This window comes from Scleropages formosus, chromosome 8, assembly GCF_900964775.1.
Source record: "Scleropages formosus chromosome 8, fSclFor1.1, whole genome shotgun sequence".
Lineage (NCBI taxonomy): Eukaryota > Metazoa > Chordata > Actinopteri > Osteoglossiformes > Osteoglossidae > Scleropages > Scleropages formosus.
In genome coordinates, this window is record NC_041813.1 from 20,829,006 (window position 1) to 20,899,079 (window position 70,074).

Genomic DNA, 70,074 nt, shown 5'->3' on the forward strand with positions numbered 1-70,074 from the left:
CAGGAGTGGGATTCAAACCCAGGACCACGATACTGCAAGGGAATGGCTCTAAACGCTGCACCGCCAGCCGAATTTAGACGAAGGGAGGCTCCTGTTATAAAGTAAAATGTTCGTTTACAATATAAAATCATGCAATGTAAAATAAAAAGGCACACAACCGGAAACAACAATGAAATGATCATTTCAAGAAAAAATGCTTTTATTCATAAAGAAACACACACAGACAGACCAAGCGAAAAATTTAATTCACCGGGTTTGGAATGTTAATCGGCCTTAAGTTTTCACTTCAAATGCATTTATTCATTTGACACTTTTTGTCATAGCCGCTTGGATTTATTTAATCGTTTATACAGCAAGCTAGTTTAACTTGAGCCATTTGGACTAAGTACCTTGCTTAAGGTGGGATTCAAAGCTCTAACTTTTGGTTCTGAAGGTAAGAGAATGAACCGCTATGCTACCAACGACCCCTTCCTGGTTAGTTAATTTCTCTGGGGGTGCGGTGGCATGGTGGGTTTGACCAGGTTTTGCTTTCCGGTGGGTCTGGGGTTTGAGTCCCGCTTGGGGTGCCTTGCAATGGACTGGCGTCCCGTCCTGGGTGTGTCCCCTCCCCCTCCAGCCTTACGCCCCGTGTTGCCGGGTTAGGCTCCGGCTCCCCGCGACCCCGTATGGGACAAGCGGTTTCAGATGGTGCGTGTGTGTGTGTGTGTGCGTGTGTGTTTGCATATAGCCTTTTCTCAGTGAGATTAATTCCTACACTCTTTCCCATCCTCATAGAACCTTGCTACCTTGACGGATTAGAGGGCAGCAAGTTACTACCAACTGACAAAGCAAAGAAATCACCTTCTGATCACATAAATTATATTTTTGTTCACTGTAAAGCTTTGAAAATACCCACCTGTCAGTTTATTCTTCCCTGACTGTTCCTCCTCTTTTTGTTTCTTCCTCTTAATCTCAGCCATTTCTTGCTCAAATTTTGCTTTCCAGGAAAGAAAGTTCTCAATGGTGACAACTGTGCCTTGGAACGCTACCTGCCTCGCAAAGACACACAGGGTAGAGATGTTATTCATAGAAATGTTGTGCAGACAAACTGAAAAATTATGCCATGGACCACTAACTGAGATGATGATGATGATGATGATGAAGTAAGATGTGGAAAGAGCTGTTCTCGCTCAAAAACCAACAAATGTAGCAAAGGTACAGCAGTTCTGCATGAATGAGGCCAAAATTCTTTCAAGGCACGAAGCCTTTAGTTGAAATCACTACAGCTAAAGGAGATGCAACCAGATTATTTGCTGTGAACGGGCTTTTTTTTTTTAATTTTTTTTTTTAAATGATATCACATTTAATTCTCTTCCACATCAAAGAAATTATACCAAAGATACTGGTGTCACATCTTCACCCTCTCAGTCTTCATTTTGTCCTCCAACACTTTTTTTCACAGCACTGAACTACAAAAGGGTCACTTGTGAACCATGAAGCCGTGACCCTCAGGTCACAAAGTCCATGACCAACTACCATGCTACAGTTGCATTAAAAACACAAACATTCTCCACATCACCCAAAAAGATGAGCTTTGTTACTACAAACCTTCTCTGCTTCCTCTGCTTCTTTCTCCTTTTCTCCTCCTCTCGTCGGCTCTTGATCTGATCCACTATTTCGTTCAGCCTCTCCTGCACAGCGGTCACCAGGGTGAATACCATCACCATGCCCAGGTTCTCCTCCGCCTGGGAAAACAGTGCATCGCCATGAAGCACACACACACACACACACACACACACATTTTCAGAACCGCCTGTCCCATACGGGGTCACGGGGAACCGGAGCCTACCCGGCAACACAGGGCGTAAGGCCAGAGAGGGAAGGGGACACACCCAGGACGGGACGCCAGTCCGTCACAAGGCACCCCAGGCGGGACTTGAACCCCAGACCCACCGGAGAGTAGGACTGCGGTCCAACCCACTGCGCCACCGCACCCCCCATGAAGCATCACCATGTAACTTAATAATGCACAATGGGACAGCTGGTAGCGTAGTAGTTACGAGTTACTTCCTTTGGTTCCGAAGGTGACAGGTTTAGATCCCCACCTCCGGCTGCGGTACCCTTAAGCAAGGTACTCACCCTGAATTGCTCCAGTAAAAAAAACTACCCAGCTATATAAATGGGTAAATAATTGCAAGCCTTTAACTGCAAGTAACCCTCAACATTTTAAGTTGCTCTGGAGAAAAAAGTGTCAGCTAAATGAACAAATGTAATAAAATATGAATAACAAGACATGTCTCACAGTCTTTGGTTCATTGTGGATGAAGATGATTTGCTATTCGCTCTGCTAGGCAGAAATCAAGTTGTATCATATGTACATTTCAAAAGGCTGAGTGCAACCTGGCAACGTGGAAAATGCCCGTAGATGACCAACAAGTGTCCTGCAAGAGCTGGGAAGACATGCCATCTGAATTCCTCATCAAATATGTAACTCTAAAGCCTTGGAAGTTATGGAAATGTTACACGACTAACAACTTCCAGCTGCTGGGTCCACACAGTCCGTCACTATCTTTGGCAATGTAATATTTTCTTCGCCATTTGATTCCTTTTTACTTTATGGGCCTATATTAGCGCTGTCACTTCACAGTCCTTGGGTTGTGCGGGGGAACGTCGTGGTTTCGAGACCTGTGATGGCCGCGTTCTCCCAGTGTCCGCGTAGGTTTCTTCTGGATGTAACATTGTTACTGCTCCGGTTTCCTCCCACCGTCCCACAGACGTGCTGTTTATGTGAACTTGTAACGATAAATTATCTTTACTCGCTGTGGGAAGAGGTGAGGAATGCGTGGGTAGCTACCATCTGACGGACTGGCATCCCCTCCAGGGTGCAATCCTTCCCGCAAGCTTGCTCCCAGTGATTCTGGGATAGGCTCCGGATCACCGCGACCCTGCGCAGGACTAGCGGTTCTTGAAATTGAAATTGAATGAATGAATGGATGGAAGGAACTTTATAATATTCTGGCTCCGTTGTGGTGGAGCGAGCTCCCCCTGTCACTCAGAACTGCTGAATCTCTGTCCATGTTTTAAAAAAGCTCTTAAAACTCACCTCTTCCGAACTCAATTTGCCCATGATCTATTAAGACGATGTAGTGCGTGAATGTTCATGCACCATAACTTTGAGATCATGCCTGTTAATGCATAAACCTTCATGCAATTACTTAAACGTTTCTATACATAAAAAATTAATAGGAAGGCATCGTTGATATTTGGATGACTTTTTACGCAGCTATTTGTGTGATGTACATCGATTCATATGGTGGAGTAACAAACTACTTTCGAATCACATCTTTGCATCTGAGTCACTGCTCATGTAACGCACACATTGTATTTTGTGTGAGATGGACGTTGCTTTGGGTAAAGGGTCTGCTAAATGCATAAATGTCAATGTCTTGAGTTGCTGTAATAACGTTTCATGTTTTTTGTACAGTCCTTTCTGAACATCCCAGCACGTTCACCATCACGGTCACTTCGGATGCCGGGGAAAATGAGGACAGTGAGTTTCTTTCGCAGCAATTTCTCTGATTGTTCAGCTGTGGCCTCTGGTGAGTCCAGTTGAACTGTTACCTGTGAGGTTTAATTCGTTACTCGTTACATCGTCTTGCAGCCATTGAAGTTACCCTCAAGTTCATCTATGTGGAAAAATACCCAGATGAGCCTCCGTTGTATGAGATTGTCTCCCAGGACAACCTTGAGGACAGCGATGTGGAAGGGATCCTAACACTACTGCAGCAGCAGGTCTGTCACTAGAAATGCAAGTCCTCCACCAGGGAGTGTTTGGTGTGTACCTGAGTGGCAGGTTGAGTACCAGTCAAAAGGTCGAATCCACATGCTGGAAACCAGTTTTTTCACAAGGCTTTAGAGTTACATATTTGATGAGGAATTCAGATGGCATGTCTTCCCAGCTCTTGCAGGACACTTGTTGGTCATCTACGGGCATTTTCCACGTTGCCAGGTTGCACTCAGCCTTTTGAAATGTACATATGATACAACTTGATTTCTGCCTAGCAGAGCGAATAGCAAATCATCTTCATCCACAATGAACCAAAGACTGTGAGACATGTCTTGTTATTCATATTTTATTACATTTGTTCATTTAGCTGACACTTTTTTTTTCTCCAGAGCGACTTAAAATGTTGAGGGTTACTTGCAGTTAAAGGCTTGCAATTATTTACCCATTTATATAGCTGGGTAGTTTTTTTTACTGGAGCAATTCAGGGTGAGTACCTTGCTTAAGGGTACCGCAGCCGGAGGTGGGGATCAAACCTGTCACCTTCGGAACCAAAGGAAGTAACTCGTAACTACTACGCTACCAGCTGTCCCATTGTGCATTATTAAGTTACATGGTGATGCTTCATGGCGATGCACTGTTTTCCCAGGCGGAGGAGAACCTGGGCATGGTGATGGTATTCACCCTGGTGACCGCTGTGCAGGAGAGGCTGAACGAAATAGTGGATCAGATCAAGAGCCGACGAGAGGAGGAGAAAAGGAAAAAGGAGAAAGAAGCAGAGGAAGCAGAGAAGGTTTGTAGTAACAAAGCTCATCTTTTTGGGTGATGTGGAGAATGTTTGTGTTTTTAATGCAACTGTAGCATGGTAGTTGGTCATGGACTTTGTGACCTGAGGGTCACGGCTTCATGGTTCACAAGTGACCCTTTTGTAGTTCAGTGCTGTGAAAAAAAGTGTTGGAGGACAAAATGAAGACTGAGAGGGTGAAGATGTGACACCAGTATCTTTGGTATAATTTCTTTGATGTGGAAGAGAATTAAATGTGATATCATTTAAAAAAAAAATTAAAAAAAAAAAGCCCGTTCACAGCAAATAATCTGGTTGCATCTCCTTTAGCTGTAGTGATTTCAACTAAAGGCTTCGTGCCTTGAAAGAATTTTGGCCTCATTCATGCAGAACTGCTGTACCTTTGCTACATTTGTTGGTTTTTGAGCGAGAACAGCTCTTTCCACATCTTACTTCATCATCATCATCATCATCTCAGTTAGTGGTCCATGGCATAATTTTTCAGTTTGTCTGCACAACATTTCTATGAATAACATCTCTACCCTGTGTGTCTTTGCGAGGCAGGTAGCGTTCCAAGGCACAGTTGTCACCATTGAGAACTTTCTTTCCTGGAAAGCAAAATTTGAGCAAGAAATGGCTGAGATTAAGAGGAAGAAACAAAAAGAGGAGGAACAGTCAGGGAAGAATAAACTGACAGGTGGGTATTTTCAAAGCTTTACAGTGAACAAAAATATAATTTATGTGATCAGAAGGTGATTTCTTTGCTTTGTCAGTTGGTAGTAACTTGCTGCCCTCTAATCCGTCAAGGTAGCAAGGTTCTATGAGGATGGGAAAGAGTGTAGGAATTAATCTCACTGAGAAAAGGCTATATGCAAACACGCACGCACACACACACACACACACACACACACACACACACACACACACACACACACACACACCATCTGAAACCGCTTGTCCCATACGGGGTCGCGGGGAGCCGGAGCCTAACCCGGCAACACGGGGCGTAAGGCTGGAGGGGGAGGGGACACACCCAGAACAGGATGCCCGTCCGTCGCAAGGCACCCCAAGCGGGACTCGAACCCCAGACTCACCTGAGAGCAGGACCCGGTCCAACCCACTGCACCACCGCACCCCCTATATGCAAACATTGTGGGTAAAATAATAATTTTATTGGTCTTGCTTTGTAGCAACGTTAAACTGTATGCATTTACATGTATTCATTTAAGAGATGCTTTTCTCTGAAACAATATTCATCTCAGAGAACAATATGAAATACATCAGTTTATTTCAACATTGTATAATATACTAATCTGATGCTTAGTTATGATACGTCTCCGAATATTGTACATTGGTGTAATGCCTGTTTTGTGAAACTGTAATTTTGCCTAAATTCTTGTGGTTTTGTTTATAGGAAAACAGTTATTTGAAAGAGACCATAACCTTGATACATCTGACATACAGTTCCTGGAAGATGGTAAATTTGGAAAATATCTTACAAGCATATATTCCATAAATGCATTGTCTGGTGAATTCCAGTATGTTTTTTGAGTAGTGTGTGATATTTTTGTGTGCGAGTACTTGTCTCATCTGTCTCTCTCTGTTTCCTTAGCTGGGAACAATGTGGAAGTAGACGAGTCACTGTTTCAAGATTTGGATGATTTAGACCTGGATGAGGATGACCCAGATTTTGACCCTGTGGACTTAGAGAGTGATGATGATTAAGAGTAAAGGGCCGGACCTGGTTCTGTAGGACTGTCCAGCTGCCTTCTATTAGCTGGATTGGTGAAGATGTGCATTTTTGAGTCGGCAGGAACTGAGAAATGAATACAACCACATTAAATTCTGAGGAAATCCTGAAGCTGGCTATTTTTCTTTTGCGTTTGTAAGCCACAAAGTGAAAAATGCTCCAGATGAGTTCCAAAGTGGCGCTGCATGGGAGAATTACTGTAGTTAGCACCATTTCTTGGAGGCTGTCTCAGAGAAGGTCCATCAGCTGCAAGTGTTTTGAAGGAACAGCAAAGGACAGCACTGCTTTGGCTGTGAATGTACTGTCACACCCCCAGTTTTGATTAAATTCTTTGAATTTCTCAGAATGTTGTTTTTTTTTTTAATGCTTGCAAAAGGTCTTTCAGTTTTAATGCAGATGTTGTTGTTTGCTTCATTATTCTTCTGTGTCACTGTAAAGTGGTGAATAAGAGTTCTTAAAATTACATCTTGGTGAAAGGCAGCCTTGTACGGGTCTCAGTGAAGTGCTAAACACAGCTACCGGTCTCCCACCCATACACCTTTAATAAGCGCTTGTCCTGCTGAACATGTTTCTGAGATTTGTAGCTGCAGGAAAGTAAAGCACTACTGCAGGGAACTAAGCAGTTCAGCTCATCTAGTGACCATCTCACATTTGAGTCTTGCTTTCGTGCTGAGCCCCCTTGGAAAGACTACTTTAACCAAGCGATACCCCATAGAGACCCTTTGGAGTCTCCAACGGACTGACTGAAAAGAACATTTTCTGCACAAATCTTAGCTGAATGCTCTTTTTTTTTTCTTTTTTTTTAGCTGGTTAGTTCTACAGACATCCCATATTCATCGCTGACACTGAGGAAAACCGGAATAACTCCGATCCCGTTGCAGAACCTGAACTTTGGCCATCAGTTCCGACTGTTCTGCGTTGAAGTTTCATACTGTTCATAATATGGGTGAAATGAATGTAAATGAACAACAGTACTGCTGTACAGACTGCTAACTTCTCTTCCACCACTAAAAAGAAGTAAGAGATGTACATACTCTTTCTTGAGGAAACTTCGCACTTCCTAACAAGAACTGGCACCTTTGGACCCTGCCCTTGTGGCACAGCTGCTTGGCTAAAGATTTATTAGGAGGGAAAGCTCACAACACATGTTTCCAATGCTAAACAACTTTATAGTTTATTTTGGCAAGTTGTCCAAATAGTTGTTCAAGCCACGGCCAGTTCAGTGCACCACTAAGAAAGTGCACAACAGGTAACAATATTCGTATGAAAAGTAACTTGTAAGAAAAAATGCATTAGAATAGCAAGACACTTAAGAGTTTTTTGTGTCGCAATTCAAATAATTTCATAAGGCGCAAGATAAATGTAAGATAAAGAATCACACGAGGGTAATATATAATGTTTAATGAAACAATAATGTCCAAACAGCACAGTTATATATAGCCGTTAAACACTGATCCATTATTACCCAAGCACTAGTAACTATTTTTGTCGATACTGAATCCAATATTCGGAAATTCTCAATTCACATGCTTTGAGACACATTCACTTTTACACTGCAGTATTAGATCAAGAATCAATCTTTCACATCTTTACTATTTAAAATTCACATGAACTGTGATTTGCTAAACATAGAGCAACTAATCATTTTTAGCAGAATGAATTATATTTCATAATGTACTGCAGAAGTTACACCTTGATGTCATTAATGTCCCACACAAATTTTAGAGGGAAGTCCTTCATCTCCTCTCTGAACACATGGTCAAATCTCTCGTTCTGTTCCCTGGTGAAGTGATTTTTCCAGTCACCGATGGTGCCTGTGCAGGGATTAAACAAGCAAAAAGGTTAAAGCACGGTATGTACCTGGCCTCGCAGTCCAACATGCTGCTGCTCACCTTTCCTCATGAACGCCCCCTTGTTTTGGTGCAGCAGTTCATCCGAAACGTTTCGGTAGTTTGCGTACGGGTTCTTGCTCATCTCGTCGAAGGTGCTGTGCTCCGCCACACTGTCCAGCTCCGCGTTAATGAGTTCCTTCCCCATGAACATGGAGATCCGCTCCACCGCTGCCCTCAGGTCCTGTGGGCGACATTATGAAACCTGGCAAGCCCATCCTACGAGGGGCCTGGTCAAAGGGCCACTGCAGTATTCACCAGTGTATACAGAGTACTCAACTTAAATGTATTAATATTTCAATTTTCTATGACACTTTTTCTTTTTAAAGTATCTGAGTTGACACGTCACTTTGTCAGTTACAGCTTTTGATGCACAAAGAATGGCTAGAGGAGTAGTAGTGCTTGTCAGAGCTCTTCCGCGGTGTTCCCCCGAGCACAGGTTATTGGCACCCGAAGGTCAGTCCCCGTCCATTCCTGTTGCCTGGCCATTCAGCTTTCTACGAAGGGCGTGCTGATGATATGGCACCACGGCAGATCAGCAATCATGAGACCTCGATGTCTAGACCTGCTCACACATTTCTCCAAGACCTGCGTTCAAATGACCTCACCTGAATCATCTCCTCGTAAGTGAGATATAGGAAGTTCATCTCATCTTTATGTGAATACCAGGTCTTGATGTGGTCGAACCAGCGACCGCAGAACACTGTAACAAAGAGATTTTATTTAACATTTCTCAACATACACAGCATGTTACAATGAAGCATAGCATCGCATCCGAACACACGAAATTATGGTTTTCGGATGAAGGGCTGCGCGAGGAAGCTGAATCAATGCAAGGGGCCTGTTTGTTTACCTCTTCCCTCCAGAAATTTTTCAAAGAAGTCACTGAAATTCTCGGGTGTCTCAAACACGGCTGCATAGTAGTGGAAGTGGAAGTATGACACTAGGATGTCCTTCGGGTTTCTGGCCAAGTAGATGACCTGTGTGACAAGAATAAGTTTCATTATCTTATTATTCATCATGTTATTTTCAGCTGTAGTGCCTTGCTGACAGCTGAAACCGCACTTTGCTTATCTCCTGCCACTTCCCATACCTTTCCACGTTTCTGTTTAAGCGCACGTGGCATGAATTTATAATCCAGGTGTGAGACGCGAAGCCGAGGGGAGGGGTCACCAGCGAAGCGATTCTTGCCGCCAGCGTCCTCGAGCCATGGGATGCGCTGCGATGCCTCCTTGTGCATGGTGACTGTAACGTCTCCTCTCCCTTCAATCAGACTTAGTATTTGCTGCATCCAGATCGTCCCTGGCAGTCAGAAAATCTCAAGTTGTCATACCTTTATTCGTCACAGCTAGAGGTGGCAACCCTAGTGTAGGGTCCCCTTGGGTGTGGGACCCCACTGGGACAAACAGGTCTCTGAGGCTGGCTCTCATGCACGGGAATACATTACTTGGCCACATGTCACCGCTCACCTGATTTGGGATATGTGATGACAAAAACATCAGAGTCGCGGATCTCCAAGTCCTGGATGCTGTCCACCTCTTCTGGACTATGAATCCCAGAGATGAGGTAAAAACCTCGGTGTAGAACCAGTTTATTCTTCACCGTTTGGCCTTCATCTTTGTTTTCATGTCCTGTAAAATGTGGGGTTAAACACTGGCACTGCACATTTATACACGGAATAATCTACAAGCAAAAGTAAGAATTTACATGTATTCATTTTACTTGCTTTATTAATGTACTTATAGTGCAAATGTATTGAAGCGGGGGGAGGGTTGGACAGGGTCCTGCTCTCCAGTGGGTCTGGGGTTCGAGTCCCGCTGTGTTGCCGGGTTAGGCTCCGGTTCCCCGCGACCCCGTATGGGACAAGTGGTTCAGAAAGTCTAAAACATAGATATGCTTTGGTCTGGGTATCTGATACCACAGTGGTCAGAACAGCTGCCTTTGAATCCAAAGGTTACAGGTTCCAATCTCACCTCCCTCCAGTGTAATACCCCTTGCGCAAGGTACCTAAATTGCCCAGACGAATTGTAGGTAGTCACTCGGGAGAAAAGCCTCTCCAAAATAAAAGAATTAATTTGTAATATAAAGAATAAATTCCCCAAACTGAATGTAAGTGCATTCTAACGCATAAATTGTACTTTCGCTGAGATGTACGTCGCTTGGACAAAAACGCGGCGTCTGCTAAATGAATAAATCATGTAAATGTAAGTGAGCGGGACAATAAAATTAGCGCATAATAAAGTCATTTCCATGAAACACGGGGGGAGTCACGAAATTGGGAACCATTAAGTAAATTGCTAAATTAAATAATACCTGCAGCACTGAGTAATTCTATAAGAATTTGTATCGTGTAAACTAGTAACAACATATTCGTTTTCCCCTCGGTTAGACAACTTAAGCGCATTTAATCGTTCAAAACTCACCCGGCGTCACCCGTTTTTTTTCCCCTCTTGAAGTTTATTCCAAATACAAGACACGTCGTTATTATCTTCCGAAATCCAAATGAACCCTTGACTGTTTCGACAGCACTAGAACACGGTAACCTTCACGGCGGTCATTACCTACCTGCTGGAGCCTCGAACGCACCCCAGCGCAACATGAGTGCGCTGCGCCTGGGGGGATTCGAACGCACTTCGCTGTGGGAGATCGCGTTAAACAGCACGCAATGTGCCCTTACGTACCTTCTTTCTTAGAGATGCTCATGCTGCTCTCTTAAGGTATTCGATTCGCGTTCAGCGTGGAATGTAACGAACTCAGAAGAGGTTTGGGGAAGAGAGTCCCCGCGGAACGACGCGACGCGATCCCGCCCCTATCGTGCGGAGCTGTTCTCTTAGGCTTAGCCCGTCTCCAATCGTGTCTAACTTCTGCACGAGTGCGTAAGGACCCTACTCTCTACATTTTGAGCATGTGTTGGTCCTTATGTTTTACTTTGTCTTCTATACACTTAACCTTTTTTTACTTTCTATGATAGTATAGGTGTGGCACAGCGGGTTTAGCGAGGGCCTGCTCTCCGATGGGAATGGGGTTTGAGTCCCGCTTGGGCTGCCTTGTGATGGACTGGTATCCCATCCTGGGTGTGCCCCCTCCCCACTCAGCCTCACCCCCTCTGTTGCCAGCTTAGGCTTCCACTCACCTATGCATTTCCCTTTGGCATAGTTTGTTCTTTTTTTGTGTAAATTTTGGAATAAAGTCAAAATTCCCATTCATTGCTGCTGCACATCTAGATACTGACTGGGCCAGACACATAATTCTTTGCAATATGCATGAAGAAGCTAATTGTAACAAATATGAATTTGTAATACTTGTACATAATGAATTGTTTCCCAAATCTCATTTGACTGCTATGCAATAGCGCAAATACTGTATCTCTATATGGTATATTAATGTCTCATTCAATGAACACATCTGGTTCCTTTTGGGAAGAAAAGATTTATTAATTTAATTTATAAAATTCACAAAACATTAAGAAAATACTCCTTTAAAACAAAAACCACACATTCCTGATTCACAATGTCCAGTTCCATACAATGGGAATGCTTCCACTGAGATGCTTGTAACGTCAAGGAATCCTTTCTGCCCGCAAGGTTTTTGAGGTTTCTATTTGGAGCTTAAAAACAAAGATAGCATTTTCTCACATGAAATTTACATTTACATTTATTTACTTTGCAGACGCTTTTCTCCAAAGCATCTTACAATGGATACTATGCAGTATGGACACATGAAGTTATTACCGGACTGCCTGAAGCTCAGCAGCAGTGACCAGGAGCTTACCTGTTTTTCCTCTGGAGAAAGAACTCCCTCTGCAGAAACTACCTGGTACTGCTTGTGCTTCAGCTGGCTGGGGAACTTGCGGAAGAGCCGCACGCTGCTGGCTCCGAGTCCAGGGGTCAGCAAGCGCCGCATGTCCTCCAGCGGGCACCCAGGGTCAAAAACGAGGAGGCACAGGGTACCGTTCTTCTTTTGCTCTATTCCCACAATTGTACGGCTGTGGCCTAGAGACACACACACGAGTTCGGTGAATAAGCGGGATGTACATTCTCCAAACATTCTACGCAGGCAGTATTAAACGTACCTTGGTGCTGGAGGTAAATGGGCGGCTGTGAGCTCTTCGCCACACGAGGAGGTAGCCTAGCACCTCTGCTACTGGAAGCGGAGAAGTAGGTCTTCACCCATTCAAACAATTTGGGGTGGGTGCTCCCGGGACCAGTGGGTTGGTCAAAGTCCACGATGCGAGCTCTGTCAACAGCACAGAGGCCTTGGCAGTCAACAATCTCAACGCAATATGAGAGGCAGAGAACTGAGACGACAGGAGCCGCAGTGAAACAACGTACTGCTTTCTCACCTGACTCTGAGGGAGGTTAACAGGGAATATATTTCTGTTGCTCCGATCCAGGCTCGTGTTCCCTGGAGGCGATGTTTGAAGTGAGACGCCCCCTGAGGGTCAGCACCCTCCCGCCAGGCCTCCTCTATTAGAGCCTGCACACGAGGAATGCTGGGTACCGTACCATCTGGAAGAAAGGTTTGAAACAGCAGTGAGTGTACAAGAAACTAATAAATAGTGCAGTTTAATACACACACTTATTCTATTATTGCTTAGGGAACTAGAAAGGCAACTAATATTAGACAGTGATTAAATGTGAAGGATTATTTTTCTGTTACCTTGGACGTAGACTGCTTGCTTGTGTGTGAAAGCTAAGTGTCATTCGATGTACTTTATCAAGCCTACATTATAAGTCTGTCCCGTCCGTACCGCTCACCGCACAGGGGCATGGGGAACCGGAGCCTAACCCGGCACACAGGGCGTAAGGCCGGAGGGGGAGGGGACACACCCAGGACGGGACGCCAGTCCATCGCAAGGCACCCCAAGTGGGACTCGAACCCCAGACCCACCGAAAAGCAGGACCTGGACCAACCCACTGCGCCACTTATAAGTCTGTATTTGCATCAATGTGTAACTGTGTGCACAAAGAATAGTTTTCCCAGTGTGTACACCTGTCAAACAGTCTCTGTATAGTTCCATCTTCTGCAGGGATGAGAGAAGCATTTGAAAGTTCCGGTAGCCGCACCCCCATCCCCGGTCCCCTTCTGAAGAGGAATAGTGATCAGTTTCTGCACTGAGCCACACATTTGCGATGTCTTGTCCATTCTTGAGGTAGTATTCATAGAGAGCTGCCATCAAACCTGTCAAAAGGGGGGGAGGGGGGGAAAAAAAAAAAAAAACTCCTGAAAAACTATTTCTTGTCTGACGAAACAGATAGCAAAAAAGAATGTAGGCTGTATTCATTTGTTCTACACACCCGATGTTCTGCTTTTGCCATCATCTACTCCGGATGCCAGGCATTCCATCACCTCAGCCTTCTTCCTGTGGAATTCCAGTGGTGCCATGTGTCCCCGCGACACGGCCCTTTCCATGCACGTCTCCAGCTGTCTACGGTAGCCCCCTCTGCCATCCAACCCATACTGCCCCTGCACAGGAAGGAGAGAGGTTACACCACAGCAAGAGGTAGATACACATAGAGAAAAACCTTCCAGCAGAGAAAACTGCTAAGATTACAAATTATGTGAACACCAGGGCATATGGAAATGTGCAGGTATGCACACAGTGCCATCCTTTACACTCATTTTACCAGTATTTTCAGTCTTCATAGTAAGATAATCAGATGTTACATAAAAGCTCATCAAATTTTTAAAAAAAAAAAAAAAAAAAAACTGGACCTAAAGCTTCTCACAGTTATTTCTTTGCAGAATATGAATTACTGTATATAAGCAATGACTCATGAAGAATGGTGATCAGTAACCTGCAACTTCTTGAAGTCTTCTGCTTCACGTTTAGCTTCCTGTCTTCTAGACCTTAAGTCCTCTTCCTCCTGGAGCTGTCTGGCCAACTGCAGGTCAGACTCAAAATCCTCTAGGAAACCATCAAGAAAACAATTAAAAAAACAAAAACTGTTTCAGAAAATATGATATAAATTTAAATCCATGTTGGGTAAGCAGTAAGAGCTGAGTATATCCAGGTTATGCCATATTACCAATGAGTGAAGTACTGCATGCTGTAAAAGTGTTACGAACACGTATGCCGTGGTGTATAAGCAGCGTATGTGCTGTCCAAGATACTCTGTGTGCCATATATTGTACCTTTGACCTTGACCTGTGTGGCATCCAGGTGCAGTTCCACGTGTTCTTGTAAGACGAAACAGTCACTGCACACCAGGGCACACATTGGACATGAGAACTCTGCAACATGTAAAAACATCTCTGATGTCCACCCACGACACTCACCTGGCACATCAGCAAAGTCCATGTCTTCCACAGTGTAAAGAGCAAATATTTCACAGAGGTTCTTGTTCTGTGTTGTATCTACGATGTATACATTTTGCAGGAAATCCTCGATTTAAGAAGAGGTTCTGTTCCAATGACTTTGTTGCATGTTGACGGCTGTCGTGAATCAAGGACCACCCACACACACACACACACACACACACACACACACTTTCTGAACCGCTTGTCCCACACAGGGTCGCGGGAAACCGGAGCCTACCCGACAACACAGGGCGTAAGGCCGGAGGGGGAGGGACACACCCAGGACGGGACGCCAGTCCGTCGCAAGGCACCCCAGACCCACTGGAGAGCAGGACCCGGTCCAACCCGCTGCGCCACCGTGCCCCCCCGAATCGAGGACCACCTGTAGTTAATTTAGCTGACACTTTTCCTTAAGCCAACTTACAGTACTTAGCTACTTACAATTGACCATGTATACAGCTGGGTATTTTTTTTGGAGCAATTCAGAGTAAGGTCTTGATCAAGGGTACTACAGCAAAAGGCTTGTATTTGAACCCAGATATTTTGAGTCCAAAGGTGGTGGCTCAAACCCCTGCACTACCTGCTTGTGTGGAGTAGCTACAGAAAGCATAAATACTCCCTTCTAATTGAAAACAGTCAATTTTGGGTGATACTAATATTTCCCACAGTACACAGCGAAACCTACCTTTCCTGGGAGAGGCCACGAGCGTCTCATCTGTGCTGTCAGATTTCCGTGGCATTAAATTCCCTTTCATAGCTTTGTGTGAAGTCAGCGTGAGTTTTCCTGCTTCTGCCTCCTGAAGAGGTTGTAGGTGTGCATTCTCTGGAGTGTGGAATGGAGATTGGAGAGGACCACGCTTCACTGTGGGCTCCCCAGCATCTCCTCCAGGACACCGTCTACCAGCACTGCGGGATGCACCCGCCGAGCTTCTGCCCCCTGAAGCACGTGCTTGGGTTTCGCTCTCTTCTTCCACGCAGCGTTTCCCCGGACGCGAGGGCTCGTTCTCCGAGTGCGCCGTGTCGATGTGAAACTGAAGGTCATCGTAGGTGACTCCTGCCAGCGGGCACATCGGACAACTCAGCTCTCCCTCCAGGTGGCCGAGGAGCAGATGAGTCCTCATGTCGGCCTCCGGCAGCATCTCCTCGCCGCAGATCTCGCAGGTCAGCATTCCAAAAAGGCGTAAAAGCGGCGCAGCAACTGAAACGCACACAACAACACGCCAACACATGAGCATCTTGGCTGAAGCAACATGCTTTCTTCTTTACGGTTCTACCTCCACAAAAACCTGCACCGCAGAGTAAGTAACGAGTGGGAAGGCAAGTATTCAGTTCACCTGTCTGTACCATTACACAAGTACAACAAAATATAAGTAATTTACAACATGGGAGGGAATTTATTTAGAACAAAAAAACTAAGTACTTGTTTTTGTACACACACACAACCGGCTGACGACAGCTGTGTTCACCTGCTGACACTGCACTGGTGACTGGTCTAACTAGAGTCACTATGTTACATATTACAATGTGCCAACAGGCTACTTACTTTCACTTAATTATAAATCCTTTTCAGCGATTTCATGTAGTAAAATGTATTTATTTATTCAGACTCACCTCTGTTATATACACTTAATGCTGATACGAAGCAGTTTTTCACTTTTGTTTCCCAAACCAAACGTCACGCCGGTCGCAGCCTCGTCTCTATTGGCTGGTCATGGCGGAAATAGTGCGGCGTGCGGTGACGTCACCGTCGCGAGGGGTTCTAGGATATCTGCGAGACCCTGACGGAGGGGCGACGCCATATTTTTCCTAGAGCTGCCGTATGTAGGGAAGGTTGTGGCAAGGAAACAAATTATACACAGATACGCTTAGCAGTAAATGGGTAAGCGCCGTTTGTTCGGTGCGTTTATGATATTGAAAAGTATTTTTTGGCTTGTTTACGGGCTGCGCCGCCAATTCGCGTTACGCGGAAAAGAGGAAATCACACAGGGGGGTGTGTGTGTGTGTGTGCGCGAGCCCGAGGTGCGGGGTTTGCAACCGAGCGCTGCTATGAAACGTTAGTTAATAATTGGCTCTTTATTTGTAAGCAGAGAAGCGAAACGGAAAAGAAACTCACTCGATCAGATGGTTTACGAAGACGGAGTGGGATCAAGCTCCTGCTGGTGATGATATAACACAGTATAACACACACACACACACACAGGCTAAGCTGCTAGCTGCTGTGTAGCTGCGTGAGCCTGAGGCGAATAAAATCTGCCCGACGGACGGAACGCTTTTTACTTTGCTTTTTGATAGAAGATGATTTCTTTTTGTGTGAGAAAACATAACGCGGCATCATCGTCGTTGTCGAGCTGTTTCAGTACTGTATGGGCCTTGGGCATGGTTGTCATGGAAATGTCTAAGAATTGGAGGTGAAAAACTTTTGTGAGTCGGTGAGGGTCCGTTCTGCAACTGTTGCTGGCAAAGTGGCTGTTTTATGAAACTGTGTGTGACGTCACACCGTTTGCGTTGCCAACAGACCACGATGACCTGTCAATGCGACCTATGTTCTTCCTGATACTTCATGGATGAGGCGTCTGATCTGGCTTCCTCAGCCCATGTCAGACCACCTCATCGTATCGCAGTAAAGGCCTCCGGCTGCTGCCGCGTGCATGCAGAAAGAAATCAGCTTTCTAATTTTGCTGAATATAGAATTTATTTCCCTAATCCACCCTAGACGTGATGGCGAGCCCAGTAAAAGACAATTATCGAATGAAGAGTTACAAGAACAAAGCGCTGAACCCCCAGGAGATGCGCCGTCGCAGAGAGGAAGAGGGCATTCAGCTTCGTAAGCAGAAGAGGGAGGAGCAGGTAAGAAGAACCACTTCATGTGTCATTACTTTTTTTTATTAGTTTGGAAGTGGGTCAAAACAACATACAGGAGGCAGTATACTGAGTAACTGAAAATATGTCCATTGTGCAAAGCAGCAAAGACTGAAGGTCAAAAGGTTGGAGTATATCACTGGTATAGTCATGCAGCACAGTAAAACTAGTTCCAGAAAGATGCCCAGACATTCCAGAATTCCTTTGAATTGCCATGCCTGATCAAGTCTTTGTTTTTCCAAACAGAAGAAATTTTAAATACTTCAGTTATCCATATATTTAGAAGGAGTTGTGGTTATGTGGATGATTGAAGTATTTAATTTTCCACATACAGTTTCTATAAAACAATTCTCCACATAGAGTGCTTCCTGAATTGCTGAGTCCAGCTGCTTTTCCCTTTTCTTTACATGACTAGGAACTTAGGGTTCAGGATAGAAGGTAATTTTGTGTTGTACTTCATTGCCTGGGTGCAAGAAAGAGTTCTGGATGTGGTTTTAAAGGATATTAAATCAACAGTGCTTTTGAAAGCACTGGGTTGTTGGCAGAGCCAAAACACTTCCACTGAAGTGCCTTTAAAGATGTATGAATTCTTGGTTGTGATGCTCATTTTCTGTCCCAACGTGTACTGTGTGGTTTTCATTAAGTCCCTGTACCATTGTCTCTCTTTGGAACTAATTGGTTGTGTGTTCACACTTTTTCCCCAAATTCTGTTTGCAGCTTTTCAAGAGGAGGAATGTTTCGCTACCTGCAGGCGATGAGTCAATGCTGGAGTGCCCAATCCAGGATCCTGATGTCAGCTCGACAGTCCCCGTTTCCAGTGTAAGTCTGTTCTGAGTCTTGTTTTGGTAAAAGTCTTTACTGTCCTCAGGTCCTTTTGAATAATAATAATACTGTCTGCTGTGAAGCCATACAATTTATTTTGTAAATTTTGGACAATGTTTTTTGGAATATTACAGCAGTTTTTCATTATTTCAGGAGGGTGTCATAACGCCCGACATGGTCCAGATGATTTTTTCAGATGATCCTGACCAGCAGCTTATAGCAACACAGAAATTCAGGAAGTTGCTTTCTAAAGGTATTTGTTTCATTTGTGCCTTCTCATTTATTTATTTTAATTGAAAATGGACTTTTCATAAAGTTTCAGTCCATTTATTTGTTATACATCAGAAATTTAACCCCAGTGGAAAGATGCAGGTGGCCAATTTCTACAACTCCTCTTTCACAGAGCCAAACCCCCCTATTGATGAGGTCATCCTTACGCCTGGGGTAGTCAACAAGTTTGTAGAGTTTCTTAAAAGAAGTGAGAACTGTACTCTGCAGGTATGTGTGTCTTTGCCTATTTAACCTTACCATAAGGAAGACTGGACTGAGGCTTTGTGTTAGCATGTGCTTTCCTTAAGAAAAGGATAACATTAGCTAAGTAATTCAACAAAGCCTTGAATTTTATTCATAGATTATACTTAAGTTTAAAAAAAAAAAAAAAAATTCTCGCCTACTTGTCTTGTGACAGTTTGAAGCAGCCTGGGCTCTCACTAACATTGCCTCGGGAACCTTCCTGCACACGAAGGTTGTCATTGAGACTGGAGCTGTGCCCATCTTCATTGAGTTGCTCAGCTCAAACAATGAGGATGTCCAGGAACAGGTAGCTTGTGATCTTAAGTACAACTGAGGAGATGCACCAGCAGAGCGTCTGTGGAAGAAGAGCGGAGTGATGGTGTGAATGGTGTGTTTCAGGCGGTCTGGGCTCTGGGGAACATAGCTGGGGACAACGCAGAGTGCAGAGACTATGTGCTGAACTGCGGGATCCTTCCCTCTCTCCAGCAGTGAGTTATGTGTGTTGCTGTAGTGAGTCTGCAAGTGGGACTGTTGCTGTGGCCGCATTTGGTAGCAGCATGGTGAATAGGGTTGGGCAATATGGCCATTTTTTTCCATTTTCATACTTACTGCTCCTTATCAGTTTGCATTTTTTTTATTAGCAGTTTTATAAACCTTTTTAACTGTACTTTTTATCATTTACCCATAGCAATTGATAAAGCCAGTTATGTGTATTGTGGAAAATAAATTATTAAAAGGGTTGAATTGCTTCATCTTGTCCCGCAGATCATGGTAATTCTTCATATTGACGAGGCAAATATTTACTAGGCCTAATTCCTGTACTGCCATATTCCTATAGTGTTCTGCTTCTGTCTTGTGCAGTCTTGTTCACTGGTAGGATTTTTTTTTCTTTCACTGCTGTCGATTAATGAATAGTACAGTAATTTCATTTATCCTAGTACAGTGTAAAAGGCATGTATCTGATCCCTTTTGCATTTAACTTTTTTAATTTAAAAAACAAGAATGCACTACAGGTACTGTAGTCTCACATCTTTGTCCAAATGAGCATGGCCTTCAGTCAGTCTAAAAATCCTTGCTGTAAAATGACTATAAAACCGGATTTCTGAAGTTAATGGTCATATTGATCAAGTTTATCGCCCAGCCCTAGTGGGGAATTTGACATTGGGCATTTTGACAGTGGGCTCAGTTGATGCTCCTTCCCCAGCTCAGTCTTCTTGTCTGCTTTGCAGGCTCCTGACCAAATCCAGTCGGCTCACAACAACGCGTAATGCAGTGTGGGCTCTCTCCAACCTGTGCAGGGGTAAGAACCCCCCGCCAGATTTTGCCAAGGTGAGCTACACCTGTCCTCACAATATTCACTTGTTTGTGACCTCTTGTCAGCGGAAATGGCTAGGCTGTCATTTGATCATATGCACTAGTTGTTCTGGCACTTATTTTTTGTATAACCCTATTGTGGAAAATGTTCATGTTGTATTTAGTACTGGTGTTCTGTTTTTGGTTTCTTCATGGTTCATATTTTGTTTGGCTGAGTGTTAGGAACCTTATCTGTCTCCCTGCATGCTTAACTGGTAGGAGCCTGAGGGCCGCTGGAGATAAATTCAAATTCCTTTGCATTTAATTTTGGTTTCTGTTACTGAATAGATGCATGGAGTATGGTTTCTGTGGCTTTTTTTGTGATTCTAAATACATGTGTATTAAGTTTATTATTGTACAGGTTAAACACACAACACTTCTGCTTACAAACACTCAATTTTCTCAGTGCAGTACATCCCACTGTATTGTGGGGTGGTGTCTCATGATAGGACAGGGGGTGCGGTGGCGCAGTGGGTTGGACCACAGTCCTGCTCTCCGGTGGGTCTGGGGTTCGAGTCCCGCTTGGGGTGTCTTGCGACGGACTGGCGTCCCGTCCTGGGTGTGTCCCCTCCCCCTCCGGCCTTACGCCCTGTGTTACCGGGTTGGCTCCGGTTCCCCGTGACCCCGTATGGGACAGGCGGTTCTGAAAATGTGTGTGTGTGTGTGTGTGTGTGTGTGTGTGTGTGTGTGTGTCATGATAAATCTGTCAGTGTGTTTAGCTGTCCTCTCTTGCCCCCAGGTGTCTCCCTGTTTGAGCATCCTGTCCCGGCTGCTCTTCAGCAGTGACCCCGACGTCCTGGCAGATGCTTGCTGGGCACTGTCCTATTTGTCCGATGGACCGAATGACAAAATCCAAACTGTGATTGATTCCGGAGTGTGTCGCCGACTGGTGGAGCTGCTTATGTAAGAATCTGGTTTGGGCTTTGAGGCCAGCGGGTGGCTGGCTGGTGGAGTAATAATAGGCTATGAAGCACATTTAACTATAATATAATTCCATTAAAGTATATACGTGATTTAGCATATTACGTACTTAGTACATTTACGTTATATAAAGCGACGTTCAACTCAGAGTAAACGAAAGTATGTCATCAGCAGATTGAGACATTGATGCAGACGAGTGATTGTGAAAGTACAGACAGTTCATATAATGGTTTTTTTGCTAGCAGACATACGACAAGTTGCTGCATGTAGAATTGATGGAAATGCAGAACTTTTTTCTTTAAAGTAGTCCAGGCAAGTTTATTGAGCAGATAAAATTAAGATAGAAGTGAGCCTGAAAAATGTTTTGAGAAACAGGGAGGTAATTAAATAGTATGTGTTTAGAGGCAGAGTTCAGAAGAAAGTCATATCTGAAACTGGTAAATGGAAAGAAAAGGTAAAAATGGGCAAAGTACACAGGCATTGAATGGTGGGTGACTGTAAAAGAGGTGTTTGGATCAAAGAGCAGAGCATATGTGAGACATTGAGCAACTGAAAGGATGCTGAATGAGTGCTTGATGCCTTCTGTCAAGCATGATGGAGGAAATGTAATGGTGTTAGGTAGGAGACTTACAGAATGCAAGGAGTAATGAACTAGAAAGGTTACCACTGTGTTTTACAATGTCATGCCATCCCCATTGGTCAGAGCTTTTTTTTTTTTTTTTTTTTGTGTGCAATTTTCATCATGCACCAGGACAACGATCTGAAGCATATGTCTAAGCTATGAAAACCCTCTTTGGTGAAGAAACAGGAAGCTGGAGTATTGTCTTTGGACTCACCAGCACAATGGAGGATTCTTTCATGAATGAACAGTTTGATTCGTAGAATAGTTATGGGAAATAAAAATGTCAGCAATGAGTCAATACATTGACACTTTAATGCCACCTCAGTGAATGAAAGTATACATTTATATCAAAAACAATTTCTGGATGATTCCAAACTTTTGATCACTGGTTTAATATGTTCAGTTTTGTGGTGTATTAACTGGAGAAGTTTTATGGTGGAGGTTAAAAGACCAGATAGGAGGGAGTTGCAGTTGTTTATGTGGGAGACACCATGACCTGCATCAGGAGCTATGTAGAGTGTAATGTGAGACAAGGATTAATCCCTTGGATGTTACTCAGGATTTATGATACGCTGAGTTATGAGATCAGTCTGTTGGGAGAAGCAGATACTTGAACTGATGGTTTTTCCCCCAGGCTCTCGATCTAAGAAGTACATTAGATTCGCAAGTTGTTCAGTTTGATGGTTCCCAACAGCTGGATGGACCAGCTGGGTGGTGAAGGATCTGTTTTAGAGAGGTTGAGTTGAAGATGATCAGTCATCCAAGAAGCAAACGGCAGAATGTGAGGATATATCTGTAGCTTCAGGGGAAAAGAGACGAATAACTGGGTATTGTCAGCATAGCAGTGATGGAAGAAGCCATGGGAGGCAATGACAGATGTGAGGGAAGAGGTGTAGATGAAGAAGAGTATAGGGCTCTAACACTGAGCCCTGTGCAACCCTGCTTGAGAGAGGCTGTGAAGACAGGGAGCCACACCGAACCACCTGGTAAGATCTACCTCATTGGCAGGACTGAAACATTTCAGTGCTGTTCAATTGATTTCGAATGACTTTCTAATGAGGAAAGCATGATCCTGTGGTTGACGGTGTCATATAGTGCAGACAGGCCAAGTAGAATGAGGACCAAGGATGTGACATAAATTGGAGCAAAGATATAATCTTACAGGTGTAAGGTTCTTTCTTTCACGATGTTTGTAAATTGCCACATCAATAGTGCGGACTGTCGTTTTCCTGTATGTCTCCCAGGCACAGTGATTACAAGGTGGTTTCTCCTGCTCTGCGTGCTGTGGGGAATATTGTAACAGGCGATGATGTCCAGACTCAGGTAGTCCCTCTGTCTTTACACTTCTCTGTTTTTGTCATTCTTTATTTTTGCAGCATAACTTTATTATTGCGAACATATTGCATAGTTAACTCCCCTCTGGAATATTTTTCAGAATACTACTTCTATAACCAGAATGATTGCTTTACTCACTGGTATTGAAAGCCAATATTTTTAATCCCAGTCTTAGCTGGGAAACATGCCCCAACCCCATTTCCATTCCAGTTGCACCTACTTGCTGCTATCAGAGGTGTCTTCATGGTGGTTAAAACTGCCCTGAATACCGCGTGTTATTTATCAAATTGTTGTAAAATCTTATGTGGTGTTTTTCCACATATGATCATGTTTTTCTGTTGTCCTGTGCATATGTATATTACTTTCTGTAAGGATTGTTGACCTGCATATATGTGTGTGTGTGTGTGTGTGTGTGTGTGTGTGTGTGTGTTGCCTTTGTCCAGGTGATCCTGAACTGCTCGGCACTGCCGTGCCTGCTGCACTTACTCAGCAGTCCCAAGGAGTCCATCAAGAAGGAGGCCTGCTGGACAGTGTCTAACATCACAGCTGGGAACAGAGCACAAATCCAGGTCCTGTCTTGGGTTTCTGTCAGTCTTTTTCTGTCTTTCTGTGTGTGGTTCCACTTTTATGTTTACCTTATTTTGTTTTTTTTGTGCAGGCTGTGATTGATGCCAACATCTTCCCTGTGCTGATAGAAATTCTTCAGAAAGCAGAATTCCGTACCAGAAAGGAAGCTGCTTGGGCTATCACTAATGCTACATCTGGGGGCACTCCTGAGCAGATCAGGTAAAAACCTGGCAGTGGTATGGCAAACAGCTTCAGGAAGGAACTAGCAACAGGAAGGTTAAAGGTTGCAGGCTGGGTGGTAATGTACCAATGCATCTCTGGATGAGTGTCTGTGAAGCAAAGTTGTATTATTTTGCCCCTGTGCAAAATTGCGGCTCTGTGGTCTTCCTCGGCTCTGTGGCCTCTCTCGGCTGCAAATTCTGAGTTTGAGAGGGCTAGGTCTGGAGAATATGCTTGTGCAGTGGCCTTAAAGAATCTTAGTGGTTCAAATCCCACTTATGGCTGTAGTAACCTTGAGCATGGTACTTGTCCTAAAATTGCTCCAGTAAAATTACCCAGCTGTTTAAATTGGTAAGTAATTGTAAGTAGCTTAATAGTGTAAGTTGCTTTGGAAAAAAGTGTTGGCTAAATGAATAAATGTAAGCAGGTCCACACTGGTGGAGAACATGCTTTTGATTCGAGCATGGTGAATCAGCCCACAGATGAGAATGCTGTGAATGTGACCCCCTGGAAGCAGCTGGGTATTTTAAAAGTCATTTGGAGATTGTCTTGCTCTCAGAATTCTGTGTATCTGTCTTTCCTTCTTTAGGTACCTGGTGTCGCTGAACACAATCAAGCCTATGTGTGACTTGCTGACTGTAATGGATTCGAAGATTGTACAAGTGTCTCTCAACGGGCTGGAGAATGTCCTTCGTCTTGGAGAACAGGAGGCGAAGCAAAATGGCACAGGCATCAATCCGTATTGTGCTCTCATTGAGGAGGCCTATGGTACAGCAATCCTCTTCTTAAAGACCATTTAACAATTTACTGAAGCCTCTTTGTGATATAACCCCTGAGCTGGGGTGGTTGGGGAAGAGATTTTAAGATTTCCCTCCTCTTGTAGGGAAAACTGCTGGACAGAGCAGTAAACGCTAACCGTATGAGTTAACTGTAAAACATAGTGATGATAAATCAATCTGGCCTGTAATATGGCTTTTGACACAACTCCAAATGATATGGTAAATCTCATTAGGACTGCCTTCTCACAACATGATTTTTTTTTTTTTTTTAAAAATATAAGTGCCATAAAATGGGAGGCAAAAAGTGGCACTGGATACAAATACACATAAATAACTGGTATGCTGGTCTGAACTTAGACAGTTGGAACCAGAAATCTGTTTTGTTCAGAACTACAAAATCACTTTTACCCCTGAAGTTGCAATGAATAGAAGCTTAATAATGCAGGCATTTGATTTCCTTAGATTTTTACTGAGCCTAATCTTTGACACAACTAATTTTGTGAGACATAACAGCTTTATTAATTTCAGGCTGAATTAAAACTAATTTTAAAGTAACTGGAAAATAATGCTTGATTCATTCCGTAAATGCAGCATTCATTATCTTGTTCAAAACTAACACTCACGCACCAGACATGAGCTATAAAAACTGTGAAAGCAAGTTGATTTAAGACCTTCCCACGCATATGCACTATATGCAAATTTTTGTATAATTTGCCTTACCCTTGTATAATAGTTTAATTTATTCATAAAGGCACATTGTGGGTTACCAGTGGATGTCAGTGAAAAAGTTAACAGCGGGTGTGTTTTTTTTGCAGGTCTAGACAAGATTGAGTTCCTACAGAGCCACGAGAATCAAGAGATCTACCAAAAGGCTTTTGACTTGATTGAGCGCTACTTTGGTGTGGAAGAGGAAGATTCAAACCTGGCTCCACAGGTGGATCAGAACCAGGGCCAGTTCATCTTCCAGCAGCCTGAGGGTCCTATGAAAGGCTTCCAGTTGTAGGCCCTGCCCCTGCACAGTTGGCACTGGGTGTGACCCTGCTATCTGCATCACCTGGAGAGATGCTCTGCAAGGCCGTTGTGGTCATGTGGGAAACGCCATTCAGCATCAGTCTGCTCGGAGCTGCATTTTTCTGAGTGCACTGTGTGTATGTGTGTGTGTGTGTGTGTGTGTTTGTATGGCATGAATACAGAGGTGTTTTTCTTCTCCTGTGACACTGGTTTTGAAGACTGACCCTCCACACGTCTTTACAATGCGAACTACCTCTATGGTCAGTTGAGTATAACTACCGGCAAACAATCATGCAAAACTGTTCTTTGGGGGGGATGATGACGATAATGATCTGAGAAACTGAATGTATTCATGTCAGAAGAACGCCAGCCGATTAATGTATTCTACATTAGTTACTATGTAAGGTTGTGCATTTCAACCAGCCAGCTGTAGAGCTGGGGACTTTACTCTGTATCTTGCATTTGCGTTTTGAATATAGGAGGTGGGGATTTCTAGTTGGTTCCTGTGTGACTCTGCTCTGCATCTCTCAAGTGACACACTGCTGAGACAAGGGACCTGTTTGTCTTCAGCACTATCTGGATGTGTGTAGGCGAGTCCCCCGGAAAGCCGACTGACCGGGCGGTTTGCTGCCGAAACCACGCCGCTTTTCCTATGCTTGTCCTGATTTGTACGACAGGAGTTTCGAGACTTTGTCCTAGGTGGACTTTCACTGCAGACTGGTTACATTTGAAAGTACTTTGTGAAGTTGAGTAGGGTTCAATACTTGCACATGAGGATGGGAGTTTAAAGACAGCATTGTATATTTTATATATATATATATAGTATATATATATTGTATATTTAAGAAACAAGGATGTGAAAGGTATGTAAACAGCATTATATGTTAGAATGTATCCCGCAACAGTTGCGGAGCTCTTGGCTGCATGGCTGGGAGGGGGTACAATACTGTGAGAGTCCTGTTCCACTCCGTAACTGGCTGCCAAAGCAGTCGTCTTTCTCTCTGTGACCGCTTTCCGTCATGGCTACCTGGAATAAAGCAGTTTTCTGTTCTCTTGACCCCCATTTTTTTGCCATTTGTCAGCATAAAGTTTAATTGCCACAGGTGTCTGAAATGGCATTCAATTATTTGGCTTTTAATTCCATTTCTTAAACTAGTAACTTTTTGCAAATTCTCTTGTACAGGTGTGTTGTCTTGAATTCATTGCGAGGAACTTTATAAAACATGCAAATAACTGGTAAAACAACTTGGCACATTTAGTTGTGTGTGTATATAATTTTATTTCTTTTTAAATATATATCTTTCTATGATGCTGGTTGGTCCTCCCATCAGAAAGTGAAACTAGGTTTATTAAGGGCTGTTGGATGGATGTGAAGGTCCAGCACGTGAGAGATGGAGCACACCTGAGCAGTGATTGCTGGCGTTGGTAGTGCTCCGTTAAGTACGGTTGTCAAACTTGTGTGTACCTACTTGACAGGAAGACACACACCTGCTGGTGGTGGTACTGAAGAATGTAGAATTGGAATATCATTGACAGTTCTGTTACAAATATCGTAGAGGCTCTGCTTATGGTACAAGTGAGCAGCTTCCAGAGGAAATTCTAGGAAGGTTCTCCATACTGTACCCAGCAATGTGTGAAAATAAACAAAATTCACAAGTGACACTGGTTGTGGGTAAACTTTATTAATTGAAAAATGTGGAGACTCTCAGATTTTTAAACGAGGCCTGTGGTCTCCATGCTCACTAAAGCCTGGCAAACAGACAGCATTTTCACAGCATTTTAGTGGGATATTCAGTAACCATGTGGAGATCTAATCATGTACCCAGTATAATATGTTTTAAAAAGTGTTATGTTTAATGTTTGGGTTGGCGATATTCCTTTCATTTCTATAGTGTTAGAAATTTTAGTATCTAATGATACATGAATCAATACTTAACTACAGGTTTTTGAAGAACAACAGTTTGGTTCCTTAATGCTTATTTAATTAGTGTAACTTTTTTCTCTTTCAGTTATTGTGCAGTGCCGTGTTCTGTATTTACCATTTAAAATGTGGGATTGTACCACAGTGGTCCCTCAAGTAGTTTATTTTTTAAGAAAGAACTGCATTGTTGTCTGCAGTGTCAGTTTTTATTCATTGTGGAACAGTCCTCCAATGCTCCATATGTAGAATTCTCCTGTTGATTTTTTTAAAGGTAGAGGTTAATTGCTTGAAATTAGGAAGTGATTCATACTAATAGCTTGCTTAATTTAATTAAAATTAATTTTCTGTGGCAGCTGCAGAGGTTTTCAGTAATTTCACAGGATTTTTTGTGTAACAAGTATGGAAAAATTCACTTTGTGCCTCTCTGCCAGTCTTCCGAAGAGGCGGAAAATAAATAACTGTGAATATATTTACTAATCAGAAAATCTGCTTTTCCTTCAGTGTTTTCTGAGCTATAGCCTAATAATTTACAAGACATAGTTTAAGCTTTTCTCATTCACAACTGTTTGCAGAAATGCCCTCGTGTCTTGGTGTCACTTAATGTCCAACCCAGTACAAGGTGACATTTATTAGGTTTTACAATGAACAGTCATTCTATTATTTATTCTTATTTGAAAGTACCACAAAATTCCTGGAGGCATGGTGTACGTCAGCCAACCCATAAACCTGCTAAGCTGTCTTGGTGAGTCAACGTGATGTAAGAGACACTTGTTTCAGACTGCTTCTACCAGTACTGTGAGGATTTATGTTGCACTGGGTGGGGGACTATTTAACATGGGACAACAAGTGAATTGTCATCGGTGTCTACCCAGATCACGCAATTTTGCAGGAAGTTCCTGGTTTGCTACAAGATGCAAAATAAAATCAAATGTGGGACAAAACATTAATGATGGGACAATCGTGTTTTTCCACTCAACTGTAAATTCTTAACATTATTCATGAGACTCAAAACCCACATCTACTTCTGTATGTAATACCGATAAATAGAATTTACCAGTAACACAGATGTCTTCTAGAACTCTCTGCAACTGGCCAGCTCACGGGAACATACGCCAAAGGGAAGAAAAGCCGTACAATAGGAGGGAAACAAAGAATAATTAAATGCAGGTCATAATGTAATAAAGAATTTCAAAGAAAAGTGGTCCTCGTCTTACGAGGGGGTTCAGTTCTGACAACCTCATTGTGACTTGCAAATCCCTTTTACTCTTATGTAAACCGTAAGTATATATAAATACAATAGACACGAATGCTATGTTGCATAATATGGATTTCTGTAAAGATTTTACACGTTGTTATAAAATATAGTGTTAAAATATTTTCTTATTGTACTATTATGTTTTGTTTCATTTCTAAATCTATTGTCTTTTTCTCTTCAGGCACCACCAGACGGTAGGAGCAAACATCAGGACTCTAGGTTAATGGGACGGCCGTCATAAGTCTGGGTGGTTGCAAGTCACGCTGTAATACGAGGACAACCTGTACGCTCCATGCAAAGGGGACAAAAAGCTCATTAAAAATAATTTTGTGACAACTTTCATATGATACACCTTCATGTTGACAAACCAGCCACAGAACCTGATCCCTTTGGGTCAGTGTAATGAGTACCAGGTGAGGCCTGGCAGATACAGAAGATAGGGGAATTATCCATTATTGGCTTGTTTACACTGATGGTGCTTGCCTCTTTCCAGGAGTACTCGTACACTTTCTTCAAGAAGGCGTCTTTAGTGTTTTCAGCCTTTTTAAACAGAATAATGTAACATTTCGGGAAGAAGTGACAACTCAGAATGCCAAAATTTGATATCAGAATGACAACCATCTCCACAGCTGGCAAGTACAGGCCGGTAGTTGTAACATAAACAGGGATGAAGATGACCCAGGATATGAAGTAGATGAGCATGCTAAATGTGATGAACTTGGCCTCGTTGTAGTTTTGAGGTAGTTTCCTGCTTTTGTAAGCGCAGGCGAAGCATATGAGTGCCAGCAGAGCGATGTAGCCCAGCATAGTGCCGAATGCCTCGTACGAGCCCTCGCTGCACACTGCCAAGGTAGTGGTCTCACCCAGTTGCATGGTCTCAGTGGGGCTGCAGAGCGCAAGCCATAGACCACAGATCAGCCCCTGGAGCCCAACGCACGAGCTGATAATGGCGTAGGGTTGGTACAGTCGGCACAGGTGGGACACCAAGGCTGGATTCAACTGGAAGGCCAACAAGATGTTGAGGGACTTCACTAGGATACAGGCAACGCAGAGGGTGAAACTGAGACCGAAGAGTACCTGGCGAACCTGGCACTGTAGCCGGGTAGGCTGACCGATGAAGAGAGCAGCACTCGAAAAGCTGCCCGTCAGACCCAGGAGGGTCAGAAAGCTCAAAGGCCCACCAGATGCCTTTACCACAGGGGTGTGGCGATGGCAGAGAAAAAGCACACCCACTGAGAGGGTCAGCAGAATACCCAGCAGTGCCAGCACCAAGAGCACCATGGCAAACCTGTCTTGCCACGAGAAGAACATCACAGTTTTGGCAACACACTGAGAACTTCCTACTGGTGACCATTCATGGGGTCCACAGCTGAAGCACTGGTCCATGTCTGGAAACAAGCAGAGAAAATGCTAGAACAGTAGTGCAGATACAGTATGTTGCAGGGTTGCTAGCTTAGTGTTGGGACAGAGCTACTGTGTAATGTTGTCATTTATCTATTCATTTAGCTGACACTTTTTTTTGAGAGCAACTTACAGTGTTAAAGTTACATTTGTTTACCCATTTATACAGCTGGGTAGTTTTACTGGTGCAATTTAGGGTAAGTACCTTGCTCAAAAGTATTACAGCTGGAGATCAAACCTGTGACCTTTAGGTCCAACAGCAGTAGCTCTAACCACTATGCTACCAGCTGTCCCATCTGGCTTGTGAAAGCACATTCTAGGTTTGAGACGAAACCAGGTGGGGATGGGTGGTGATGGGTCAACTGATGTAAACTTATATTTCTCCTCCTCATAATATTTTTGTGTCTCGTGAAATAGGAGTTGTCTCCGTGGAAGATGTTGATTTGCTCACCAGTTTTATTGGAGAAGTGATTCTCAGTGCAGTTGACGCACTCATAGCAACAGGTGTGCTGGCCTTCGGTGGTCTTCTTGAACTGCCCTGGCACACAGCTGTTGGAGCACTTGGAAACCACACTCTGGAGAGAAGAGGTGATGGAAAGGCATGAGGACAGACTGCCTGCTTTCCTGCCATCTTGATGGGCGTGAGTAAAATGTGTCATGTTTAAATGTTAATTGTGCTGGTTGGGGGGCTATGTCTCTATAAAGGTATAAAATACAATGAGTTTGGGGTGTGCCATTAAAGAGGCAGGAATGGATATGTTTAAATGAGTGTGAAGATATCTTGATATAATAAATACAAAAATGGGTATAAAGGTTGAAACGTGTCCATATAAAAGGATACAAGGGCTGGCACATGAACATATGGGCGTAGCCGGTAGTGTAGTGGTTCAGGTCATTCCCTTGCAGTCAAAGGATTTGTGTTAATATCATGGGTGAATATCCCACCTCCTGCTGTAATAGTATTGAGCATGGTACTTACCCTGAACTGATGGAGGAAAAAAAAAAAATCCCTAGCTGTCTAAATTAGAAAACATACAAAACTAATATGTCAAAACTGAATAAATAATAACATGAACACAGAACCTCGGGAACATGTCCCTATGAATTTATAATTGCCTTCCCGAGTGGGAACATTTACTTACACTTTTCTAAGTAGGCGTAAATATGAGGGCGTGTCCAAATGGTTTTAAATGTAGGGACACTAAATAATTTTTGGCTTTAAGTCAGGGAATAAAAGGGAATGATTTTATTGTAAGAATAAGAAATGAAAGCCCATGAGGGTTGTAGAGGAAACCTTCCTTTAATTGTGGGAACAACAGCTGATTGCCAGCAGAAAATGGGGATATTATGAGCTGGACTGTACCTGTAGATGATGGAACATCCTCTGAGTGATGGCGCTTGTGCAGGAGAAGCTGTCGTTGGTGGGGTGGTACTCTGCCAACACATCCCCTTGACCAGGACCCCACTGGACAAAGTTGTAGCCCAAGTTTATGTCTCCTGTTTCAGAGTCAAAGCTGTAGAATTTTCCTTCCACTTCAAATCTGGTTTTCTTCAGAGCTGCAAGCAACTGAATGGAGAGAAAGGTTTTGCACTCGGTGTACATTGAGTGGATTTTGAGATCCAGACCTCATTAGGGGATTTGAAAGGAACCAGTGAAATCAACCAGGTTTCATTCATTGTTCCTGAATTAAAAATCTTTTTTCTGTCTACTGAGAGGCATGAATGTTGTAAGTATTCACACTGAAACAATGGTACTGAATTAAAAAAAAAAAAAATTTAACGCGAAAAAATGGTTATACTTCTACAATACTGACAAAATGTTTTTACATAAAACAGTTTGAGGGATTGAGATGGTATGTGGTGGTAATAAAAAAAAAAAAAAAAAAAATCCAGTGCTACAGATTGGTTGATACTAGGGAGGTAAGGATTTGGGGAAAAGACCACGGTACCTCCCAGGGCTGTACGCTGCTGGGGACACTGCAGTCACGGGCAGTGCAGAGCTCAGCCACCGCATGGGCTATGGCAGTCACAGCCATCTGAATGCTAAAGATGACTCCACCATTTGTAGTGTTTAGAAGGCTTTCTGTGGACAGGCCCTGGACTTCACTGCGGTTTGCAAGAGACAAAGGAAAGGCCTGGTTCTTTGTGATGTCCATGCTGAGCTCCAGGCTTTTCAGGTAGTGATGGAAGGAAGAGAGGTTTCCACTTTTGAATGTGAAACCCAGCACTTTGCTGCTAGCAGGGATACTGTACTCCTCAAACAAATCTTTAGACAAAGACCAAGCATCACTGGCAATCCAGACTTTATCCATAGCGTTCGGGTGAAGGACGCCAAACAGGTGCTTCATATGTTCAGGTCTGGCAAAAGACACGACGACTCGGACCTTGGGATTCTCTGCGATGGTCCTAGCGGCTGAGGTGATCTTTCTGTAAATGTTCAAATCAGAGAGTAAGTCTGGGAGGACCTGCTGAAACGCGACACAGATTCCCTTTTCTGAGGCCTGGGACACAAAGCTGTCCAACGCGTGGCGCCCGTACTCCCCGTCGGTGGTGAGGACGCCCACCCAGGTCCACCCGTTGTCACTCAGTAACTTCACCATGGCCCGGGTCTGGTGATCATCATTTGGGACGGTTCTCATAAAAGCTGGGAAACGGTTCTTGTCACTCAGAATTACAGCAGTGGAAGCATAACTGATCTGTTGAAGAAGGAAAAAAAAAAACTAATTAAAAATTGTGCCATAAAACTTAAATAAGCATTGGATCCTGCTGTAGCAGCCATTTCAAATCGGGAAGTTTCCTGTATTTTGTCAAAGTATTTTTGTTCTAATTTCAAAATTTTATCAGGTGGAGTACAGTGTCAACAATTTCATTTATTGTATTTTTACAGTATTTGTTACAATTATAGCCAGGACTTTTACTGAAACTATGCAGAAAATAAGTTGTATTAAGCTTATTGTTAAGATTGAATTTACTGGGACATAGCGGTTGGATTTACGAACAATTTGAGTTATGAACAGACTGGTCTCAATTATGTTTGTAATATGAAGTGCAAATTAATAACTCCTGTTTGCCTCATAACACTGGGTGAGTTTAGGTCAGTACTCTTTTAGCCCTGTGAGTTTCAATTTCTGTAAGCTGTTTGTGTCTTTTAAGCATTGCCGCCCATAGCATACCTGAGGAATGAGCTGAAGGTTCAGGAGCCTGGCGACTGCAATGGACACCTCGGAGTACATCTCTCCAATGACGGCTGTGACAGCGGGATGGTGCCGGGTGCCATTGAGCGCCGGCCCGCACTCCAGAGCCACGCTGCTGAAGGTCTGCGTGGTCAGAACTGCGGTGGTCACATCTGAGCATGAGTCGTGGAGGCGGTAGCCCAGCGAGAGTCCACGTCGTGTCAGCAATGGGGACCGATTCATGGATTCCACAGCGTGGATCAGTGCCAGAGCCATGACTGTCCCACCTGGGCTGAATCTAACATAAAGCAGCAGTGAGGTACTTCACAACCATTCAGTGTATTACTGTGGTAGCAATGTTTTTAGTGTAATTGGAACGGATAGTGGATCAAGGTAAGTAGGAGGTTCAATTAACTTTCTTCTACGATGGCCCTTCATGTAGGCCATCCAAGAGACTCACCTTTCACATATCGGAGCCTGTGGAGGGGACAGCTTGGTTTTCTCGGTGCCCTCGTGGATGGGAAAGAGCGCCCCGATGATGATGTTCCCAGGGGCAGAAGCAAGTGGCAGCTGTGGGTCCCCCTGACTCGTCCCACCCAGCAGGACAACCGCCCACAAAGCCAAGATGTACCTGCTGCCTTGCATCATGTTCTGCACTGTCGCCGAGCCCACAGTGGAGCGGATAGAGCTTCCTCAAGACCTGCTCATAGATCCTTGTGTGTTTCATTGTGCACCTGATCTCTTTAACACCTTCCAGTGGCTCCGCCCTCCTCTTATTCCCAGGTGGGTAAAACATTGGTTTCTTTCATAGTTACTTCCTGCTATCAAAATCTGAGCCACTTCACCCTTAAGGGCTCCTCAGGTGATGCTACTCATATGACGCACTCCTAAGGCAGTTCCTTAAACAGGTCGTTTTGCTCCGATTAAACTCTACAGGTTTTTCACGCGGCATACTCTGCTCCGGTGTAATTTATTCAGTTTATTTTCATACAGATCTTTTCTTCAAGAAGGTGCCCATCAAAGAGGGCCCAGAAAAAATAAAAGAACAAAGGAGACCGTTTGCTAACTGTGGAAAATAAAAACTCATTTGCTGTCCAGGTCTAAGTGTGTGCCTGCCCACCATATGTGTGTGTGTGAGACAGAAATATTTTTATTTTTCATATAGGTGCATAGAGATTGTGATTTATGTAACTATTATATCACTTATAATTACTGTTATTACACATACTATGAACATTGTATATACACAGAACAATGCCTGTGCTTTCGGTCTGGATCTTTCCAAAACTTCCGGTCACAGTGATGCCACAATTCATCGTCCTGAGCTGTCCCAACAGGCACCGGCGGTTCCTGCTACCGCCGGTGCCTCTCTACTAAAAATAAACTGGAAATTGAAAACTCAGAACTGGAGAAAACGCTGTATGTACGTATTACTTGGTGTAGTGCACGGACACCTCAGAAGTCATCTGTACCTAATTATAATCTTAAAATTCTTTTTTTATGAATAAATACAGGTATTAACTGAGGAATCGGATCAGTCGTTCGAAGCGCACTGAGTTGGGCAAGTGACATCACTTAATGGTTCCTTTTGACACGGAACCTGCTGTCTGGTACCATTCTGTTCATGCTGGTCGCAGTACAGTATACTAGATGGGCCACATCACAGGTCACAATTGGAAGCATTCTTTACATATTATTTTATGCTTACTATGTATGACACTAACTTGTTTTGTCAGATTTTACAGGACACTAATGATGCAGCAGTGATGGTGCAGCATTAATATAGAGAACTGATTCAGAGAGGCACAAGCACAATTTTATATATATATTATTTCCATGGCTTGTAAATGCACAAATGAACTACATTTCTATGAATTAAGTAAACCATGAATGACATACATTTGTGTTGTAAATAGCAGGCTGTATTGCAGTACTGAATTGGGTTCCATCTTTACATGCCAGCAGGTCTTCTTCTCAGAGGCCTTTTTTCTTCAAGCTTTACCTCACCTCATTCTTCATCCACATTCTTCACCTCTAACCTTTGTTTATTTCAATTTCTATAAACTCCACCGGTCCCTTGTGTGTCGTCACTTCTATGAATTCCACCTCAATCTCATCCACCTCTACGTCAAACTTGATGTCGCCTTCTAACCCGTCCACCTTCACCTCACAGTTTTCCACCTCTACATTCTTCACCACCTTTCCGTTTTCAGGTAGAACCTTCAGGGTTACCTTGCCCTCTTCTCTGACCTCCAGGTGCACGCCGTCCACCTTCAGCTCTGCTCCATGTACCTCATCCACCTTTGTCTCCAGCCCACTTGCTTGTATTTCACAGACCAACACACGTGACTTACTTCCATCTGTCTCATCAACGGCCATTGTCTTACTCTTTCTAGTCACCCAAGATTTCTCCATCTTTGGCCAACTTTGATTCAGCTCTGCTGTCCCCTGGTCCAACCTGCTGCTTTGTATCGCCTCCTTTTTATATTGGCAGGACCCCCTGTAAACCTCCCACTCTTCATCGGTGAGGCCAAACCTGTCCTCAAAACTCTGGAGTGCGAGTTCTGAATCACCTGTCACATCATCCAGTCTTGCTGCTCCGCCTTCCCCAGGTTGGCCGGCAGCGGGGGTCACCGTGAAGGTTTCTGCCATGAGCTCTTCTTCTTCTTCCCAGGGTTTCTGGCTGGAATCATCCAGATAGCTCTCCGCTTCCTCCATTCCCGTTCTACTGGAAGTTTCCAAAACACTGAGCTTTCAATACAAGAGACTTCTAGTGCCATTACTCTAAGAAAGGTGCGTAATGTAGAGCTGCAGTTTGTCTGCTTAAAATCTACGTATACTTCAAATGCATGTTCTTAAGTTACTGACATAATTATATAATAAAAATTATTTCCGATACAATACAAACTCATAAACAAAAACAAAAACAAAAAAAACAAAATGTTCCAAAATTTATTTAGGTTTTCCTGTATATTATTCCTTAAAAATTTGCTTTACTATGTAGAAGCAATAAAAAAAACACTATATCATGAGACAACTGGAAACTAAACTAAAAACTAAAAGTAACTATCTCGTACTCTGAGGTACTATATTAGCCATTGCAGCATTATTACAACATTTATGTAGTACAGATTTGTAGAGCTTGTTATACAATAAATGGAATAATTAACAAATACTATATTAAACAACTAATTAAAATACAAAAATCAATGAGCAAATGTGTATATATAAATGAGCAACATAAAATACAAATCACCTTCTTGCCATTTTTTTCAGTGTTAAGGATTTGTGGTACTTTAAAGGTTGTTGTCATTCTGTTCCTACGGAAACCATAGAAATTTTAGTAGCACATCACAGGAAACTTTCTATGGTTTCCGTAGAAACGCTGTAGTCACAGACTTTAAAAGTCCTATTATTGGAAAAAGCACAAAGGTACATTTGCATATTCTTTTTGTTATTGTATTTTTCAAATTTTTGCATGTAGTATTTACTTTGTGGAATTATGTATCATAGCAATATTGACATACAGAAATGTGTGTGTGTGTGTACATTTTTGTATTTTTTCCCTCTTTTATGTATTCCTGATATACGTATAGCATTAAAAGACAATATTCACTGGTTGTACTGGTCAGGGCTGTAGGGTCCGGACCATCCGTCCCTCCAAAAGTTCTAGTGATCCAGGGCTCGTCCTGGAAGTCTAGGGTGTGCTGCAGGGTAAAGCCTGGGTGGGGTACCAGTCTGTCCCAGGCCTTTCACATACACTTATTGAATCACACACTAAGGGCAGTTTTACTGTCACCACTCCACCTAAAACACATGTCTTGCCTTGCCCACAAAGACTTCCTGGGCAAAGAAGAGAGGCACCAGCACTACCTGCTGTTCCCCCAGCCCACATCATTAAATCTTTGGTTGGAAATCATGCCTGCCCAAAATACTTTTGGCAATAGGGGGCGCTGTTGCTTTTTGCAAAACACTCAGGGATTTGTGTTGTTGACTGTGGTTGCTCCTGAAACAATGGTCAGATTTAGTTGGTTTGTGCCTGCAATTTTGGTTTAATTCCTAGTCTGATTCCTGGTGCTCTTGTCTCTTAGGGGTGGGTTGGTAACCTTGGCTACTTGGATGGGTTTCTGTTATGAACCTGTGTGTCATTAATTTTTGTTCGCTGACTGCAGCATAACATTCTAAACCCAATATGTTGGAATGTGCTGCTGCGTAATTAATAAACAATGGAATTAAAAAACAGCACTTTGTACCATGCAGCCTGACAGCAAAAAGCCTCAGGATGGAAAGCTTAAAGTTGGCATCTCCAGTCCCTGCTGGGTCCCTGCTCTGGTGCTCCAGTGAAATGAGCTGAAATGATTTTTATCAGAGAAATACCGAAAATTGGAACGGAAATATAACGTGTGTGCAATTTGCTACGTGAAATTAAACATGAGCAGAAGGCAACACTGCAGACTCGACCCGCATCACAAGCCTTGATGGTCTAACACTGTGAAAATAGTTTATGTTTATTCACTTAGCTGACACTTCTCTCCAAACCAGATTATACTGTTAAGGTATTAAGCAATTTTTTTTTTGCTGGAATACTTTAGGTCAATTACCCTGATCAAGGATAGTACAACAACCAACGCCAACAACCGTTTGTCCCGAGCGGGGTTGCGGCGAGCCGGAGCCTTTCTCGGCAGTGCAGGACACAAGGCCGAAGGGGGAGGGGACGCACCCACTACGGGACGCCGATCTCTCGCAAGGCACCCCAAGCAGGGCTCGAACCCCAGACCCGCCACACAGCAGGTACCAGCCGAATACGCCGTGCCCCCACACCCCCCACGCCGATAGTACAACCGCAGGTGGGATTTTAACCTGTCACCACGTTGTGTCCTGATTACAAGAAGAACATGAACCACACATGAGGTGTATTGTACACGTGATCAGAAAGTAATCGCTCACCTGAGCGGGCAGACAAAGACTCCCACTGCATATGGGGGTGTGTTGCCATGGTTAACAGTTGCTGGTTCTGTAACTCCACAGTGGACAAGGATCCCCCTGGACCTTGATGGAGAGGCCACTGCTGCAAAGGTCAGAGGTCACCCGTGAAGAAGAAAGAGCTGGTTGTCAGGGTAGAGATGCTGAACTCTACAGTAAAGTCCCCAGCAAATGAGCTGAAGCTTCTGGCATGTAAGAGTAACAGCTGCTCCTCATCCAATCCATTTGGCTGTGTCTCATATGTAATGTCCTCGGGGGAAGACTCCAGTCCAGCTGGAGATACAAACACGGGGCGACTTCACCCCTGCAGAGGAGAACTAACGTCCTTCCTGACGCAGAGAAACAGGAAGTGGAACGGGCCCTCTGCTCTTGGAGCAGAAGGACTTAATGAAAAACGACGCAGTGACAAACAAACGTAAGTGGGGAGAGTAATGTGGCTCCCTGGGGCGTGTTGGTTTTGACTCAGAGAACACTCAGTGTTGTTGTGTTTGGAATGCTTTTTTATTGGTTAACCCTTATGCTGTGGCAGAGGCTGCCTTCAGTTTTTGGTGTCCCATTTAAATTTTGACGGCCCGTTATAATTGTTTATATAGTGACTATAAAACAGATGATCACCACGTGTTGTGTTACACCTGTTAATCGACTTCGCTCCAAGTCATTATCATAAGTTGTCCGCTTTCTTTGAGTTTTTCGTCTACAGACCTCATTTACCTTAAATGATACCACTTGAGTGTGTGTGTGTAAATTCCTGAATCTGGTATTTGATGCTCTTTATTGTAGTCTCACCCATTCTTTTCCTAAGGCCAGATCTCACCACACATGTACAATATGTGCAAACGTAAAATTCCGTGAAAACGGTGATTAATGTCGTGCATTTGGATGTCGTGAAGGGTTACGACGATCAGATGAGAAAAGCTGTATTCATGACAGATGAAAGTTGTAAATGGGTCGGAATTGAGGGTTAACAGAATAGCACTGGGTCATAGCAATACACGCCAAAAAGAGGTTGGTGATGGACTTTGCTGTAGAAATGGTGTGTTCTTACTCCTTAATATTTCTCTCTGCTCTTACAGGATAGCAATCAGTTGATGCGTATAATTATATCTGATATCAGTAAAGACTTTGAGATTTTTACATTTTTCAACACCAGTGTATTTATCCCAAGTTACGTCTTGGAAGTCATGAGGCAGTACTTGTGTCAGAAGGGGGATGATGGGGAGTGAAGGGGGAAACCCTCGAACCCCAGCTCGCTGGAGGCCTGAGCAGGTGGTTAAAGTCAGGCCAGTGCTCATGAGCACTGTGGAGCCTCTTTTGTTCTGGAATTGCCATGCGCATTGAGTCCCCTGGAAGTTTCCACAGGCTGCTCACTTGAATACTGAACAGGGATTCTGAAGCCATGTGCACAATCAGGCGGAGTTTATTGAGGGGAATCATAGTTGAAGTGTCTATAGTTCACAGATTCACAGAAACTCTGTCTCACACGAACACAGACACACACACACACACTTCAGTACCATCCACAGAGACAGAAATTGTACAGTTTTTCACCGTGCTACCCCACAATCCTTTGCTCGTACAGCACTTTGTGGCTGGCATGATGGTAGTAATTGCTACCTTACATTAAAAGGCCCCAGGTTTAAATCCAACCTCCTGCTGTAGTATTCTTGATCAAGGTGTTTATCAAACTTTGCTCCAGTAAAAATGACCTTCCTTTATAAATGGTAATCTGCTTTGGCAAAAATTGTGAAAAAGTACATACACAACCCTCATAATGCTGCTGGAGGTTTTCACCGATAAAGATGAGTACGGAGGTAGAAAATGTCTTCAAGCCGTACCAACAAATGTTAAAGCACCTGAAAGAGCAGTCTGTCACCTGTAGCGGTGTTTTTGAAAAACGTTCCATACTGTTGTACTTCTGTGACCTTTTCTCTTCTACTGTTACATATTGCAGAAATGAGTGAAAGATTTGTTACTTTACAGTAAAGGTGAGCTGTTTCTGTAAATGTCTTTTTCGCAGGGTCCTACAATCTTCTACCACAACCATGCAGCTGACAGATGGAGAATGAAGAACCCTTGTGTGTAAAAGGTATTTACAGTGACACGAGGAGAAAAAGGTAGGAAAACAACTAAGATCCACGAATGCACGCGTAAACCATGAGAGCTGGGTGAGTGCTCATGTGTGGAGCAATGTTCTGCGGAAGGTGCTTTCCCTGGTTCCAGGTTTTGATTGCGCAATACATAATGAGATCTGAGGCTGAAGACTCTGCAGAGACCTTACAGATGTAATCTCTCCAGTGTGTCCTGGGTCTTGCCCCGGGTTCTCTTCCCAGTGAGACTTGTCCAGAGGCTCTCCCGGATTGCTGAACTTCTCACCCTGTCATGGAGCGTGAGACCAGCAATCTTGGAGAGAAACCTTGTTTTGGCAGCTTGTGTTTGCGATGCTGTTTTTTCAGTCTTCACCCGAAGCTCATGACCATAGGTGAAGACGGGGGCATAGATTGAGCAGTAAACCGAGAACTTAATTCGAAGACTCGGCTACTGCTTCATCATCACAGACTGGCAAGGTATACGCAGAGCTGCTGATGCTATACCAATTCGTCTCTGTCTCCCAGTCCCTTCTACAATGAGTCGTGAACCTGTGATATGTGAACTGCAGTAGGGGCAGTTCTTCCACCCTCACATGGTGAGATCAACCCACTCCTTTCAAGGAGAGGACCATGACCTCAGATTTGGATGTTCTGATTTGCATACCAGCTGCTTCCCAGTAGACAGCAAACGGTCCCAGTGTGCATCAAAGGTTCTGGTCAGAAGAGGCTCAAATGCAAGGACCAGAGATGCTACCCTTTGCCCCATCAACTGGACACTCTCAAAGCCTCGGCTGCACCTTGATATCGTGTTCATGAAGATCACAGACAGGAGTGGAGACAAGACACAGCCTCGATGGAGTCCGACAACCCCGCTTAACACGTTCGATTTAAACCTGGGAATCACGAGTGAGGTAGGGAAGGAATAGAATAAGATTCCTGTCATGTAGACTGCTTCTCCGACATGGACTGCACTGAGGACATATCAGCAGGCAAATATTCCCAAAGAAGTCTGAGCACCGTCCCACAGGAGACATGGTGCTCACCACTAGGGGGAGAAAAGGCACTGGCTGCCGTGTCTGTCTGCTGAAAGGAGACTGAAATTCTACAGCGAGGGATGGAAACAATGGCACAATGTCGTAGTGGAAAGTTACAGGTTCGAGGGAGGTTAGTGCCCCCTGTGGACAGAGAGCACCAGTACACCAACAAGCCGAGCTGGACTTTGTAAGTAGCTGTCAAAGCCACCGAAGGACACGTGCAGATTGTTACTTTTCTGATGCAATCAATAAGAAATTATTGTACATTTTGGAAGGGGCACGGATTGTATTTCAGTAGTATTCTCACCAGTGGGTTGACGGAGTTCTGGATGCAGCTGTGATGGGGGGTATTTCTAGGGTTACACAAAGAAAGCAGCAAGAAGCTGGGAGGCTTGAGCAGATGGCCTGCTAACCAAGGATATTAAATCTCCCTATTAAGTGTCTCTGCTGTTCAGATGTAATATCGTAATACAATGGTGGGAGGAACCAGTATTACGATTCTGTTTACTTGCACAGTACTCATTATCACACTCGTTGTAAATTGTCTCCTGCTGTACATGGACAGCCTCATGACGTAAGTGGACTTTGGTCATCGGTCTGCAGCCCTTGAGGTGACAGCAGCAATACTGTAAGTATATAGCATCCGTGTCTATATATGTATATATGAAATATATCTAACATATATTACTATAGAAGTACGTTTTCCCTGACGGTAACGCCAACTCGTCCTCGCTGAGTCATTGCGTCATTTTTAAAAGCAACATTAATAAGCATGGACAAGCTGGATGCCAGGAAATGAACTGGACACAATTATCTCAAATTGTTAGAAAAGCTTCCCTCGTAAAATTAAATGGGATTGTGCCTGGCTAAATGGTGGACGTCATAGACTGGAGATTCTTTTCAAGCACTTCCTCATCAGCTCAAATTCGCACTGAGGAAGACATGAATGATCGCATTCATAATATCTACAATGAGCATTCATGCTCCTCCTCTGACGTGATCGGGCTGAGCCGTGGCGAGCCAACCACATGCGACTTCGACACGGAGCGCCAGCGGGAGCGGTGCCCCCTCCTCCCCCTCCGGTTAGGGGTGTACGTGCAGACTGGCAGCATCTCATCCGGGCCCCACGCGAGCCTTCGTCTTGCTGGCTCTCGCGCCAAACGCTAACACCCCCCACATGATCCAGCCCGGCCTTTGTCTGGTTCCTGCCCGGCTCGCTATCCCATTCATGTTAATCTCATGCAAGGCGCGTCACTGGGAGGTAGGGAGGCTGGGGGGGGTGGGGTAGGTTGGTGTTGCAGGGGGCTGACAGCATAATAGCAGCTCGGCCTTTGGGAGCTCCTTTCAAATGGGATCGGCAGATTTCCCTTTTTCCCTCGTCACTTTCTGGGCTTTTCCCCTCTCGCGTCCTCTGTATTCTACCTTCGGCTTTTTGGATGTACCGTGGTGACATAAAGACAAATGGAACTTTGATGCTCACATCCTGTCCAGCTTTCCCAGCAGAAACACGCAGCCACAATTTCTTTACACGGCCTCAGCTTCCAGCAGGGACTTAGTTAATTGTGTATCTGTCTTCAAACACCTAGCGGAAAATTGCTTTGATTCATTTTTGGCAATAAAATTACAGTTAATTCAAAATTGATCTGAACAATGTAATGAGTGATTTTAATTAATTTGGAGGGACTGGGACATCACGTTAGTGTTTTCATGCAGTGAGTTGGTGGAGCACAGCAGACACTTCCACCCTGCCTGTCCTGTTCCTCACATCCCTTCTGCATGTTGCCATGGCAGCAGAGAGGCATTTATACGCAAACCAGATGGACCGAGCAATATTAACTAGACAGAAACCTACAGTCCCTACATCAACCTCCTATCAATGACCACACAAAGATGAACTGTGAACAACCAGCTAACACATTTCACTCATTTATTTCTTTATATAATCAGATATAGGCTAGTATGACAGTTTTTTTTTCACTTTCATATCATTAATTGCACAAATACTGACATCAGTGACCTTTTATTTTGCAGGCAGCGTAGTGGTTATAGCCACCTTTCGGACTACGAGAGCCAGGTTTGAATCCCATACCTTGCTTTAGAACCTTAGAGCAAAGCACCGACCCTCAACTGCTACAGTAAAAATTGTCCAGCTGCATAAATGGTTAAATTATAATAAGTGTAATTTATACCAATGGAATATATTAACAATATCTATATTAGTTGCCACACAAAGACCTATAATGCTAACCAAATTTCATGCTTCTATTCAATCCATAACGTCATCCATAATAACCACAGCAATGTATATGTCTATTTTTAGTGTTAAAGATATAAACCCCTAAACAGCAAATTTCTTATCCTACACATCTAATACAGAAGCTTTCAGAAACTGAGATGCAGAGTTGCAGCTGCCACTTTGTAAGAGTAAGTCGTCTTTATGACCTCTCTACAGTAAGAAATAGTGTATTCCAAAGTTACTGAAAAACAGAAGCAAAGTAAAAATTGAGCTTTAAAAAATACACACACACACACACACACATTTTCAGAACCGCTGGTCCCATACGAGGTCGCGGGGAACTGGAGCCTACCCGGCAACACAGGGCGTAAGGCCGGAGGGGAGGGGTCACACCCAGGACGGGACGCCAGTCCGTCGCAAGGCAAAAGTAATTTTTAGAATTTCATTATTTGTTAGATTACTAGAACATTTTGATTTGCTTTTGTTCTTTGATTACTCTTTACTTCACAATTTGGTGAAGCCAACCGTTTTTGTCTTGTATTTTACTCCGCTATCTCTTGTATGCCTTTTCTTTGCCATCAGATGTTCTTAAATAATTAACTTCTGAAGTAACTTCTTTTCCGGGGGACCTTGTGTGGTTTGTCTTACGGGTACAAGTAGACAAAAAAGAGAATTGGGTAGTTTATACAGTCGATGAAGAGATGCACCAGTGCGGGCGCCCGTGATTGGTAACATCTGGTAAGATTTTGCAGAACTGTAACAAGCGATTTTTAAGCGTATTTATGCTTCATAACTGGGACTTTGAAGAACCTCAAACTGAAAAAGATCAGCTTCAATAGACCAGAGCAACATGTTGCTGCTTTTCATTTGCTGTTGTATTCAGGGCTCACATTTTGGCACAGTTTGAAATTAATTGATGACTGAGAGGGTTTGTGTCGGGAATGGAAATAATATTCTGAGAGCTAGAAGTTCTAGCACTACTTTAATTTGCTTCAAGATGAAAGCCATATATTAAAAGTTTCTGTATGTTCTCACCCCGTTCTGGTCATATTCCTGTAGAAAAGCTCTATTAAGAGTGATTAGGCCGGGAAAACTAAACACATCCGCTTCTGAGTGGCACAATTACTTTTCTATAAAGCAGCAGTTGGGTCTGTAAGAAAGAAAAGTGGTTACAGATGCTTTGAAGAAAGAGGAAGTGGAGGGGGACCTTGTTGTGGGGAGTCTCTGGAGGGTGCTGTGGCCAACAGCCTCACACTTTGGGTGGGGTTTTACGAAAATTTAACCCAAGCCAAGCGATGAGTGGAGCCCTGTGGGAGACAGCTGGAGAAGCTGGCAGCTGGATGAGTTGGCTGATGGAGTGCAAAGCACCTCCCAAAGACAGAAGACAGCTTTAGTATTTTAGGTTGCAGAATGTTTATTATATCCCTGTAAGAACAAATTCCTATCATGCAGTTAAATCTTTTCTCAAATATTACTGTTTGAGTGCAAAGGGGTGAGAGAGCTACTTCAGCGCTAGGTTTACTCATACCCAAGCGGTTTAATTTCATTATGTGACGGAGTTAGAGGATTTACACTTTAAAGAGCAGAGGGCCTAGTATTGAGCCTTGGGGAAAACCATACTTTATATTCTCAACTTCATAAGTGAATTTATTGATGGAAACATGCAAACAGCTGTGAGTGAGATAGGAGGCGAAGCATTTAAGCACAGTATCGGAAATTCCCGAGACGGTTTTAAGATGGGGATTGTAAAACGGCAGCTTAACACTTTTCACGGTGGCTTTATTGAGATGACATACATGCCCCAATCTATCTATATGACAAAATAATTTTTGAGTGAACCGAAGTTGAATGGTTTTCTTATGTTTCAGGGTCACTTGGCTTGAATAAAATTTTCATCAGTATACCGTGTCAGTTGGGTATGAGGATTGCTGTCTAGAAGGTTCCTGATGACATGAATTCCCCATGGGCCCTTTGAAGTTAATCCATTTGCTTTGGGATCCCTTTAAGCTACTGTAAAACTGTATGACTGAGATTTGATGTATTGTTGAGCAAATGTTACAGGTTTTGTGCTAGAAAAATGGCGCAGGACTCCTGGAGAATACTGGAAATTTGCTCAACCTTGAACTTTTGAGCCAACTGAAAGGTCAAGGTTGATCAAATTTCCACTATTCTCGTTCAGCTGCCTCACATGTGAAGCCTAAATTAGCATGAGTCCATTCTGAGCTCTTTGATCTTAGTCTAAAAATGTAGAATCTGTTAAGGCTGACATGCCCTTCCTCCTCATGTCGCTGTTTCTAGAATGGCATTGGTAGTACTCGTTTGAGCTAAGTCACTAGAGTTTCAAACATATCACCAAGATTTCACCCAACACTTCCGACTCTCATTTTTCATCCCTGAAACCCTGAACGTCCAGAATCCATCATGTGGTTGTCTAGCCCTTGGTATCACTTAGTCATGTTGCAGTGCCAAGGGTTCAACATACCAAACTGCCAGTTCCTTAATCCTCAGCCTACAGGATACTGCACAAAGAATACAGCACGGAACCCCCAGGCTGCGGTTTGTAATACTGACTTGCTATCACCGAAACCTCACCCTCCACATAATTGCCAAACCTTAGAACCCAACATCCAGCCTCAAACATTCAGAGGGAGTATTGTATCTCCTAGTGAAAATAAAAACAATTATGCAGAAATACTAAGTATATATGAGACAGTAGAGCTGGAGGAGAGACTTCAGTGTTGCAGTATAATGCAAAGCAGATTAGCCAGCAAAGTACACCTTCATTCCCCTTGTGTCAAGATAATCCTGACAATGCCTGCTTGTCCCCATCGCTTTTCTGGTGACGATAATTGATTTGACTCCATTAACATTTGTAACTTTATTAGCTTTATTAGTTGTTTGGCTCTGATACAGCTGAACCTCGTGAAGTTTTGAAAAAATGGGAATAATGTTCTGAAGCCACTGAAAGGTCAACTGGAGAAAGAAGACAGGATTTCCTACATGATTTCACCCCACTGTCCAAGACTTTGAAAACCTGTTCTTTATAATGACCCATTTCTGGAACCTTTAACATGTAAAATAGCACAACTTTGCCGCAGATAAAATGTGATCGTCATTGTATTGCAGCATAATAGTAGCTATGTTTCACTACTTCTGTTTTACTCAATTTAGTAAAATCTAAGTTATTTTTTATTTCAGCAGTATACGAAATTATGTTAGGGTAGCACAGTGGTGTAGCAGGTAGTGCTGGTACCTCACAGCTGCTGGGCCGTGGGGTCAGAAGTGGGGTTGAATCCGGCTCAGCTGTGTGGACGTTGCATGTTCTCCCATCTCTGCATGGCTTTTTTTTAGCGTGCTCTGGTTTCTTCCCAGTTCAAAAACACACGTTTCAGGTGAAATATTGATTCTAAATTGCCCGTTACCAGTGAATGAGTGTACCCTGCTTCACAAGTGATGCTTCCAGGAAGCTCTTCAGAAGACCAATGCAGTGGTCATTGCTAATGGATGAAATTCTGTTTTTTTTTTGTGTGATACTGTGCCGATGACAATGTTTGTTGTTGTAGTCTGCTAAGGGGTGAATTTTGCCAAGGTGTGGAACAGCAGCCTTATTTCACTTTGGTGGTGCAAAGCTGTTATGCCATTATGCTGCTGCTGCTGCTTTTGCGTGCTACAGCAAGGAATTTAAAATGAATAACAATAATAAATATATGCAACTGTATGCGGTTAAAGTGCAAGTATATAAACCATGTCAGTTTAGGAGTTGATGTACTCTCCTTGGTTAGGAGTGTTGCCTATCCAACTGGCTATGATATATTGCAATTGAACTATTACTTAGGTTGTGGTTTGGCTCTTAAGTACAGTGAAAGGAGACTGAGTAATATTTTGGTTTGGCTATGAAGTAGTGTAATAGAGGAATGATTAAAATTGTGGTTTGGCTAAGAGAAAGAGTGATAAGAGTACGAGTGAGACTAAATTGTGGTTTGGATACGAGGTGCGATAGTAGCAAAGCGAAAAACAGTTTTGGGTTTGTCTTACATGTTTTAAAGGTGTACAAAATAATTGGAATAAAATAATAAAGTTTAGCGAAGACTTTTTTCACTCTGTGTGCTTCTCATTGGGTGCTTGAACTTTCTCTGTCCTGTGACAGTCCTCTACTCAGAGTTAAGTCTGACATCCATAGTGTATGCAGAAGACTTGAGATGGGTTGCACTGACATTTTGAAACATAATGTATTTGTGCCTTAGATTTTTGCAACTTTTAAATAAATGCATAAATGTGTAAAAAAAAAATTAACAAGGAACTGAAAAAAATTGATGCATATTACAGACTATTTCTTATGAGAAAATGTTGCAGATCTCTCCGTCATCTTCAGCTGCCCATCATGGGTCCAGTGTTATTTTTTGAGCAATGGTTTGGACATGAATAAAAGTTTATCACATGCTTGTCACCTTTTTCCTTTCTTGCTGCTGTATTTCCCTGAGTCTTGCAGTAGCATTAAGTTCTGTTCAAGCTTTCATTTTAAGGTGTAATCTTTGGACAGATGGGGGAATATCAGCGAGCTTCTTTGAGACTTAGTTCAATAGTTTAGGGTTAGTGGCAGTTATAGGTTGGGTAATACAAATGTGAAGGAATGGAACTTGCTGCAGCCAAACACAAGCCCAAACACTCCATTTCCATTCATGGAGATGGTCCTTCTCTGACACTTGACATTATATGACATTGAGTTTCAAACACACTTGTGGCCCTGCAGTCACCACACTTCAGCCAGGGTGGTGTTTTGAAGTATTTGTGGAAACTCTTCTGGTTTGGATTAAAGTATGTGAGAACTTCTCTTTTTACCATAATCCTTTACTTTAATCCTTTCCCTTGTATTTCTTTCCTGCCATGAAGTATTTCTTCTCTGGGTGTCAGCCACGATGCTAATGAAATGAACAGTTGGAAGTGGATACATGGAATGTCCATCAATACTACTGGAAACTGGTGTATCCACTGTCTACAAATGCAGCTCTTCACTTGTCCTCTCAAATTATAAAATTTTCCCATATCTCAGTGGATTTTTTCTGTTGCTGCGATGATGCCAAAGAGTAATCTTGGGTAATGGCACCCTTGAAAGTGAGTGTTAAGTGTCCACAACTTAGTGCTGTAACAGTTTAACTGTATTTTTCAGTTACCACAAGATGAATTGTCAGTATTTCCTGAAGTTTGGGTATTTGATGAGATATTGGCATATTACGGTTTATATAATGGAGGGTGGGCCAGGATACCAAAATGTTTAACTCCCTTTTGCTTGGATAGAAGTACTTCAACAGATCTAACACTAAAGGAAAAACAACTAAGATCTTCTACACCATCCTGGATGAGTTTCCAATATTGTCGCTGACCTAGTTTAACGTATGGGAAAAACATTCTCTGTTTCATCTCCAAACTAACTATAATTTCTCTGGAAATGACGTGGGTGGTATGAACATGTCGGAACACAATTTGATAAAGAGCATGGAAACCATAGACAGGTCGAAGAACGTAGTAAATCCAGGGATTCTGAAATTGACTCTTCGATTAGTCATTGATGACATTGTGTAATGAGCAAAATCAACGCTGCATTTGGAAAGCTATGGAAGTTGTCAGTCTTGTTAATATCAAGCTACATTTTCAATGAATCCTTTGAAACTATGTAGAAATACTAGTGTGCCTTCTGTTTGCACAAATAGGAACTAGATGTCTTGGTGACTCACCGGCAACAGACATTCTGTTACTCGAAGGCCATGAACACTGTGTCTTACGCTCCACCATAAGAGTATAAAGAGCTTAAGGTCTGTAGCATCACTCAACCAAAACTGAGCTGGTGTTGGATAAAAATCTTAATTTTTTCTCTCAGCACCATCTTTTCAACTAGCTAAGAAGATAAAGATCTCAGGTTTGGTACTGCTGGAAAGTATTAAAGAGCTTGCAGGACAGCCATTGAGAAATTCAATGCATCGTGCCTGTTATCTACTGATGAATAACACTCCAAAGACATGCTGTTCAGGTTCCCCCGTAAGTGTGTGAGTGACAAAGAGAGTGTGTTCCACTGATGTATGGATGAGTGACCCATTGTAAGTAGTGTGTCTAGCAGTGTAAGTCACCATGGTGAATAAGGTGTGTGGGCCGATAACACTGCATAGAGTTCACTGGAAGTCGTTTTGGGGAAAAGTATCTGCTAAACGACTATTTAAAAAGCTCATTATATACTCTCTAAATGTGATGTCATGCAGTCGCTCAATCACTAAACGTATTCTTAAAAAGAAAGCTCTAAACCTAACAGCTGTAAAGAAGGGGAGAAAAATAAACCTCTGGGGGTCCAAGTGCCAGTGTCCACCCCTCTTGGGCATTCTAATGTGGTTACGGGGGACTTGGGTAGATTCCCAGGGCATCAGTAAACTGGTGTAACCATGGGCTTCCCAGGTGGCTCAGAGGTTCCCAAGGGGGGGAAATCTGACTTAGTCATACCCCTGTTTATTATGCACATAATTTGTTATTGAATGCCTTTGAGAAAGAAGATTCCCAAAAATACCTGGCTGTGCAGTTGTCTATTCCTTTCATTTGAGCCTCGGGTAGGATAGCCACCAGGATTTAACTGCCAGCAAACAGTGTGTACCTGTGGTGGACCACCATAGCTGGAGTCAGGCCAAGAATCATGACAGTTTTAACAAGACGAACACTAAAATCATTTTTGATATACAGGCTCCAACTGACCCCTTGGTATTTGAGGAGTTTCTCGATGTGCAATAATGCTTGAAGAGAGAAGACAACTTTGTGCATTGACCGGAACAGTAATTTATTATCAGTGGACATTGTAGACATCATTCTCTTGAATGAGTGGCTTGAACAACTTGGCTTTCTACGGCATGGTGAAAGCCAGACAAGGCGGTACTGGTTGAAGTATAAGAAAGCTGGCAAGGTCCTGGTGAGGTTGGAATCGAGCCAGGGTTGCGCCAGCAAGAGAGGCTGAAAACAAGGATGTTACTGTTAAGTGAGAAAGCAAGGCCGTGTGGTACCAGGGCAGCTGGAAGGAGGCCAGGCCTTCGCGGCTCGGCGAAAATTGACCTTTTCCACTTGTGCAGCAAGGGGGCACTGTTGCATTTCCAGTGTCAGAGGGCGTAGCGCGGCTCACCCTATAGTGCACGTTCGCGTTTGTGTTCCCCTGCAACTTTTCATTGAACCCCAGATGCAGCAGATACCAAGTTAAAGCCATTGACAGAATTATGCCTCGGTGAAAAGTACTTTGTCAGTGACGTGTGTGATCAAAAGTTTGTTGGAGATGGCATAGCTTTTGTATCTCTTTAACTACGGTATACCTGTTTGAAATCGCTGTTATACGAAAGGAACAACTGAGAAGCCTTTTCAGTGCTGAAAGTATGTAAATGTCTTCCTAGTGAGGTACCCTTAGTCATAGTTACTGCAGAATACATATTAGGTGATAGCTGTTTAACACTACATCTTTCATTTGGCACTTCTCATTGGTTCACAGTACTGGTGCTTTCACTGCCAAGGTATCACCATTTCTCACTGTGCATGGCCACCTTTTAATGCATCTGTACTTTGGCATTTCTTATTACAATGCCATCAGACTTTGTACACAAGTTCAAGCACTAACTGCTATGCGAAGCAAGATCCACACATACATAGGATCTGCACTGTATGTTTGTTTGCATTGAATGCTCATGATGACTTTCAAAGCCAAGTCGAAACTCTGGACAATGACAGCATAACAGGTATGACAGGATCAGCAATGTGCAGTGATTGCCTTTGCTTTCATACACAACTACTCTTTGATGTGCTGACTAATTCCTAATAAAACACATGCACATGCGCGCACACACACACAGTCCCAAGCAGGGTCGTGACGAGCTGGAGCCTAACCCGGCAACACAGGACGTAAGGCTGGATGGGGAGGGGAGGGGATGGGATGACATTCCATCACAGGGCACCCCAAGCAGGACTCAAACCCCAGACCCACCAGAGAGCGGGCACAGGCTAAATCTGCTGTGCCACTGCACCCCCTAATTCCTAATGAGTGTTGCCTAATAGCATATGGTAATGGCTTTGGGTAAACAATAACAGCTAATTTATTATTGACGTATATGTCAGTTACCCATTTTAATTTAAAGAATTTTGTAAAAAAATAAACGTAACATGGATGTACAAGACAATTGTCCTACATCACTCCTTCCCCATTCTTGCTAATCCTTTCAAAATTCTTATTTAATTTTCTGCTTTTACAGTCTTATGTTGAAAAAGTGCAAAAAACTAGGTACATCCCTTGGAAAGTTTAGCCATTTTGAATATCTTGAGACATGTGGATGTCTGATCCTCATTTAAATGTTATTAATGAGTTAAGTTATTAATTAGTTACCACGGATATGTGTGCTCTGCTATTATTTATTCAACAAATTTCAACAGAAGGCCAGTAGGTGGTGTAATTTTAGAGCTGCTACCTTGGACTACCTTGAACCCCTACCTTGGGTTGTAGTACTTCCAAGAATGGCATTCATACTAAATTGAACCTTTAAAAATTATCCACTTATATAAATGGATAAATCATTGTACCTCCACATATAAGTTGCTTTGGAGAAAAGTATTGGCTAAATCAGTTAATGTAAATGCAGTTTTCTTGGGTAAGAAACTATCCAAAATCTTGTCTTGTAATACACCATTGTAATACATCTGGAACACTGGCTAATCCGTAAGGCATAATGAGGTATTCATACTGACCTTGAAAAGTAATAATGGTGGTTTTCAACTCATCCCACTCCAGTATCCTGATTAGATTATATTTACTCCATAGACCTGAAATAGTAGAAATGGTAACCTCACTGACCTGTTCAAGTGCTGCTAGTATCCCAGGCAATTGTGCTGATTGCACTTGGGTCACTATAACCTATGCACAGCCAAAGTCCCCATTCATACTTTTCTTTAAAGAAGAACCCTGCCACTTCCTATTATGTGGACAATATATTGATGACTAACTGCAATGCCTCAGTAATATACTCCTCCATGGCCTTATTGATAGAAACATCCTTTGGGGGAGAAGTCCCAGAAAAGAAGAACTTAAGATGTTTTCAATTCTGGAAATCTTTAAAACTTTGCTGCTTGATTTAAACCCCAGTGCATATGGGTTAGTACTACTCCGCTCGCTGTAAACTGAGTCCCGTCTTGTAGATAAAGTAGTCCATCATCAGCCTAGTTCTTCATCGTAACACTGCTATGCATACATCGTACTTGGAAGGGTTATCTGAGGATAAGAGCCAAAACCTGCAATTTGCCTCCAGATGTGATGAGCCCTGATACAGTATGCTGTGGAATTCTGTAATTACTGCTAGCCTGCCAGGCTATTCTGATTAAATAACACAAAAACGAATACACCTAAAGAAGTGCTCCATCATTTCGTATGTATTCAGAATTAGGTACTGCACACTAAGACCAGTCTGTCTGCAGCAACCGCATGCAGACACATTAGCCTTGTCAAAATGGGAGGAAGAGCTGTTTTTAATTACTTGAACACAAGAAATGTCAACGTCTATCATTGTGATGTGAGCACCGACAGTTCCGTGAAGCACTGTTTTTAAATACTCTGACTCCAATCACTGCAGGAGAAAGTGCTGAAGACTAGCTGAGAAACACAGGCACATCTCCATATAGAATACCTTAAAATAGTCCCCCTTCCCCTAACATTACTTTTGCAGGAATCAGCACAGAGCCAGTGTTATGCTGGTATGGGAATACTGAGGGAAATACAAAAAATGAAGTCAAAGTTTAGAACCGACAACCCGATACTGAACTGATTTCCCATTTCACTGCTTTTTCAGGTATGTTTTAAAGCCTTTCAAATAAAATGTATATAGATTACAGTAGCTGATTAGTTATGTTTTTATTTGACATTTACAGTATGTCTTACCCCTGAAAAAATAAATTAGAAAAACTTGAATAATAACTTTGCCCAAGCACATGATGCTGCATGCAGAGTTGTAGGTATGGAATGTGGACAGTAGTGGTAAGGCTGTGGAATGTGCCTTTGGAAGTTGACAGGATTGGGTGTGTGGCACGCATTAAGGGCTTATGATGTTTACATTTACATGTACATTTATTTGTTTAGCAGACACTTTTCTCCAAAGTGACGTACATCTCATAGAAAATACATTTTGTGCATAACCTTAGGAGAAAGAGACATAGCTGCAGATGTGTGACTCTTCAGTAGTTAGTTTCCTTCACCACATGCACCAACGTTCATCACGCAAGTAGCTGCATAGAACAGAATATTGCCGATTCCTAACCACCTTCCTAGTAGTTTTTATTTTTGAGATACATATAAACATTTATGTTACATTGCAGGAGTGCTTCTGTAAAGGACTGATCCAAACATGATCATGAACATTTATACCCTACATGAACTGAAGAGATCATGGGCAAAGTGAGTTTGAAAGAGATTAGTTTTAAGACCCTTTTTAAATGTGGACAGAGATTCGGCGGTTCTGAGGGAGAAGGGGAGGTTGTTCCACCACAAGTTACAACCGTGAACCTCCGTGCTTTTACCTTTTGTATGTGGGACCACCAAGCGGGCAGATGTGGAAGAACGTAACAGTCTGGTTGGGGTGTAGTGGTTGATCAAGTCATGTAGATAGCTGGGAGCAGTTCTATTGATGCATTTGTAGGCCATAACCAGGGTCTTAATGTTGAATGTGTATGTGAATTGCCATCATTATTTTTTGTTTCAGGGTTGATGGAGGCCCTTGAGCTCTTTCTCGTCTTGCTTCTCATCTTCTTGGTTTAGAGGGAAAAACTGGACGAAGGTTGGAAAAGAAGAATGCATAAACTCTCATCCTTCTGGCAATGGTACCTAAACAGCTTAAGAGGTCTTATAGCCCTGTCAGATCAAAGGAACGGTGAGTTCTCGTCAGTAAGATGGATTTGACTCATTTTTTTTATTTGTTCTACTGTGAAATGCTCCGTCTAGGCTGTGGACCAGAGAGGGAGCAAATGTAAGTTATAAACACTGCCCCAGAAGCATGGTGGTAACATGGCAATGACACACATGTGGTCATAAAAACAGCAGTGGCACACGCATGCCCGGTTAAATACAGTGACCTGAAAACAGTTAAAGTCCCTCTCCCAGAACACCAGAATTTACACAATCCCATAAAGATGACACACACATCCCCCCCCCCCCCCCCCCTCCACACACACAGTAACACATGCAAAAAAGGCAGCTGTTTGAATGTTCTTCGTCATACAGGTATGCATACTTTTTATATTCTCATTTTGCCACATTAATCCGGATTGTTAAATGCAACTTTTGAAAATAGTTTACTCTTCTCTGCATTTTAATTAACGTACTGGAAAATGCATTTTGCGCATTGTCACTGTGGTATTCCCATATTCCGGCAGCTTTACGGTATAATCGCTATATAATTGTTTCAAGAAATATGAAGAGTCTACCACCCATATTGTGTCACTGAAAAGACGTGCAGAGCCTCACACACGCAATCAGCACTCTGCAGACATCCCTGTGTGGAAATCATTATTGTTTTTTTTTCAAATCGGTGAGTTTGCATCTGTTAGTCAGCTTCAGACTTACATCACTTCCTCCCAGTGAAAGCAGATTTCCATGAAGCAAAGGTGGTAACAGGGGGTGAAGGCCAGTAAGAGGAAATGCAGACTGGAAAACTTATATGAGTCTTTGTGGGTGCAGGCTGTGTTTATGTAGCCTTGGGGCAACATTTACGTTTACACGGTTCTCCAGTAGTGTGTTAGTCACCGAGTAGACCGAGAGACTCATGAATTGCTGGTCATTCATTCATCAGCTGTTCCACTATCAGTCATTGTAGGTCAACTAAACACTTTCACCGCTGGATGAGTCAAGAGAGTCCATGTCATGTAGACCAGTAAATGTTATTGTAGAGTCTGGATGTGTCTCCTTAAGTGGGCCTTATTGCGTCAGCTTACTGACTCTGAAGATAATGATTTAATGAAAGTTTACGTCAACATTTACAAGCTGCCCATACCCTCAGCGGCTGTTTGAATGTCAACGATAAAGGAATATATATCCGTGTAAGCTAAATGCCTTCATATTAATAGTACGAATTTTGTGAAACGTAATTAATATTTTGCTTGATTCTGTCTGTTACAAGCATAAAGAACGTGCACCAACACACTCATAAACATGCGTCTAGGATCTCGCACATCTCCGTCTCCTGCCGCTTGTTCGAAACACTTATTATAATAACTACAAAAGAGACAGAAAGATGGTGCTTTTTTACAGGGCGAAAGCCTTTTGATGATTAAAAAAACCTGACACAAGCAGATCCAACAAGACCAATGCGGGATGCAAATGCAAGGAGTAAATAATGAGAGCGTGGCTGAAAACAGCCTGTTTTTACAGCTGCGATGTCCGCGAATATCGGAAAAATGACTATATCTTCATGCAGGGCGGACAGAAACGGCAGCGGTCAGTTACCAGGTGTCAGTCTGGCCTTGTCCGGATTGCATGTGATGCCTGGACCAGTCGCAACGCTGTAGAGAGGAGTTTTTGTATTTTTGCAGTCCATCCTAGGGCATGACTTCATTACAGTATTTGTAACGTGATTCAAAGTGTGATTGAAATCCTCCAAACTGCCCCGTCCGCACCAATACTGAAAGAATGTGCCTTCAAAGGCAAAATATTCAACAATTATTTTTTTTCTACTGCCATTATCCATTTTCCCTCAGTTAAAGTCAAATTTAATTACATTCATTAAAAATGATCATTGCAGGTTCTTGTCTTTCAAGTCTTGTCAAACAGCTTATTTTTAGTTTTAGGAAGAAAACTAGTGAGACCAGTCAGTGTACCAAACATGGAAATGAACTCATAAGTATAAAAAGCTAGTTAACAGCTTACTTTTTAAAAAAAAAAAAAAAAAAAAAAACAAATATTCAGTTGAAATGGACAAGGTTTGGGAAATTAAGTATTATTTTTGAAAAATATAAATTTCTACGTTTAATTATTTTAAGGCACTATTTTAAGCATTTTCACATTATTTTAAGTCTTTGGGCAGTGGGCTATAGGTAATTATTGGGGTAAGTGAATAGGAAAAGCTGCCGTGACTTAATGAACTGGCAATACAATAGTTACCAAATGAGTAAAAACAAAGGCAAGGCAACGCGGTGGTGAATGAATGGGCACTTTCTTTCTGCATGGGCAGTTACAACGTTTTGGAAATGTGGTAGTGGCTGTGGTAAACGAATGGGGAATTCCGCAGTGATTTACTGAAAGGCAATAATGAATGTCCCGACTGGGGTAAAAAGCACTGAATATTGATCATTAGGCTCGCCCGTGCCGCACTAATGTGTACCCTGCAGCTGTAAGTGAGGTACCTTGCAGTATGGTAACATGTAATCTATTATGATCTTTGCACCGATCAATAAATTTCAGACTCCGTAGCTTGGATATGTGAAGTCCTGCAACAAATAAATAAACTTCCAGAGCAATTACACTGATCTGTGTTTTAAATCTTGCAGCAGACAGCAGTCGACCCTTGACCCCACTAACAGATTGCTCAGGTTGGGTGGCTGTTTGACCCGTGCCCCTGAACACGGGTAGAAGCTCCTGCCCTGACTCATTGTTGCTGTAGGGAGCAAATCATAGGTTATATTTCAGGCTGGTATGTGACATGTTTACACACCTGGCGTATTTATAGGCCTGCTGCGGAAGCTGCTCGCTTTTGGCCCGATGCGCAGCTGTACGATGGAACTCGGTCACCCTGGAGACCACGTTTACACCGCCGTCCTCGTACTAGCTTTTTTCCAAGCCGTGTTCTAAATATCAGTGATGGATCCTTTATTTTAATTTGTGGACGTTAACATGTTTATTTTTGGTCTAGAGCCTGACCAACGGAATGGAAATGCAGACGCGGCCTCGGATCCTACTCCGGGAGAAAAGGATTCGAATTTAAATGGACGGTTAAAGACAGTAACATTTCAGCAAGTTTCCGCCGCTGAATTTATTTATAGCGGGACATACTGTATTCTCCGAGACTGCGGCATTTGCCATATGGCCTCTGGAATGAGGGAAACTGCAGACACCTGTTAAATAGGGATCCATGCAAACCCAGATTGCCTAATGCATAGAAAATGATCAAATTGCGACACGCTTCTTCAGAGCGCTCGAGAAGACGTGGCAGGTTTGTGAAGTCGCATACCGTGTCCGTTGGCGTCTTCGTTGGAAGCACATCATAGCATTACCGGCTGACTCAGAGCGTGCGATTTCCAGGTAATACGTTATTGGCAGGACAACAATGTCGCCGGAGAGGTGAATGTGGGAATATAGTGGCCTGGCTTTCCCCCGGAGTCTGGCATCTCCAAGACTTCTGTTTTTTTTTTTTTTTTTTCCCCTGGCGTTACACATGGCTTCTCTTTGGGAGTCTTTGCTTGCCCTGTTTTCTAGAGACCAGTAAACCTTGCTTAGCCTTGTACGACTCGAAACATCTTTGCTCAGATGGTTTTCACCGTAGTACCTTGACGAGATATCCATAATTTACAAACAATTTAGTACATTTTTACAACCTTCAAGTCACTTAAATGTGCGATATTACATTACTTCATCACGCTTTCACTTGAAATGGTTGTTACGGGGGTCCCCCCTTATCCGGGGTTTTTCGCTTTCCGCGGTTTCGGTTACTAAATGGAAAATTCTGGAAAAAACAATGATAAGTTTTAAACTGTGCGCCGTTCTGAGTAGCATGATGAAATCGCACGCCATCCCGTCTGGAACGTGAATCATCCTTTCGTCCAGCGTATCTACGCTGTATCCGCTACCCGCCCATTAGTCACTTAGTAGAGTCTCAGTTATCAGATGGACTGTCACGGTATCGCAGTGCTTGTGCTCAAGTAAACCTTTCTTTTTAAATAAAAAAAAATAGTATATACAGGGTTCAGTACTATCCGTGGTTTCAGGCATCTGCTGAGGGTCTTAGAACGTATCCCGTCCGGATAAGAGGAGACTACTGTACTGTATATGTGTTATGCGAGATGGAAGAATGAAGGACCCACATAACTACACAGAGCAGCCCAGATCAGTTCAACTACCTGGGCCATCGTGTCGAAGAGTGTGTTCCTCTCCGCGATCGCCCAGTCCCAGCCTGTACTGGAATGGCTCCAATCCACCAAGTCTGAGGTCTGCTCCTTTTATTAGATAGCAAAGCAATTCTGGAGCTTATGGGTTCCATATTCGAAGCTGCAGCTCCTAAGCTTTCTACGTATGACCATTTGTCATGTTTTTGGTGGTATTTCCCTTCAGTTTAGACTCTTAACGTGTACATTTTTTTTGGCTTCTCTGCATACGGTAGTCATCATGTTTAAATGTAAATAATATGTAAAAAATATAACTTGTTGGCTTGTATCTCCAAACGTTACAGTATTGATGTCTTTAGATCAGTAAATACATTTACGTTACTTCACTTAGCAGACATTTTTTTCCAAAGCAACTTCCAACGAGCTCTATGTAGTGTTACCAGCCCACACACCTTATTCACCGTGGTGACATACGCTGCTAGATACACTACTTGCAATGAGTCACTCATCCATACATCAGTGGAACACAGTCTGTGTCACTCACACACTATGGGGGAACCTGACCAGCATGTCTTTAGAGTGTGGGAGGAAACCCACGCAGACACGGGGGAGAACACGCAAACTCCATAAAAATTGAGCAGGGATCAAACCCACATCCTCTCGTGCCACCGAGGCGCTGCGAGACAGCAGCTCTACTCGCTGTGCCACCAAACTGTATGTCTTTCCAGTACAAGCTATTCAGCTACTCCAGAATAATGATGCATTTGTGGAAAAAGAAAGCAGCCCAGTGCAGTGATACACATCCACAACAGAAGACTTTTCTGCTTTCATAATCTGCTCTCCTCGAACCCAGCTGGCTGTAATCCTGTGCGGTCAGTGGTGTCCCTGAGCTGTTCAGACAGGAATGACCAACCGCCAAGGCCTGGAAAAACCCAGTCTGGTTACGGTGCGGCCAGAGGAAATGACCTCCAAAAAAAGGCTTGCAATATGTATCTTAATTTTGTAATATTGCAGTTGGCTGCATGAGAGACTGAAAAAATGAAGGGTACTTATTCATTAATTATACCATTAATTTCACATAAACATCGTTAATTCAACTGAGCTGAAACGCTTGCATTTCCACTGACAGGATGGCAAACCATATGCGCGAGGTTTTCAGCGCGAGGTATTCAGCCGCTCGAGCTCTTCCGCGGCATCGCAACTTTATGAAGTTTGCGTTACTCGCTGTACTGCAGTCGTAGAGGCCATTTGTCATAGATCTCAACGGCAAAAGGTCTGGCTTCCTACTTCAGTCACTCAGATTTTCTGTATGGGAGTATGTCTAGATTCTGTGTGAGGTAGTCTGGGTTCGAGGAGACGTGCGACTGATCTTAAGGGGTGTGTCCAACACGCAGACGTGCAGGATGTGCCTGAATGTGTGTGTTTGCGGAGTCGGACTTGGGCAAGTATTTATGTTTTGTGCGTTTCTGACTGAGAGCGTTTCTGTATTGTGTGTGTGGGGAGGCTACCCTGCGATGGACCGGCATCCCGTCCCACATAAGCCTCGTGCCCTGTGCTCCTGGGATAGGCTCCACACCACCATGACCATGACTTGGACACGCAGGTGCCAACAGTGGGGCAACAGAGATGATGTGGTGAGTCTCATCCTCTGGACTCAGCGTTTGTAGGTTTGAATTTCACTCTAAATCGCTCCAGTAAAAATTCCCCAGCTGTACGGATGGGTAAATCACTGTAAGTAGCTTCACACTATAAGATGCTTTGGAGAAGAACGTCGGTTAAATGAACAAATGTAATGTTGATTTGAGCGCGTCCCTGTGTGGGTTTATATGGAAATGTGTGTTTTATATGGAACTTTGCCACCCGTGGGTGGGCTTGTGGGCTGAGGAATGTGAACGTGTCTGCATATACGCAAGAGTATAGGATGTGCGAGTTCATGAGACGCATGCAAGCCTGATGACAAAGAACTGAACCTCAACCCCCTCCCCAGGCCCTGATCTTCTCTTGAAGTGGAATTAGCTAATCGAACATCGTACTGCCGATGGAACCCCAGTGGGCTGCACTGCGTAGTTTATGGGCAGAGTTGTGCAACAACGGGCTATCCAAGGCCACCGGGGCTGAGTCCCGCACCAAATCCCAGTCTCCTCTCTTGGTCCTCATCCATCTATTCATCCTCACTTCAGTGAGAGCTCAGGGAACGACGTAAGATCATCTTGACTCACCTGCTAAACCTGAGTATTTTATTAATAATCCGAATCCACTGCCACATCGAGAACCGTGTGCTGTTCTCTTATTGTTATACTAGTGTAATTAATGGTTGGGAGTGCCACTGGTACAGTTCCAGATGTATCATGGGACTTACCACAGTTTTTCAGCATCACACAGCAGTTCAGAATGTCAGCCACAACATGTTTCAGAATCCAGCTATGCAGGCCGGACTTTGGATCACCATGCGGGGACCACCTAGAATACCGCCGCGAACAGCTTGCTTTGGAACTGCACTGTTAAAGTAAAGCGGCGGCTCCATTGCGAATGGTGCCTGTATTAACATGCTGTTTTAAAAACATATATTACTTAAAAACAAAATGTGAAATCAAGACAAAATTAGGGTTTTAATAAAGCATTTAATGTCTGGTCCGAGCGGTGGGCAGGCGTGAGGTACTGATAGGTAGACATGGTTTTTATTTTTATGACAAATAATATGAAAAGGCAAATATGAATCAACACTATCAAGGAACTAAAAAGAGAAAAGGGGAAATCAGCCTCTCCTAATCCAGCGCAGGTCTTTGCTTAAAGGAACAATCTCAGTTAAGGATTAATGGACACACCTTTGACCGCACCTGGTGCTCATTTCCCCATCACAGCGATTTGCATAAGTATTGCCGTCAGTCCAAGAAAGTTGGTGTCGTCTAGGCTGTTTTCTGCGTCATAGCTTTTCTAATATTTTTAAATCCGCCTAATACACGGGAAGACATTGAGTAATTGTTCACCGCTCATCCTAGTGCAGAGTCGCAGTGACCCGGGCCCTATCCCAGAAGCACGGAGCAGGAGACAGTGTAAATGTGGACATTGTGCCAGCCTATTGCAGGAAGCAAAACATTTATGAAAATCCCTACAGATATTTTATAGCTTTCACAGATTATTGGCAGGGTGTATGAAAGCACGACGTGGTGATGCCTTAAGTGCGGTGTACAACACACAGGCGTCAAGGCTACGGGCTCCTGTTAACGCTCTTATTGTTACTGGGGTAGACCAGATTCAGCATTCATTCAATCACTTCTGCTGAACCTGGACTCTGTCATTTATATAATGGTTCGGCTACTGGCCCAGTGGCAAAATACTCTTTTTACAATGTCAGGCCCCTGCCATACCCTATAAAATACCACACTGGGCTAACAAAGGTGACAGAACAAAGCTGGGGTTTTTTCATCCACCATTGACCGTTGGCTCTACAACTGGGCCACCTCGGACTCTCGAACTCCATAAAATGTGGCCCTTGGGCCACCACGGGACTCAAATACCGTTAAACACTGTCTTGGGGCTGAGACATTCTTGCTAAAACCCACCACAGGCCACACTCATTCTGTGAAGCACTACCCTTTGGCTCTCCATACAATATGCAGGAGAAGGCCCACGAGACTGAAGCCGACTCTTAGCAACCATAGTTTCCAAGGAGAGGAGGGGCGTGGAAGTGGTTGAGCGCTGCCTTCTTCCGCACGCATCTTTTGACGATGGAAACCCACACAAACACCGCGCAGACTGAGTGAGGATCAAATGGCAGATGTGAACCACAGCCCAGGTGCTGTGAGGCACCAGCGCTATCCGCTGCTCTGCCACGCCATGCCGCCATACCTCTTTGCCTTCAGGCTAAAGGCGCTGGGCTGGCTGCAAAGTAGCGTGGGATGTCACTGGATGACGGTGGAAGTGTCATTCGGGGTGAGAGACATTTCTCTCAAGTCTGGCTGTGAAACAAACGACAGTTGGTAGGTGGTAGCAAAAATAAAATCGTGGACTCAAATAAAATTGAATTGCAGAAGCGGGACATTTACACACAGTCATAACAAAAACAGATATTCCTCTACCCCGGTGTTGAAATAAGTGAGGTGGCATTTTTATGTGACCTCTAACTCCAAAGGCAGTAACTCAGACCAATACCCTACCTGCTGCCCTTCATACTAATGTTAATACTACTACTACTAATAATAATAATAATAATGGAACACATTTGAAAATGTGTGTGGTAAGACAGTTCAGTGCAGTGCAGTTTGGGATATTTTTGGCCTGAGTCACCGATCGCCAGGATCCTAGTGGTCATTTTTAATCCCTGTGCCTTAATATATTAATATAAAACAGGTTCAGCAGATTCTACCACTGTCGGCCCAGGAAAAAAACTGCACCTGCTCCGCTTCAACAGTTCATCCACACTGCCAGCCATGAGGATACAAAATAAACAGGATTTATGTAATTCGTTTGGTTCTAGAAAATTTTAAATGTGGTTGTCCAGGACTACAGGGGGCAGCTGGTAGAGTAGTGGTTAGAGCTGCTGCCTTTGGACCCCAAGATTGCAGGCTTGAATCCCACCTCTTGCTGTTAATACCTTTGAGCAAGGTACTTAAGGTTAAATTGCTCCAATTGTCCAGCTGTCTAAATGAGTAAATAGTGGTAGGCAACTTAACATTGTAAGATGCCTCTGAGAAAGTCTTGGGTGAAGGAAAAATGTAGAAGTGCAATATTCGTGCTTCATGGCTTATGCAATAATATGTCTGCTGCCTGTTCTAGGACAAGAGACCCACTCTAAGGGTAGTATACCTGGTTTCTACTCCCTAGGTCAGTGCTTCTTCTGTTTGCTCCCTGTGGCCCAGTAGATGTTGGAATGCATCTCACAGCAGTTTCCCCATGGACACTGGGCCGCAGGTCATGGGGTGAGGCTTTGTTGAAGCCCAACGCCAAGCTCTATAAAGCCGAAGGGACCGGCTATACCAATTAAAGAGGGTGTAAAGCTTTCAACAAAGCTGTAAATCACGGGACGGGATGTGTTTGTGGGCTCGAGGTGAGTGACATTGGTTCTCAGGACGTGCACTTCACGTCACTCGGAGCACTACGTGTGACCTGCTCTTAAAGAAGAGAAGATGAGGTCGGCTTGTTCGGTGACAAAGCATTCAAAAGAACCCAATGTTTGTTGAGCGTAGAAAGGTTCGGAAGAACAACTGAGCGAATTTCAAAAGGGAGCCGTGCGGCGAGATGGGGGTGTACAAGTGTGCCGGGGAAGGGGCCAGAATTTATGGAGATCTGCAGCAGTGGCTGAAGTAAGTAGGGTGGATACTGGAGTGTGTATTTATGTACATGTTATATGCGTGTATATCTTAGGTAAGGTTATGATACAGGCCATAAAATTCGAATTTCTCAATAAAATAAGTAACTTTTTATATAATTATAACATGTATGTGAGCATTATTTATCAAATCAAATCAAGCTTTATTGTCACATCATCGTCGACATAACATGTAGAGAAGAGTGAAAATCTTTAGTGCAGCTCCAGAAAATGCAGATGTGAGTATGTCATAAGTTACGTTAAAACACAGTATATATACAAATTGTATTCGCAAAATATACAACAGAAACATAAATAAATAATGCACAGAACATAAATCAATCCATGACAATGGACTGAAAACTAAACTAAAAGAGCAAATAGGTATAAACTACTGTGTTTGTTTCATAGAAAATGTTACCCACAACGCTGCAACATTTCAAAGACACGGGGCAACAACGTGTCGTACATCGTTTGCGAAATATACAAGGCAGCAGATCTTAAAGAAATCCAACGTTACAATTATTTTTTTTTTGAATTTAGTAGAATTTGGCACCCCCGCACTATTGCCTAGCCTCGCTTACTTTGTCCCCGATGCTCAGCAAATGTGGGCCTATGAGTTTCATAGAGGCATTGCGTTGCGTGTGTTAGTTAAAGGTACAAGTGTGCATACGTACAACACGTGCGTGTAATTCACAAAGTTTACGAATGTGCTGTTGCGCAATCAATGGATTTCGTCGTTCTTCTACCCGCATGCTTTACCCGAAATTTCCGGCTTGCGTCTCATGCGTGTCGCCTCTGTTTGTAAACACGGTGTGTATATTTCTGCACCTCTGCATCCTCCTCTGCACTGTCCATTTCTGCATTGGAGTCCACAAGATGGATTTGCTCAGTGTGCAGTCCAGGCTGGGGTTTCTGTTGTGATGCTCCAGTTGCTTCATTAAACAAAAGTCTGGCCAACATAAACACATTCTGTACTCTCATTTTAAGATTTGTACTTTGTCATTCTCCTGACTTGTTGGTATACACTCAAAAATGGGTGGTATAGATATCCGATTTGTTGTTGTTGCAGTACTCTCCGCAATCTGGTGCACTTGTGTAACCACGACGCTTGTGCCAATCTCTTCTTTCGTTGCTCCGAGCTGTTTATTGGCGAGACGCTTCGCCCAGTCTGCACACAGACACTTCAAAGCCTCTTGGCCCGGTACAACTCGGCGAACGAGCAGTAAACTTACGTAAAGAGCTCACGTCAGCCTTCCCTCACACAGGCGAAGCCCAGGATCTGCGACTCCAAAAATAATAGAATAAAGGTGTAAATGGGTCCAGCTGGAGAACACGGGAGGCACCACAGTTCCTCCCTGGATTCAGCGACCGCATAATGAAAAGTTTCCATAGATTGGGTGAAATGCGAATGTACGGGGTTCGACTGGGATTGCATTGTCATAGGGCTATAGATCATGGCAGGCGTATTACTAGAGTGCAGGGGAGGGAGGGTAAGACCGTGAGAACATCTCGGCAGATGTTGTGGAGCAGCATTAAATTCATACTGCCTGCAGATGTACAGTCTGTGATGTCATCCAAAGTGCATTGCAAAAGTATTCACACCCTTGAATAGTTCTCTGGATCACAAATGTACAATTTAAAGATTGCTTACGAGAAATAGCCCGTCTGAATTTGCACATCGCCACACGATCGTTTCTAGGTACGCACATCCCTAAAGAAATTTTTGGCTTTCCGTTTTGTTGGAGTGAACTTTCTTTTTTCACAATTTTACTATTATTCACTCTTTATTACATCACGATGATTTATTTTTAATTATTCTTTAGCTGCTCTTCAGTATTTTATCACTGTGTTCATTTATGCCTTTTATTTTTACTCCATTATTTCTTACTTGCATGCCTTTTCTAACCCTTTCTGGAATACCAGACAGCTTGTTTAGGAGACCTTGGATGCCGTGTTTTATGGCTTCAAGAAGATAAGGGAGAGTGGAGGTATATGAGAATGGAGGAGAGACTGCAGCTGGGTGGCCGTTTACGACGAATAACATCTGGTGAGAAAGATCCTGTAACTGTCATCAGTTCCAACAATCTGATGGAGGAAACACGCTGATGATGTAAACCCCCGGTTAGATGTCGCGAGGAATCGGTAAGGTGAGGATGGTGCACTGGTAGGACGCACCACGCAGGTGTTTGGCCTTTTTATTTCCTACTTTGTATATGTGAATATGTGATATTTATTCAGCCAGTGCTGAGAATGAAGAATCAAATTCACAATGTACTACTAGTCTGAACCTGGCATTTAAAGGTGTCCAGAGCAGCCCTGATGTCCCGGACTGAGCTCTGAATTACATTTTCCCAGTGTGCAAAATTTAAAACAGAAAAAACAAGGGACCCCTTCATGCCTCAGCAATACATAATTTATTTTTCTGCTGTGAATAAATGGCAATGAAAAACTCATTTTCTGGGAACTCTCATTGCAAGCAGAATGTCAAAAACAAATAACGCTCATTACGTAAGGGAAGCCTACGTATAAACAAATGCTATATCTTAACTAAACAATACGATAGATTATATATTATAATCTTTGCTTTGCTTGCTTTTCGGATAATCGCTGCAAGGTCTGACAAGGTGAAAGGAGTTCCTTCTGAAGAAATAATAAAAGGTTTCTGTCATCCGCCAGCACTGTTCACTTGTTGCTATATCAAGGACAATAAGAGGATTTGAACACTGGAATCCATATCTTCCTGTTGGGTACATTTCCTTCTCTAATGTAGGACATTTAAGAGCTCGAAGAGACACGTACGCACTTGCACACGACACGCCTTGGCTTCCAGGAAGGCGGACCAGGTAAAGCGAATTCGCACGGTAGGCTGCGTCAGGTAAGTCACGAATTCCCGTGCAGGATCGCGATTGCTGGCACGACTCCCAGCTGCAGCACTGCTGTCACCGCGCATTAAAAACAGTCGCTCGCTAGCGTTTACCTGCCCCATGGGCCGCAAGCTCGTGTCTCGCATGTCTGGTACCACTTCCTTATTCTGGCTTAGACCGGGTGAGTCTGAGAAAAGGAAGTGTGTGTGTGTGTGTGTGTGGCCTGGGAAACCAAGGATAACTGGTTCTAAATAGCAGTCACGTCACTTGATTTTACAGTGTGTTACTGTAATGACAACAAAGCAACTTTACAATTTTTATTTATCTTATGGTAACGTTCTGGCAAGCTGTCATATACATTTTAAAGAATGTTCAGCTCTTTGTTTTGTTCGGGATTTGACTTCGATGTTAAAACGGAAAGAGTCCTCTTTATTATTAATAATAAGAGACATTTAATGCGGTATTATTATACTCTATTACTCTTAGTCGTTTTTACCATACTTTTTTCCTCACTATCAATATAGACTAGACTTTTATTATACAAAGTGGCTGTCGTGAAAAACATTTTGAAATTCTAAATGTTTTTCCCCCCTCTCATCACACCATCACCACTAAGTGTGTAATATCACCTACTTCTTTTTCCATTAACATTTTTAATAATATAAATACTGCACACTGGGTTAAACTGAAGTAAGAGTTTCTCTGACGCCACAGCAAAGCCAAACACTGACAAGGATCAGAGGCTCGATTTACATCATCTAAATCACGTGATCTTTGCTATATTTATTCATTTCCACCTGGTTTTATTTTTAACTCGGCTAAATCTTCTCTTTGAGTATTTTCTCGAAGGGAAAAAGCAGCACCCCTGCTCAGCAGCCGAACGTGAAATCTGAGCACGGTTTCTCAGACAACGTGCTACCTGACGCTGCCCACGGAGGGACTTTGAGAGCCCGGACCTTTCCGGGAGCGTCTCTCGAATGTGGGAAAGAATTTGAAGCCTGCAGCTGGTGGCCTATTGTGTAAGGCGACCTTTCTTACGCTCCTCTAAGAACGCGATCCGTTGAGCCCTTTTGAACACGTTGATACGTTTGTCCACGTTTAATACGCTAGTATGCAGCGAACGGATTTCATCCGAAGTGACTTGAGCCGTGCGGTTCGCTGAGTCGGCTGCCCGCCGGTGGACGAAATGCCGAGGTCACTTAGGTTGGGGCTCTCGAGAGCGGTGCGGGTGGCCTTTGATTACGCGAAGAGGCTCCGTCGTGGAACTCGTGAGAATACATTATGATATAATTTATTTACTCGAGCTATTTGTGAGCTACAAGCACAAGATCTCCTGAGAAAGTGCACTAAAAATAAAAATAGGTCCCCTATGGGATGTTTGCGCAAAAGCTTTGTTATTACTCTAAATAAATGTTAAAGTACATTTAATTTCTCTTCTGTGCCTAGTGACCGATGGGTACGCCAGAGCACTGTTGTATAAACTTCGGGGCTGCAGACGAAAGGAAGGCCAGGTGACAGGCTGACTTGTACATCAAAGTGTCCTCGTTCTTGGTGCGTGACGTCCTTCGGTCCCAAATGCACTCATGTGGCGGGTGAGCAAGGTTCAAAGCCCAGTGAAAAGTCAGTGATTCCTCTGCCACGACTCGTTCCGGAGCCTCGGACGTTGTCGAGCGCCTAAGAGTCCGCGTCTGAGTACGCCGATTCTCCTGCCTAAGTCCACTCTTCCTTTCACGGCAAAGTGCTTACGTTCAAAAACGGCACAACAAAAAACCCGTTGTCCTCGCGGCTCTCGGCCTCGTGCTCCAGCGTCTCTTCGTTTCCAAGTTTTAAAGGAGACGGACGCTTCAGAGGCGGATGAGGTGATGCTTAGGACCCACCGAAAAAGCGACACCCTCTCGGGTAGCGTTTGAGCCAAAGTGGAGGATATCGATTATATGCTGTGAGATGGCGTGCGAGGCAGCGGGGAGGCTGTGTGTTAAAGCGGCTCCGAAGCACCGAGAGGGGTACTGCGTGAGAAAGCGTATTCGTCAACTTGTTAACGTACGGTGCTGCTGGACAGTATGCGAACCCTGGATGGTCATTATTCTTGTACACGTTCTTAAAATAAACTTGTAAAATGAATAAGTTATCATTATTTACTCACCGTATTCTACTTATTGGGGGTGCACTGGCGCAGCGGGCTTGGCCGGGGCCTGCTCTCTGGTGGGTCTGGGGTTCGAGGCCATCTTGGGGTGCCTTGTGATGGACTGGTCTCCCGTCCTGGGTGTATCCCCTCCCCTTCCAGCCTTGCGCCCTGTGTTGCCAGGTTAGGCTCCGGCTCGCCATGACCCCTGCTCAGGACAAGCAGTTTCAGTCAATGTGTGTGTGTGTGATTCTACTTACCTACTTGGTTTAACTAAAGCAACATGGGGTTCACTTATTTTTGCACCCTCACTATGTCGGATGAGAAGGACTTCTCATTAAATCCCAATCTAGTGGTAAAACGAAGGCAAACAAGGGGCTCGCATACTTTTAAGCAGCACTGAACACTAAATTCTGTTGAATCACGGAATAATACAGTTATAGTTAGACAGACACACGTCACGGCTACGTAAAATACGATGAAAGGAATCATGTTTTGTCAATGCAGACATTTGAACGAGCGAGTCGCGCTGCTGTCTCACAGCGTCTGATTGGTGCGAGAGGACGTGGGTTCGATCCCCGCTCGGTCTGTGTGGAGTTTGCGTTTTCTCCCCGTGTCTACGTGGGTTTCCTCCGGGTGCTCAGGTTTCCTCCCACAATCCAAAGACACGTTGGTCAGGTTCCCCATAGTGTGTGAGTGACAGTAAGAGTGTGTTCCACTGATGTATGGATGAGTGACCCATTGTACGTAGTGTATCTAGCAGAGTAAGTCACCCTGGTGAATAAGGTGTGTGGACTGAAAACACTACATAGAGTTTGTTGGAAGTCGCTTTGGAGAAAAGCGTCTGCTAAATACATAAATGTAAATATAATGTAAAATTCAGTATGCCACTACGATTTTTACACATGTGACCCTCAGACCAGTTCACAATGGCTGTGGGCCAAAAGGGGCTGGACACCCCTGGCATAAGGTCATGTGTCTGAGGGTGTAAGATGAATTGCTCATGATAAGAGGGCCAGCAGAACAGAAGAAAAAACAATATCAGGCTTCAGTATGTTGGACAGATCACAGCAGGGAATATTGAAAGCCATATCCTACAGCCTCTGGTCACAGTGCGTT

The 70,074-nt window shown here is 43.4% G+C and overlaps 5 protein-coding genes and 1 pseudogene across 6 annotated transcripts; 2 read left to right on the forward strand and 4 right to left on the reverse strand.

The window, feature by feature from the left end:
- Window positions 1-719: 719 nt before the first annotated feature.
- LOC114911076 (RWD domain-containing protein 1-like) lies at window positions 720-1,721 on the reverse strand (annotated as a pseudogene).
- Window positions 1,722-2,669: 948 nt separating this feature from the next.
- On the forward strand, window positions 2,670-6,632 carry LOC114911071 (RWD domain-containing protein 1-like). Its single transcript, XM_029254142.1, has 7 exons — window positions 2,670-2,694; window positions 3,431-3,529; window positions 3,641-3,771; window positions 4,413-4,556; window positions 5,112-5,244; window positions 5,962-6,024; window positions 6,160-6,632. Exons 1-7 carry the CDS (start codon window positions 2,670-2,672, stop codon window positions 6,270-6,272), a joined length of 708 nt encoding a protein of 235 aa, XP_029109975.1. The 3' UTR covers window positions 6,273-6,632.
- A 1,051-nt stretch (window positions 6,633-7,683) lies between these two features.
- LOC114911087 (amine sulfotransferase-like) lies at window positions 7,684-10,957 on the reverse strand. The gene is made up of 7 exons (XM_029254321.1): window positions 10,868-10,957; window positions 9,656-9,817; window positions 9,280-9,488; window positions 9,040-9,166; window positions 8,795-8,889; window positions 8,190-8,370; window positions 7,684-8,111 (listed from the first exon to the last, which is right to left on the reverse strand). Exons 1-7 carry the CDS (start codon window positions 10,887-10,889, stop codon window positions 7,984-7,986), a joined length of 924 nt encoding a protein of 307 aa, XP_029110154.1. The 5' UTR covers window positions 10,890-10,957; the 3' UTR covers window positions 7,684-7,983.
- Window positions 10,958-11,517: 560 nt separating this feature from the next.
- LOC108937246 (zinc finger-containing ubiquitin peptidase 1-like) lies at window positions 11,518-16,172 on the reverse strand. Of its 2 annotated transcripts, XM_018757047.2 has the most exons (10): window positions 16,098-16,172; window positions 15,172-15,684; window positions 14,322-14,420; window positions 13,985-14,094; window positions 13,484-13,652; window positions 13,179-13,367; window positions 12,529-12,694; window positions 12,259-12,422; window positions 11,958-12,178; window positions 11,518-11,793 (listed from the first exon to the last, which is right to left on the reverse strand). In XM_018757047.2, the coding sequence occupies exons 2-10, from the start codon at window positions 15,653-15,655 to the stop codon at window positions 11,746-11,748; spliced, it is 1,650 nt and encodes a 549-aa protein (XP_018612563.1). In that variant the 5' UTR covers window positions 15,656-15,684; window positions 16,098-16,172; the 3' UTR covers window positions 11,518-11,745. The 2 variants fall into 2 exon arrangements, with proteins under 2 accessions (XP_018612563.1, XP_018612562.1); XM_018757046.2 differs by having other exon boundaries at window positions 11,734-12,178.
- Window positions 16,173-16,238: 66 nt separating this feature from the next.
- Window positions 16,239-28,146, forward strand: kpna5 (karyopherin alpha 5 (importin alpha 6)). The gene is made up of 14 exons (XM_018757326.2): window positions 16,239-16,365; window positions 17,200-17,333; window positions 18,063-18,164; window positions 18,321-18,420; window positions 18,571-18,665; window positions 18,856-18,987; window positions 19,080-19,168; window positions 19,910-20,009; window positions 20,773-20,936; window positions 22,821-22,899; window positions 23,355-23,480; window positions 23,570-23,697; window positions 24,287-24,465; window positions 25,292-28,146. Exons 1-14 carry the CDS (start codon window positions 16,362-16,364, stop codon window positions 25,477-25,479), a joined length of 1,620 nt encoding a protein of 539 aa, XP_018612842.1. The 5' UTR covers window positions 16,239-16,361; the 3' UTR covers window positions 25,480-28,146.
- An 871-nt stretch (window positions 28,147-29,017) lies between these two features.
- On the reverse strand, window positions 29,018-33,923 carry gprc6a (G protein-coupled receptor, class C, group 6, member A). The gene is made up of 6 exons (XM_018757007.2): window positions 33,698-33,923; window positions 33,238-33,535; window positions 32,014-32,760; window positions 31,428-31,631; window positions 30,516-30,639; window positions 29,018-30,051 (listed from the first exon to the last, which is right to left on the reverse strand). The coding sequence occupies exons 1-6, from the start codon at window positions 33,883-33,885 to the stop codon at window positions 29,018-29,020; spliced, it is 2,595 nt and encodes an 864-aa protein (XP_018612523.2). The 5' UTR covers window positions 33,886-33,923.
- Between the last annotated feature and the right edge of the window lie 36,151 nt (window positions 33,924-70,074).

What these genes read in the sequence shown, in the direction of transcription:
- LOC108937246 (XM_018757046.2), bottom strand. Translation starts at nt 15,655, where the DNA reads ATGCTGACCTGCGAGATCTGCGGCGAGGAGATGCTGCCGGAGGCCGAC. An exon ending in AAGACTTCAAGAAGTTGCAG is followed by an intron (nt 13,653 to 13,984) that starts GTTACTGATCAC and finishes CTTCCTGTGCAG; the next exon opens with GGGCAGTATGGGTTGGATGG. An exon ending in TTAACCTCCCTCAGAGTCAG is followed by an intron (nt 12,423 to 12,528) that starts GTGAGAAAGCAG and finishes TGCTGTTGACAG; the next exon opens with AGCTCGCATCGTGGACTTTG.
- LOC114911087 (XM_029254321.1), bottom strand. Translation starts at nt 10,889, where the DNA reads ATGAGCATCTCTAAGAAAGAAG. An exon ending in CATCACATATCCCAAATCAG is followed by an intron (nt 9,489 to 9,655) that starts GTGAGCGGTGAC and finishes TCTGACTGCCAG; the next exon opens with GGACGATCTGGATGCAGCAA. An exon ending in TTAAACAGAAACGTGGAAAG is followed by an intron (nt 9,167 to 9,279) that starts GTATGGGAAGTG and finishes CTTGTCACACAG; the next exon opens with GTCATCTACTTGGCCAGAAA.
- kpna5 (XM_018757326.2), top strand. An exon ending in ATCCTTCCCTCTCTCCAGCA is followed by an intron (nt 19,169 to 19,909) that starts GTGAGTTATGTG and finishes TCTGCTTTGCAG; the next exon opens with GCTCCTGACCAAATCCAGTC. An exon ending in GGAACAGAGCACAAATCCAG is followed by an intron (nt 23,481 to 23,569) that starts GTCCTGTCTTGG and finishes TTTTTTGTGCAG; the next exon opens with GCTGTGATTGATGCCAACAT.
- LOC114911071 (XM_029254142.1), top strand. Translation starts at nt 2,670, where the DNA reads ATGGCCGCGTTCTCCCAGTGTCCGC. An exon ending in AGGGAAGAATAAACTGACAG is followed by an intron (nt 5,245 to 5,961) that starts GTGGGTATTTTC and finishes TTTTGTTTATAG; the next exon opens with GAAAACAGTTATTTGAAAGA. An exon ending in CATACAGTTCCTGGAAGATG is followed by an intron (nt 6,025 to 6,159) that starts GTAAATTTGGAA and finishes CTGTTTCCTTAG; the next exon opens with CTGGGAACAATGTGGAAGTA.
- gprc6a (XM_018757007.2), bottom strand. Translation starts at nt 33,885, where the DNA reads ATGATGCAAGGCAGCAGGTACATCTTGGCTTTGTGGGCGGTTGTCCTG. An exon ending in ACCTTCAGCTCATTCCTCAG is followed by an intron (nt 32,761 to 33,237) that starts GTATGCTATGGG and finishes CTTCTTCAACAG; the next exon opens with ATCAGTTATGCTTCCACTGC. An exon ending in TCACTTCTCCAATAAAACTG is followed by an intron (nt 30,052 to 30,515) that starts GTGAGCAAATCA and finishes GCTTGTTTCCAG; the next exon opens with ACATGGACCAGTGCTTCAGC.